This window comes from Taudactylus pleione, unplaced genomic scaffold, assembly GCF_031769625.1.
Source record: "Taudactylus pleione unplaced genomic scaffold, aTauple2 ptg000012l, whole genome shotgun sequence".
NCBI classification, from domain to species: Eukaryota; Metazoa; Chordata; class Amphibia; order Anura; family Myobatrachidae; genus Taudactylus; species Taudactylus pleione.
The window spans coordinates 11,996,530-12,059,218 of record NW_028284415.1 but is presented as its reverse complement, the minus strand read 5'-3'; the positions used below and the strand labels follow the sequence as shown (position 1 = coordinate 12,059,218).

Here is a 62,689-nt window from a genome sequence, read left to right as displayed (position 1 = left end):
AGAGTGTCGCTGTACCCAACATATATTGCAGAGTGTCGCAGTGCCCGCCATATAAGGCAGATAGTGTTGCAGTGCCTTCCATTTAATGCAGGGAGTGTCACATTTAGCGTAGGTAGATGAATGTCTCACCTGAGCACAGTATGGACCCGTCTACATTTAGTAATTCCGAAACACAAATTGTGGGGCGTTCAGCTTGCGCCAGATGCGACAGTAAGTTGACAGTCTTAGCTGCCTGCATATAAAATCTGTGCAATTGAACCAATAATCTATGGCTTGCTTTATCTGTTAGATGAGCACAGCATGCCTCCTGAACTAACAATTATTGGCTATGAGTAGAATCTAGTTTGTCCCCAAGATATTGCATCTCTAGATTATTACTAATAGTTTCCAAGTCAACTTCCATTTTCCTATATTGCACTTTAATTTCAGACACTCGCTGTATTAAGCACCCTCGAAGAAAAGCCTTAAAGGCATGCGATACAACTGACATAAGGGCACTACCAACATTTACTGCAAAATATCCTTCCCACATCTCTTCCAGCTCTAAACCCACCCCCATTTGTAGTAACCATGAGGGATGTCATTTCCATAATCGTAATCCTCTGAGACTGCCCGAATCCACTTTTATTACCAATGGTGAATGGTCTGATGCACTTCTTACTTTATACTGTTGATCTTCTATCTGGATACCGTTCAGGGTTGTTGCATTACAGAACAGTTGTTAGTGATTCCAGCAATGAAAGGTTATGCCCCTTCCAAACAAAGTTTTTCTAGATAGATCATAGAGTTAATTATACAGACATATAAGAAAGTTGGGTATAAAGTGACAGTAATGGGCAACTATTCACACCTTCTCTAGCCACTTTCTGTTAGATATATTATCCTCTATTGATAGTTTGAGAGACATTTTCTCTACATAAACATTTAAATCAGAGTTTGAATATGCAGCATATCATATGTGGTGCTCCCTATTATATGGCATGGGTGCATCCCATTGTAAGGGCTGCTAAGGAGTATTGAAAGACAAAACAGTGAATCTGCGTTACACAGATAATGAATAGCCCTGAAACATAATTGTTATTTTTCAACTTGTTTTGCAGAAATGAAGGGATGATAAATAGATCCCTTAACATGCTGGGGTAAACTGTACCCATTTGTCTGACTTTAGAGAAAGCAAGGCTTGGGATGCCCAGCTATTACTTTCTCCCAGCGTACTGCATTGTAAAGCAGTGCCATGCTCAGGTCATCTCCTGGATAATACAGGCTACACATACATCACTATGGGGCATATAAATCCCGCGGCTAATAATTGCGCTGGTTGGGATTAAATTAGCGGGGAGTCCCGCTGTCAGGCTTTACCTCGCACCTCCTGCAGGTGCGAGGTCAAATCAACGTGAAGCCACCCTGTTTGGCCTCGCGTGAGAGAGTATAACCCCCAAGGATCCTACCACCCCACTGGTAATCTTTCCTCCCTTACTTATCTCCCTGTCACTTCGCCCCACTTTCATTCACGTCTCCTTAACGTCCCTCCCTGCCCACTTTCTACAGAGTCCCCTCCTAGCACAGGAGCACGCATGATCCCTACACTCTATTCATCTCGGTCTCCCAAAGTATTCTCATCTCCACGCTATTGCAGCCCTGATAATCTCATTCACATCTCTCCTATCAACTCTGTCACTCTATCCTGTGCCCTCTGGAATGCCAGATCAGTCTGTAACAAACTGGCCCCCACCCATGACCTTTTCATCTCCAACTTCCTGAATCTCCTGGCCATTACTGAAACCTGGATTTTACCCTCTGACACCACTTCTCCTGCAGCTCTCTCTTATGGGGGCCTCACCTTCTCCCACACCCCCAGGCCTGGGGGTCGCCATGGTGGTGGTGTTGGGGTCCTTCTATCCCCTGGTTACTCATACCAACATATACCATCAGAACCATCCCTTACATTCTCCACATTTGAAGTTCATGCTATACGCCTCTTCCAACCAGTACACCTCAGAGTAGCTGTCATCTACCGTCCCCCTGGCCCTCCCTCCAAGTTCCTTGACAACTTTGCTTCCTGGCTCACTCACTTTCTCTCCTCAGACCTTCCCTCTATTATCCTCGGTGACTTCAATATTCCTATTGATATCCCCACAGAATCTGCTGCCTCCAAACTACTCACCCTCACTTCCTCATTTGGACTCTCCCAATGGACCTCCTCACCCTCCCATGCGAGTGGGCATTTGCTTGATCTGGTATTCACTCACCGTTGTGATATTTCTGCTTACTCCAATTCCCCATTTCCCCTCTCTGACCATCACCTCCTCTCTTTTAACCTATCCCTCTCTCCTTCCCCTCCACTACCTCCGAAAGCCACCATCACTAAGCGTAACATTGAAGCCATCGACACTGCTTTCTTTTCTTCCCTACTTGACTCACTTCTCTCCCCTATCCTCTCTTTCTCCTGCGCTGAACAAGCTGCTTCCCTATACAATGCCTCCCTTACTTCTGCTCTTGACTCTGTTGCTCCGGCGATCACTACTCACCCTCGCAAATTCACACCTCAACCCTGGCATTCGAAATGCACCAGATACCTGCAAAAATGTTCACGAACCGCCGAGCGACAGTGGAGAAGATCACGCTCTCAGGCAGAGTTTCTCGATTTCAAATTCATGCTGTCATCCTATAGTGCTGCCCTTTCCCTCTCTAAACAGTCATATTTCAAGAATCTCATCTCCTCCCTATCCTCAAATCCCCAGCGTCTCTTTTCCACCTTCAACTCCCTCCTCTGTCCACTCCCTCCTCGTCTCCCCTCCTTGCTCTCTGCCACTGACTTTGCTACCTATTTCACATCTAAAATTGATTCCATACGTCAGGACATCATATCCAACCAGTCCCCCAGCTCTCCACCTCCTCCTTTCCAGGATCACCCCTCCCCATCCATTTTACAGACTCTGACATCCTTCTCCCCTGTGACTGGAGAGGAAGTTAAGGCCCTTATCCAGTCCTCCCCCCCCTTCCACCTCTCCCCTCGACCCTATCCCCTCCCACCTACTCCGCTACCTCTCTCCTTCTGCCTGCTCCCATCTGGCCCACCTCCTTAATCTCTCCCTCTCATCTGGCACTGTTCCTTCTGCATTCAAGCATACCCGTGTTTCCCCCATTCTTAAAAAACCTAACCTTGATCCTAACATTCTCTCTAACTACCGTCCAATCTCTCTCCTCCCTTTTGCCTCCAAACTCCTTGAGCGTATTGTTTACAACCGCCTCACCACATTTCTTTCCTCCCACTCCCTCCTTGACCCTTTTCAGTCTGGCTTCCGTTCTCTCCACTCCACTGAAACTGCCCTCACAAAAGTCAGCAACGACCTCCTTGCTGCCAAATCCAAGGGCCACTACTCACTGCTCATTCTCCTTGATCTCTCTGCTGCTTTTGACACTGTGGACCACCCTCTACTGCTGCATATACTTCACTCCCTTGGTCTACGTGACACTGCTCTCTCCTGGCTGTCCTCCTACCTCTCTGACCGTTCCTTCTCTGTTTCCTCTCATGGCGACTCCTCCCCCCCACAGCCTCTTACAGTAGGTGTTCCACAAGGTTCTGTTCTTGGACCTCTCCTATTCTCTCTCTATACATCTTCTCTAGGTAAACTCATCAGCTCTTTTGACCTCCATTATCATCTCTATGCTGATGATACTCAGATCTACCTTTCCTCACCTGATCTTTCCCCCTCTATACTGACTCGTATCTCCAACTGTCTCTCTGCTATCTCTTCCTGGATGTCCCAGCGATTTCTCAAACTTAATATGTCTAAGACTGAGTTGATAGTCTTCCCACCCTCCCACATATCATCATGTCCCACTATTTCTCTATTAATAGATGGCATTACTATCTCATCTAGCCCCAAAGTGCGTTGTCTTGGAGTCATCCTGGACTCTTCCCTCTCCTTTAAACCACACATTCAGAACCTCTCACAGTCCTGTCGTTTCCATCTCAAGAATGTTTCCAAGATCAGACCCTTTCTCACCCAGGATGCTACCAAAACCCTTGTACATTCACTGGTCATGTCCAGACTGGACTACTGTAACCTTCTCCTAGCTGGCCTCCCCAAATCCCATCTCTCTCCTCTCCAGTCTGTGCTCAATGCTGCTGCTCGGCTCATCTTCCTCTCCAAACGCTCTACATCTGCCTCCCCTCTTTTGCAAGCCCTCCACTGGCTCCCATTCCCTTTCAGAACCCAATTCAAGGCTCTTACACTCACTTACAAAGCCCTCACCCATTCCTCTCCCATTTACATCTCTGATCTCATCTCCCTTCACTCTTCTGTCCGCCCTCTTCGTTCACTTAATACACGCCGCCTTTCATGCCAATTGATTACTTCCTCCCACTCCCGCCTCCAAGACTTTGCCTGTGCTGCTCCTCACCTTTGGAACTCCCTCCCTCTCCCTATCAGACTCTGCACCTCTCTACCATCTTTCAAACGAGCTCTTAAGACCCACTACTTCAATAAAGCCTTCCAGCTCTCATCCTAACTTGCTGCTACATCTTCCTTTCTCCTGGCCCACCCCATTCTGTGTCACTCCTGTTTGTCTTCCCCTCCCTTAGAGAATGTAAGCTCTTTCGAGCAGGGCCCTCTACCCTCTTGTGCTTCTCCCTACTGTAATTTAATTTATCTCTTGCTAGCCACTAGGGCAACCAACACTTGGCTGCTTATGCGGGCGTTAATGTCACTAATATAGCAATGTTTATCCATGTCCTGTATTGTATTGTATTGTAAGTCAATGGTTACTTTTTTGTCTAGGTACTTTGTAAGGCGCTGCGGAACACTTGTGGTGCCATATAAATAACTTATGATAATAATAATAATACTAATAATAATATAACACACTGATTCTGCAGTTCTCGCGGAATCAGTGTGTTCTCGCGCAAGAGTCCTGTTCTATTGAAAAAGCTATTTAGTTGAATAGCTAATCCCCGCGTCGCGGGTCTTTTGCACGAGAATTAGCCGTGGGTGAAACCCCGCGGCTAATTGAATATGCCCCTATATATCTGCTAATATTTGCCGGTTGACTTGATGATGCACATAGGTATCTCCAAAACTAACCTGCTACCAAAGGATATTTTTCAGATATAAATGTGGCATTCCCATAAATTTGGTCATAAGAATTTTGCTGTAGAATTTAATCTGCAACCATCTTCCTCCAGAACTGTGAAATGTTGTCCAGTATGACCACTCCCAGGGGCGGCCAAATTGTACGATGATCTAATTACTTGGGGATCAGGCAAAGTTTGTGGCCAGCTGAAGTATAATGAAATGATGGCTTTATTATACCATGGCAGATCTCACATCGTTATTTGCTCCTTCCAATATTGATCACACAGTAAACAGTACCATGGGGCGGTACATCTGTCAAACCGTAACGCAGGGTCCTAAGGCGAGCTCAGGGAGGACAGAAACCTCCCGTGGAGCAGAAGGTACCTGGAAAGGAAACCCTGTTACAGACAGTTCTTGTTCTGTCCAAATATGTGCATGCAAACATTTCACATACATACAGTGATAATATCAGTGGGATCTATAGTTTGAAATAAATGTAAGGCTGGTGACTGTGAGAGTTTTGCAGCAGCTGTTACACACAAACACAAACAGTAATGTGGGGAGTGAGTGGAAAGAGCCAGCATCAGTGAAATATCCATGGAAACAGCTGTGAAAAGAAAATTGGACTGCACTGAATTATAATGTCTCTTTGGCAGAGCAGCATGGGAACAGACTACATCCCAATCAAAATATTAGCTCAAGGACTGGGTTTTAGCTGAGGAAACAAATGAACTGATCCAGCAAGTGGAGAGGAGGGAATAGTGACAATGGAGAAACAAGACAGAAGCTAGGGAATGAATTAGGAAATAGGAGCAAAGGATAAATCTCAGAAGAAAAGCTGGGAGGATGCTGAAAAAAGTAGCTCCAGCTTCAGTATTTCCAATAGTGGAAATGGAGCCTTCATTATTATTATTATTATTATCATTTATTTATATGGCGCCACAAGTGTTCCGCAGCGCCTTACAGAGTACATAAACAAATAGGCTGACCAGTGACTTACAGTACAATACAACATAGGACAAGGACATGGATAATATACTTTGTTACATTAGCGACCATAACACCCAGATAAGCAACAAAGCAAAGTAACCAAGTGTCAGGTGCCCTAGTGGGGAGTAAGAAGTAGATGAATGTAGAGAATGGAGAAGCACAAGAGGGTAGAGGGCCCTGCTCGTAAGAGCTTACATTCTAAAGGGGACGGGCAGACAACAGGTGTGACACAAATGGGATAGGCAGGGAGGAAGGAATATGTAGCAACAAGTTAAGATGAGAGCTGGAAGGCTTTGATGAAGTAGTCGGTCTTCATTTTGGGATGTATTTGGGAGAGGCAAGCATGGAGCTTAGAGACAGGAACTGATGGTGGAACTATATCATTCACCATATCGGCACTGCCACAATGTCGACATGTTCAGCATTGTTGCATACGTGTGCCCATCTGTTCTTCGTTCCTGGCTAAGTACCACTTCAAGTCCATGCTGTGATGCATCAGTTTCCACAATAAAATCATTGCTATAATTTGGTGCAATTTAGCATAATAAAGCCTCTTTCAATGACAATCAGATCCCACTGGCGGCACTGGTGGATGCACAGGGTTCCTTATGAGGAGATGCATTGGGTCTGGTTAGTAACTTTATAGACAGAGCTTTATCCATCTGTCTGGTGTGGCCATCTGCCGGGGGCTGCTTTTAGATAATATTAGAGGAACACCAGTGCACTGTCCCTACAGCTATATCCACAGGGTGGTGTTTGGACTAACCCGGTGCTAACTGCAATATCAGCAAGGCAGAACCCACGGATCTCCTCACCATCATCTTTAAGGACATATCAGCTGATTACCTATATAGGTTTTTAGAATTGAACTGAGGTTTTTCACCAGTGGTGAGTGCACTCCCATATTAAATTTTTTATATGATATGACTTACATCTACTAGATTTTTTTTATAAATTTTTTCCAGCTGTATTCATTGGGATCCTGGGCTGTTGTTTACATCTGATTCATTGAGCATCCTGTTGTAATTTACAGATACATTGTGGTATGAGTTGAAAATTGCTACATTTTCTTTTTGCATAACAACTTTCAACTTCTGAGTAGCTGCTATATAAGTAACAATTAATTTTCTTAATATTTCTGTTCCAACCAATGGTTTTTAGTAACTCATGTTAGTGATATATATTTGTTTTTATTTTTGTGTTTCCATTTACACTTGTAATAAATGTATTGATCATTGTCAATCTTCTAGCGCAGTTTCTAGATCTCCTCTACCGTTGCATGGTCTGGCCTAATACAATGCCCCGGGTACTGTACCTCTGAACGAATTTTCCATAGAACCAGCCCTATGTGCCCAAGTCTTACTGAAAATGGCAATGCCATCTAGGTAAACCTGAGCAAAAGCTTTGAAACTCTTACAGTATGTTATTGACAAGGCACTGGAAGGAGGCTGGAGTGTTTTTCATCCCAAACTGCATGTTTTTGAATTTGAACAGGCCGAATGGGGTGGCTAACAACAACCTTTTTTGAGCCTCTATGTCAGCTGTATCTGCCAATACCCATTCAACACCTAGAGCAGAAATACATTTGTCTCTGGCCACATGCAGTCTATGCAAAACTGCATCATCTTATTCTTCTTTAGACTACCCACTGACTGGGTGCTTGATGGCTAGATCACACCTAGACCATGTAATAAGCATGGTGGATCACTAAGAAAGTGGGGATGGCCATCCTACTGCACTGGGAACTACAGCACTGACGGCAGCTGTTCCCTTATATGGGAAGGCCAGTGCTCACTCTAGCACATTTCCTGTCAGGATGCAGCCTGGGATCGGCCGCTACTCACCTCTGCGCCGGCGTCCTTGGGCTTATGTGTTCAGTCGCTGGGAGTGGTGTATTCTCCCCGGGGTCTGTTGGGCTTCCGTGCATGCATCCTGCTTTCTGGGGTGCCGGGCATGGGCGCAGCCATGTTAGTCCATATCACCTGACTAGTCTCTCCCAATGATAGTCCTATGGTCACTCAGCTGATTCTCTGATCCAATGACCAGCTACCCAGGGGTATTTAAGTCTGACTCCAGGAACAGGAAACTGCTGTTCAACTTCACTGTTCCAGTGATTGTTATGCTCTCCGGTGTTTTCCATGAAGTATCTACAGTGTGTTGTTTCAGCCCTCATGCTGACCACCAGTGTTACTTGTATTAGCTCCCATGCTAATTCCCAGCATGTTACTTCAGCTCTCACAGAACTCCAGTGTTTCTTGTAAATCCCTGTATTGTCTTTTAGTGTAATGCTCAGCTCTCTAACTGCCTCCCTGTGTACCTGTGGTGTCAGCTTTCATGCTAATTACTAGTTAGCTCTCAGCTGGGTCTCTAGTAATTCCCAGTACATGCCTGTATCCACATTTCTCTGTGTTTCTCTGTGCAAGTCAGCACCTGGATCTCCTGTGCTCAAGTATTCAGTTCATGGCTGATCTCCTGTATTCAAGTATTCAGTTAATTCCCTGATCTCCTGTGCTCCAGTATTCAATTAATTTGCCGATCTCCTGTGTTCAAGTATTCAGTTCATTTGCTGATCTCCTGTATTCAAGTATGTAGTTCATACCCTGATCTCCTGTGCTCAAGTATTCAGTTCACGCTGATCTCCTGTGTTCAAGTATTCAGTTTATACGCCGGTCTCCTGTGTCCTAGCTATTTAGTTTTCACGCTGGCCTCTAGTGTTATTACATTCTTAGGGTTCCCAGTGCTAATTCAGTCTAATATAGTTCCAGTCTTCCTACCTCTCCCAGGTACCTGTTCAGGGGGCCGTGACCTGCTCATTTGGTGCAGCAAAACCCATATCCCAACTGGAAGGGTCACTGGTGAAGACCACCAAGTGAGTTAGACTCCGCGCCTCTGAGCAGGTCGAGCCAAACCTGGGTTTGGCCGCAATAGGGAGACCTAGCACTGTCACTCATCTGCTTGTTCTCTAGCCACCCTAACCCCCTGGCTTTTTCCCATACAGTTCCTGACATTTCCTCTACACCATCTTCAACTTTGGCATTCAGGAGGTCAGGTAGTGGATCGCTGCCAGGTTCCTCCATTGGTAAGCAGCCATAGTTCCCGACTCCACACACTGGTGGTATGCCTTCAACATGTTATAGACTACTGTTTACCATCACTATTAAATGATACCACATAGAATATGTTGTTCAGGAGATATGAGAGCATGTATGGTCCGAGAACTAGGACTGACATGTGAGCATAAAAGTATCTGCTGCCCAACCTCAAAAACTTCTGGCACACATGCTCTGATCACATTCAGTTTGGTCTGAGCCTCTGCAAGGTTAGTTTGTGTAAGATCCATGAGGTTCTCTAATTGATTTCTGAGCCTTATATTAAATCAAAACAAGTCCTATACAAGGCATACTTGCCTTCCCTTACGGAACGGGGCGAAAGGCTCCCGAAAATCGACTGGTGCTCCCAGCCGACCGGAAAAGCGGGCATTTATCCCAGCCCCGTACCTCCCTACACCCCCACCCCCCCAGCAGCAGGACAGGGTGGGGTGCATGAATTACGTCATCATGGCACCGATCCCTGCTTCACAATGCGGTAATCTCAAATTGTGTAGTGGGGGCGGAGCCACAATGATGCGATCACATTGTCAAGCCCCTGCTCCACCCCTAATGTCGGGTAATGTCACTAGCCACGCCCCCATGCAGTGCCACACCCCCCGCTATGCCAACCTGGCTGTCCCCTACAAGTATGATACAAGGTAAAATAAAACATGAAATTTAACACGATCAGAATAGCAGAAAATGGGATTATTTTCGAAAAAGCAAACATAACCATTAATTATTGTTTGATAAAAGATGTTGGTAATAAGTGTCTCCCCATACTGTTTCCACCATCTATCTACTTTTCTGCATATTATAGCCTGCTCACCATGCACTCTTTTTCATCTTTTCTCCATCCTGCTCCCACTCCCTTACTTCTCCATGCTGTTCTCATTATGCACAGGGCCTGAGTCAGACCCGCTTGCTAGCAAGTGGCCGCTCGTTGCAGACGATGCTCGCTAATGTGCGCATGTGTGCAGTTTGCAGTGCGCGTGCGCAAACTAGTACAAGCGATCGGATTTTGCTCGCTCACCCTGCAAAGGCAGTCCAGTGGAATGAGTGACAGGAGAGGCCATTTGTGGGTGGTAACAGGGGCAGGGCAGTAGTAACAGGGGAGTGGAGTTGCGGATGCAGGCGTGCCAGAGTGTTTTCACACCGTTTCTGGGGAGTGCATAATTAACAGGCAGCGTCATAGTACACGTCACCTGGTTGAATAATACACTGAAGTGCTTGCGGTAGGGTACAGTCAACCGCAAGCGCTGTGGTCAGATCCGATGGAACCCGATGTACCGATGGTTGTATATACTTTCTTTAGATGACGTACGCTAGTGGGCGGATAAAGACAGGCTGGTGGGCTTCTATAAACACAAAGTGATCGCTCGCCAAAACATAGTGGGAGTGCTTATGCCTTGCTGAGCGAGCAGCTGCCTTGACGTCACTTTGCAAAATTTACATACGCTGGGAGCGAGTGGCCGCATCTAGCAAATGGGTCTGAATCAGGCCCACAGTTCCTCTTCCTCTATTCTCTATACAGCTCCCACTCCCTTACTTCTCCATGCTGTTCTCATTATGCACAGTTCCTATTCCTCTATTCTCCATCCTGCTCCCACTCCCTTACTTCTCCATGCTGTTCTCATTATGCACAGTTCCTCTTCCTCTATTCTCCATCCTGCTCCCACTCCCTTACTTCTCCCTGCTACTTCCACCATGCACTGCTCCTCTTCCTTAATTCTCCCACTCCCTTCATGCTTGTCCATCTTGCTCCCAGTCTCTCACTTTTCCATGCTGCTCCCACCATGCACTACTCTACTTCCTCCATTCTCCATCCCAATCCTGCTACCTTACCTCTGCTTGCTGCTCCCACCATGCACTGCCCTTCTTCTTCCATTCTCCATCCCGCTCTCACTCCCTTACCTCTGCTTGCTGCTCCCACTCATCAGTGTGAAACTTATACTAGGGTTGAAGCATCTGCAAGTCAGACGTTTGTGACTTTTTGCCAGCCATTTTAGTTGCAATTCGCAACTGCATGCCACACCACACAGTATTTTCCCTGTGTTTGCAAGCACTGCCCGTGTCTACACACCCATTCCAGCCCCTAGTCGTACACAGTCGCAAGTCCAGCGCACAACTGAAAAAAGACGCACAGAACTAACAGATGCTCATGCGGATTAGAAAAGAATGCAAATTTCAGCAGAAAAATACGCAACTTCCATTTACATCTGACACTGAACCTGATTCAGAGTCGGACGCTCTGAAAGAGCGCTCGCTCTGAATCAGTGCGTTTTTTTTGTGTGTGGGGCCTCCTGGCCGTTCGCATAGCTGTGGGTGACCACCCACAGCTATTGCGAGCGGCCAGGTGATGGTCGCGATGGTCAAGACCATCGGGCTTGCGACGAGACCCTACCGTAAGCCCCAGTGGACTTCCTGCTCTAGGGCCGCACACAAACGGCAGGCGTTCCTGCAGGAACGCCTCTGTTTGCCCAGCCACCCCCCCTCCTCGCCTTCCAAACGGGGTGAGCTGTCGATCACCATCGACAGCTGTCCCTTTTGGATGCGAGCTCCGGAGCGAGTGCTTTTTGCGCTCGCTCCGGGGCACGCACACGCGCACTGGCCCACCAGCGACCCGCTTGCGAGAGGGTCTGAATCAGGCCCACTGAGTAAAGCCATATCTGTGGCTAACTGAGCACTGTTTTGATTCTATATGTATGCACAACTACTAAGTATCACTTTTGTATGGTGGGTAAAATTCACTTTATCTATTACTTGTATGTATTTACACCTGTCTAATATCTCTTTTTTTTCAGGATGCAGTCACCATTTCATACTTGCCGACTTTTAATCTGCCCAACCTGAGGAGAGGCAACAGTCAGGCAGTGACGGGGGCGGGACCAGACCATTTACGTCATTAGGCTCCTCCCCCTCGCAGTGAAACCGTGAATTGCACATATTTTAATAGGAGAGGGGCCAAAATGACATGATTAACATAGAACATGTCATTAAGCTCCGCCCCCTAACGACAGACCGTGGATTTCAGGTAAGTTTCCCCCCATTTTGCCCCCTTACTAGGAAGTGGACCCGCATGCAGGAGAAGTGCCTATACTTCTGGGAACGTGGGGGGGCTACCTGAGAAATCGGGAGCCCCACGCGACTTCCGGGAGTTTAGGCAAGTATGCACCAGAAGATGTCAACAACCATTATGTCGACACTTATGGATGAAATGTCGACATGGAACATATCTACAATGACATGTGAAATGTCAATATTCTGCAGGAAGCAGAAGGTTAGGGTTAAGCTGGGTACATACCTAATAGATATATCTGCAGATTATGGTTGTTCATACACAGTGAACAACCATCATCTGTCATCTGGCCCGGGGGTCGCGTTGCGCCCCCCTCCCCTCCCCTCCCTGCGGCCTCTGCAGCAAGTGTACAGGTGGTCAGCTGACCACTCGTACACACAGCACAATGTCATTGGGCTGTGCAGCACAGCCAACGCAATATGACTGTTAACGACGTAGTTCACAGACATATCGCTGGTGGCTGACACACATAAGATATATTGGCCGATCAATTGATCGGCCAATATATCTGCCAGTGTGTACCCAGCATTAAGATGCGGGAGGGTTAGGGATTAGGATTAAGGTTACAGATTAGCGTTACTCAACACCGGAACCGCTGGATGACAGGCAGAATTTTGACTCCCGGACTCCAAAGACTCTGCTGGAGATCTGTTACCAGGTAAGTAACCATTGCACCGGAATATACTGTTTTGTCTACATTCTAATCATGTTGACATTTAATCAGTGTCGACTTGCTAAATGTCGACATTACAACCGTGTCGATATTCTTATGTCGACATTATGAATGTCCACAAAATATACCCAACCCTCTTTTTTCTGTATGCTACATTTAATTGATTTTTTGTATAATGTATCTAGATACAACTGTCAATTATTATATTACGGATAATAATTGAGTAGTTAAACTTTGGAACCATCAATGATTTAGTTCCGATGTTCGATGGTTTTACCATTGATGGTGATTTTGCAATGTAATTTCACCGTCAATGGCTTGTGTGGATGCTGATTGGTTCACCCTACCCCTTCTTGCCGGCTGCTTTCCCCTGCATATACATTCCTCTGCCATATGCTCTCCAGTGTTCATCTGCCCACCCTCTGCTGGCACACTGCTCACATCCTATACAATCTACTTAATTAGCCAGTGGGAAGCTTTCAGTTAAGTTGCGGTATTGGTTCGACAAAAAGACCCCTCCTAAATGGCATAGGTAGCCAGTGCTTGGGTATTGGGAGGTATTCAGACAATTCATGTGGTGCCTGTCTACTTAATCTTCGGTGAACTCGGTGGGGTGTGACATACCCCAGCAACATTTTTTAAACTACTATAACTTTTTTAAAATATCGCGCAAAGTTGCCATTTTGTGTTGCAACGTTGACAGTTTGTGTAATAATGGCAGTTTAGTGTGGCGAGCACTAGCGCAGCGAGTACAAGTACGTAAAGTGCGTGTACTCATCACACCAGCTAGTTCACTGAAGGTTAAAAAGAGCTATTTCTCCACTAGGTCTGTATTATTAAATGACACAATGGGCCTGATTCAGAGCCGTTCGCTATTTGCGGTCGTTCGTTCAAAAACAAGGGGTGGCTATTCAAATGATCCGTTCGCAAATTGCAGTCTGTTCACACCTCTAAGTCTGAACGAGCGAGCAAAACATACGCTCGTTTTTTTGCTAAAAACGCCCCCTGGCCGCACGCACCATACGTCATGTCCGCTATTTATTAGATTAATCGAGTACATCGTACAGCGTATGAACTGCTCGCTATTCTTGTGGTTGGTGTTTTCAACCGCTATTTTGCGAGCAGTTCTGAGTTAAAAAAAACCAAGTGACGTGGTCAATGACGCTGCTGTATTAATTATGCACTCCCTTAAAACGCCCGTTTTGACCTTTAAGCACGCCTGCGATCGGATCTCCACTCCCCGTTTTCAAGCACCTTCCCCTGTTACCACCCACATACGCCTCATTCTGTCACTCAAAATAGCAGGCCCTCGCTATATTGCGTACCAACGATTTTCGGCCGCACTGACTGGTTCGCGCATGCGCACTAAAAACCGTACGCATGCGCAGATGTGCGAACATCGCCCGGAACGAGCGTACTGCCGCTAGCGAGTGGCTCTGAATGAGGGCCAATGTTGCCAATGTTTAAAACAGCAATATTTCTCTACAATTCAGTGCCATCGATGTTAATGAGCTGATGTTTAAAATATCGGTAACACTGAAGTAGCCTTTGCCTAAATCATATCAATTAACTAAAATGCTATGTGACTTCCAAAGTCACTTTACATTCCACTTTTATGATGCATAACAAAAACTATTTTTTTTTTTTACAGTTTAAACAGCATTTTGATGTTTAGTGAAACATTGAATTATAGACTGTATAATATACCCTATAATTACCGGTATATTCTGACATCCACTGTAAGTGCTTCCTATGTTTTTCAGTAAATGTTCAGTAAAATGTTTATGTTATTTAGATTGTAGGCTCCATTGGGGTGCAAAAAGTATTATCCTTTATTTATATGATGCAAGGGGTCTGCAGCGCCGTACAAAGTACATAAACAGTAACGGCATGAACAAAACATTACAGTACATTGCAGGACATGGACAAGGTTTACATACACTGCTTCAGCCACAGTCATAATACCAAATGAGCAGGGGGGAAGGGGGAAGATCGCGAATGGTTGAGGGTGAGAGCCCACATGTGCAGTCACGCTGTCAGGGTATTTTTTTTAAAAATACACTGAATAGTGGAGCTCATTCAGACCCGGATGCAACGCAGCGCACTTTCGCAGCCGTCAGGGGCCGAGTATGCAAATTCCGCGATCGCACGGCCAGACTTAAGGACGCCCTCTATGTCTTAGAGAGAGACGGCTGAGTGAGCGCACTTTACTTTCTTAGCACACATCATCTCCACGAAGTGTATGATTATTCAGTAACATCGAGAGCAGCCCTTGAGGATGACCCTACCCCGCTGCAAGCACTGTGATCACTGCAGGCTGAAATACAACCAGGTGACGTGTGCAATGTTGCTTCCATGCTAATTATGCACGTCCATGAAACGTCGTTAGAACACACAGGCACGCCTGTATTCACACCCTCGTTTTCATAGATCATCCCGACACCCAGTGCCGCCATCAGGGGGGGACTGCCGGGACTGGAATCCCGGGCCCGGACCCTGGCAGTACAGGAGGGGGCCCGTGCCCACTACTACCCCTGATGCACAGCCCACACTTCCCCTTCCCATGAGCCTGCCCAATTCCCCTCTCTACAGCCTGTGAATGCATGTGTTAATGTGTATATGTGTGTTATATATAATATATGCATGTTTGCTATATACTGTATAATGTGTGTGTGTGTGTATATATATATATATATATATACACACGTTTGCTATACACTGTATATATTATGTGTATATATATATATATATATATATGTAGATAGGGACTGCCCCCCTCCCCCACAGAAAATCCTGCGTTTGCCCCTGCCCATGTTCAGTACAATTTTTTTTTTCCTTTGGAGTTGGTGCGCGTGACTTCATGACACACCGCTGGAATGAAGAGGTCAGAGGAACCGCGGCGTGTGAGAAGCAGCGCCAGACAGACCTGGAGGAGAAGGCAGAAGGAAGGCTCATTCTTAAAGGCGATAAGGTAAATTATGACTCATGAAACTTAGCGGAAGTGGGGAAGCGGGGGTGGAGGGCCCAGGGGCCCTGCCTATTTTGTCAGACCCGGGCCCCACAATTTCTAATGGCAGCCCTGCCGACACCACTGACAAACGGCACTATCTGTCACTCAAATTAGCACTCAGTCTGTGTACTACGAGCGCCCGATTCCCGATCGCTAAGACTGGCTTGCGCACTGTGGCTTAAACGCATGCACTGAATGTGAAAATCATCCAGCTACGAGCGAACGCCGCGTTGCCTCTGGGTCTGAATCAGGCCCAGTGTGTGAAGAGGATTTGCAGGGACAGAGCCTTCTCGAAGCTGTCCCTGCATGTGATATTTGATACATCCTGGCATTTTATCACGTCACATCTGAGATGCGGATTGTGATAAAGAGGGCCCTAAGTATTCTTTGTAAAGTGTAGAATTCTATGGGCCTAATTCAGAGCTGAACGCTATTCCGATGTTCGTGCAGTTGAGTGATTATCGGTGGTCTGTGCAAGAGTCCCAGCCGCATTGCGCATGCGCTGAGAATGAATCACTGTGAGGATTCACTCGAAATGTATTGACAGGAAGAGAAAGTTATGTGGGTGGTTATGGGGAGTTCCAGCGAAACAAAGGCGTGTTGGGGCTGATTCCTGGGCATGTACCAGCCAGCATCTGCAATCGCGCACGCACAGAATGAACCTCCAGCGTCTCATTTACCACAGCTATTCTGAGTGACCATAGACTACTCGAGCTGTCGATGTTTTAAAGATCTGCATCCGATGCTGCGTTTGTGTACGCAGCTGCAGCCAACTATGTGGGCTCTGGTGGGCGTCTCAATACAAAATCAACTCAATAAAAAAGCATATTTTAACTACTGCGATCCGTGAGAGTATGCAGTGCGTATACATTACTGTCCACCTCTGTATCAGGCCCTATGTACTATACTGTGTACATTGTAGTCGGAATATAACGTTAACAAATATGCTAGAAGTGCATCACTAACATCTGGCTGGCAGCACCTTTAGATGTCTGTAGATAGGGAAGTACATATGCATATAAAATTACATTATATATAGTGAAGGGCTTGAACGTTTAAACATCGACTATCACCCTACTAGTAGTGTAGTGTCTACTTGTCTTCATGTCTCTTGTACTTGAGAAGTGAGAACTGAAGCGACTGCTCTGTGCTCAGGTTGGAAGATCACGTGATTTGGGTGCGTTGCCTACTCGGCGCTCGACTGGGTAGGCTGCGGATGCCGGAAGTAGCTGAGTGTATCAGGAGAAGCGTCACGGGCTCCCGGTGATGATGTAACCGGCTCAGCCGGGGCTCTGATACCGAGACCGGCACCGGAATTGGAACCATGAACCTGCTGCCCTCCAACCCGCACGGCAACGGCTTGCTGTACGCTGGCTTCAACCAGGACCATGGTGGGTGGAGTAGACTCATAACAGGGCAATGAAAGGGGGTGTGTGGGGTCCTGTCATGTACTGGGGCTCCGTACTCAGAGGTACGGAGGTGGGTCACCTGAGGGCTTGTGGTGGACCGAACGAGTAATAACTGATGTGGTGGGGCTGGAGAATGTGTAGGGCTGGGTGTCTGGCATAGACTGGGGACTAGAACAAGTGGCACTCGGGTCTGGAGTCTATAACCAGTGGGGCTGGGTGTCTGGCATAGACTGGGGGCTTGTCATGTACTTTGAACCCAATAATTGAGCCTTTTTGGGGCTGGGGGTCTTACATGGCTGGGATTTCTCATGTAGAGCAGGGATGTGGAAAGGACATTCAGGCTGGTAATGATCTGCAAATGATTAGTACATTACTATCACTGTGTGATCTGTGTAAGACAAAACAAGAGTCTCAAAATAGTATATATTACACAAAATGTTTTTGTGTGAAACTTGTTGAACATGTATTTTCCTGTGTGAGGGTAATATAGATGAAAGACATGCAGTTTGGTGTAATATGAAGACATGAGAATCATTTTAAAAATGTTTCTACAAATTGATCAGCCCAGTTCTACCCTGGTCACACAGTCCAGCAGAATAAATCGACTGTTGTCATCGTCCATAAGAAAATAAATTCCACAAAATCCAAATTTCCAAATACTGTGTGATGAATGGTGAGGCAAAAAGTACAACTGGAAGATTGTATCACTGGCAATTTGCAGTTTTGTAAATGGACTTTACTGAAGAGAGACTTTATTCACATGAGGTTTTGCAGCCATTGATAGTAAGGTGACATAGCGAGGGACCTGCAGAAGCCACCAGATAGTGATGGTGAAACAGATGGGTTATTGGCAGTGTTAGTGAGTGGATTCTACTGTAAATATTTTTTTTAAATCTGTACTTATGCGATTGAGTCTTTCATTTTATTTCCTTAAAAGACCTATATCACTGAATGCATTTCATTGTTTTTGCATCTGATCCATATGGATTTTAATGCATTGAGATATCTTTTCTAAAAATACAGCTTTCATTATTACGGGTATATTTACTAAAGTGTGTTTTTTTTTTTTTTTAGAAGTGGAGATGTTTCCCATAGCAACCAATCAGGTTCTACTAAACATTTATCTAGCACCTTCTAGAAGATAATAGCTAAGATCTGATTGGTTGCTATAGGCAACAACTCCACTTCTAAAAACCTGCACTTCAGTAAATATGCCCATAAGTATTGCCACTTAAGCAGATATAGCATGTTCTGTTACAGGTATATTTGTGGATATTAGCGAGTCCTTTAAATCATACCTCCTAACCTTGAAGAATTGGTACAGGAGCTTACATCGCTCGCCTTCCTTCCTTCCTAACAACCATTTATTACCGTACAGTGACCTGGAGATACATCCCAACTTCCTGACTTATGGGACAAAGCTGTCCCAATAGGGACGGTGGGTCAGTGCCTACAAATCCTGACGGTCCAGCCTAATTCAGAACAGTTGGCGGAGGTATGGGCTAAACAAAGTGGAGATAACCATTTTCTAGGTTGAACCAATTAATTTACTATGAAATATAGACTAAGGGGCAAATTCAATTAGGTGCGAAAAGTCGGAGAGGCAAGGTTTTTGCCGTCATCGCTGGTTTTTCATGCTGAAAAGTTTCACGCGCATCCCTGTTTATCTCCGTATTCAATTGAAATCGGCAAAAACGGCACCTGGCGAATTCAGAGCTAGCGAAAAGTACTGTCAAAAATGGGGAAAACAGCCTGTACCCCCCGAAAAGCTGCACTAACGTAGGGGATCACTATAGGGATGTACTAGTGCCCCTAATAAAGCTAATCTGGGTACTTTAAGTTTTCTTAATTGCAATTAGCGTTTTTGCATAAGTGATGAAGAATGGCATTAAGCAATATTTTTTCATCAAAATAACTAGTTCCACCTAATTTGGGGTACATAAAAATGGGTGCTAGCATATTTTGAAGTTGCTAATGTGAAGTATTAAAAACCGTAAAAATTCACCTGCCGCAAACCTCCTGCAATCCCCAAAACACTTGCCCCATACTTGGGGACCCCCCTGGAGTCTATTTCGCTAGTTTTTAAGTTTGTCCCACAGCTTTGTTTTTTTTCGCCATGTTTTTCAAAGCCATTTTTTGGGTTGCTAAGTATTTAAAAAAAATTTTTGACAGTTTAGCTCTGGGGGACTGTCCGAAGGGAGCAGAGGGGTTCCCGCAAGTTTGCATCCCAAAACCACATTTATGCACTTTTTTCCTACAGTTTTCATAGGCGAAACTTTTTCACCTGTTCCAGTGCATTGACTTTCTGCACCGGCAAAAAGTCTTTGGAATTGAATACGGGGATAAGTTTTCGGCTGGCGAAATGACGTCGCCTGCGAAACTTTTTCGACTAAAACATCTTTTCGCGCCTAATTGAATACGCCCCATAGTCTTCATATTAGCACCCTGCACCTGTCACAACCTGTGCAGTTCCTCTTTTCTGTCTGGGGTGTCGCTTCTCTGGTGCTTCTAGCATACACTGCTGATGCAACAAACTGCTCAGATACAGACCAGAGGGTGCTAGATGCACCAGACCAGAGAGCGACACCCCAGGCAGGAAAGAGGAACTGCACAGGTTATGACAGGTGTAGGGTGCTAGAATGAACACTATAGACGCCATAAGAGCCATGAGATGCCACTGATTTCTATAGATTTGATACTCTACATTCTCTTCATTTTGGTTCCAGCCTACAAAATAGTCACCTCCATTGTATACAGGAGAAAAGTGTAAGTTAACATTGATTTTATTTTTAGGGTGGTGTGACACAATTGCTTTTCAGAGAAAGTCCAATATAGATGCAGCATTGAAAACCTCAACAAATATTATTTATGTATCGTATATGGTACAAGTCACTCGTAACCCTAAAGTGTTTGATCATGCAAGCTCCCAGCTTCAGAAGAATTAATAATACTTAAGGTGGCCAAACATCTAAAGATTATCTTTACAAACATCCAACTGTTTTGCTGGTTGGAATGAAATCTAGTAATGTATGGGAGCAAATGACAATCAACCGTTTGTTCCCAAACACTGGAAAATGCATTTGATTTAAGCAATTTGTGTGAATGACAGTTTTCGTCCATGTGTGGGAGCAAATGGTCACTTGTCATTTGTTCCCAATGATTACCACATTTTCCTTCTAACCAGCCAACTAGTACCCCTTTCAGACATACAACCCGGGAAATTTCCTGCTCAGACCCGGGAATTTCTCCTGTGCAAATTCCCGGGTATTTGGTCGAGACCCCCCTTTCACACTACTGTGTCTACCCAGGAAATTCCCAGGTAGACCCCTTTCAGACAAGAGCAGGGTTTTTCTGCTTACCTGCCTCTTCTCTGCCGTCTGCTCCTCCCAGCCAAAAGCCGGCCAATCGTAATGCAGTTTTTTTTTTTTTATTATAATTTTTTAACATTTATTTTAATTCCCTGGTGGTCCAGCGGGAGTGCGGGCGGCCCGCTGTGGCACAGCCGGCCGGTGCTGGGGGTGGTGAGCAGCAGCGCTGAGCGTCCTATAGCAGACACTGTGCTGTCAGCTCAAACAAAGCAGCAGCGCTGAGCGTCCTATAGGATGCCCTGCGCTGTCAGCTCAAAGCAGCAGCGCTGAGCGTCCTATAGGACGCTCTGCGCTGTCAGCTACATGAAAAAGCTGCTTGGTGCTGCCCGGGAGTAGTAAATTCCCGGGTAGCACCATTCAGACAGAAGCAGGGTAATTTCCCGGGACTTAAGTCCCGGGAAAAACCCTGGTCGATTGCCGGGGCGGCTACCCGGGAATGTGCCTTTCACACAGACATGAGACCCGGGAATTTTGGCCGAGGCAGGCCAAAATCCCGGGAATCTCAGTATGTCTGAAAGGGGTATAGGTGATTGCTTAATGCAACCTATAGTATACTCTTGAGTAATGGCCTACAGCTTTGATTGCATTGATGCACGGAAAACTAAACCAAAATGAAAATAATGTTATATCAAATGTACAGAAACCAGTGTTTAGTGAACATTTACACAGAATTATTTTCCAACCATTTTAAAAGGAGTACTCATACTTACAGTAATTTATTTAGTGTTTTTTAATTGTAATAGAAAAAGTGCAGTGCTTTCACATCTAGCAGCTCATTAGTGCTTAAATGCTGGAGTGAGAGGATCTGCTCAGACATAATGCATTTAAACTGGAGAGCATGTTATTGAGCGCAGCGGACACGTGTCCAACAAAGGCAAAAAGTGCTTTAGTGACTAAAGAGCTTGTGTCACATCCTCTCTGAATTTAGAGCCATTAGACAATGAGTTTTAACTGTGAACACCACCCTTAGGCCATCTTTATTGGCTCCCCAGCACCTTGGATTATTTTGCCATAGAAACGAAATAGAATATGATCCCTGGTACTCAGAACAAAACACTATGACACAGCAAGATACGTATATATGTCTTGATGTTATCAATTTACAAGGTCAAGGTAACATCACTATTATTCTTTTCTGGGCATAGCTAGTAGCTGACTTTCTAGTACACGGAAGAGGAAATAATACATTTTCTGGGTTTGTTCTAATGAAAAATCTGGACTTTTGTTAATATTTTTGAAAAAATTACAATGTGAGGTCTATTCAGTTTTCATACCATGTTTAAAATTGTTAAACTGAGTTTCTCGATCATTACAAACCCCAAACATCTTGTAGTTACAATTAAAAGTAAAATTCTAGTTTATTTAATGTTTTAAAGGAAGGTATGCTATATGTCACAATGCATGCTTATATGCTGTGGTTTTCACAGTGTCAACCTGGTTCTCAGCCCAGTACATTACATCTCTTCTTGAAATAATTGTTTTCACCAGCCAAAAATAGTATGTGACTTTGTAAAGTGCTGGGATTTTGGTGGTTAGTGACTTTTTTTATTTTTAAAAATGCAGATCCAGTTTGGTTGTTGGTGTTTGTCACTCTCACTCATTCTGTTTGTGTCTGCCTTCCTCTCCACCACAAGCGCCCTTCCTTTGTCATCTATGTCTCGCTCTTCCCTTCCTCTTGTCCACTTTGTCTGTCTCTTACCCCCACAGGAGATTGCAACTCCATAACACTTCACAGGCTGCAACATATAAAAAGTGCCATGGCTCTGCATAGTGATATCTCCTTGCCATTATTTTATTACTGCAGTATCCCTATAATTCCAGCATACGCCTCATCCCTAGTTTACACAGTGACAGTGGTTGAGTTTCACACCTTGGAGTAGGTGTACAAGAGATGGTTGAGACCATTTTTTCACAGAACCAGCACTAACCCTTTATCAGAAAACTGGCCCAGGTGTGCATCCAAAATAATGATATGGAGATCCCAGAACATAGGTGGCACTCCAGGACTTGTATATAGACACAGTAATCAGCACAGCTAAAGGTGCCTACACGCTTTGGGATATTTTACACGATTTGCCTGATTCCGACGCATCGTGATGACAAATCGTGAGTGTCCACTCATGATCACGTTGCCGATGTACGTCCCCCCTCGCAGGTCGTACATCGCATCTTCAGATCTGCCAAGCTGTAGGGCAGATCTGCCAAACTGGGACACGATGCACTGGAAAAAGAAGGATGCACGATAGATCGTTTGTCACATTACAAATTTGTACACGATGTCTGATCGTGAGCACATCGCCAAGTGTGTAGACACCTTAAGGCTTTAGCAGCGTTTCGGTTTAATGTTCAAACCGTCATCAGGCTTATAACAAAAATGTCAAAAAACATACCTTATATACCCTCCACCATCATCACCAGTGCAGGTGCAACCAACTGCACGTTTCCAACACTTACACCCGTGAGTCACTGTGCGTGGCCGCGCCCACCAATGACATCAGCGGGGTCGGCCGACCCATAGCAACAAAGATCAACATATAAACAATCTCCAATACGCTCTCAGGATCACAGATGCACGGCATCATTCGGTTCTTGGGCTGACAATGTCTAATAAAACAGTGCTGTGCAGACTAGACAACATAAACACATATGAATGACTCATGAATACACATATAGACAATAGAGCAGCGCAGTGCTGTGACAGGGTACATATAATAAACAGATGTGACATACCTTGGACAAAGATATCTGCCTCTGAAATGGCTGAAAGAAAACTCATTGGGGGCTATGTGTAGAACGTTTTTATAGCTCACCCTGAATGTATCTTTGAATATCAAACAAAACAAATACAATAGACTATTCCATCTGGCGACAGAATGTACGTCATAATTAGGTAATGGTATAGAATGTATTATAACCAGGGCAACCCGTGCTCACTAGTATCAAAGAGGACGAGCCAAAAAATAACAAACCCTTAAATGCAGCAATTAAGGGATAATGACTAATTGAGCCCAAACAGAGAGACAGTGTTGAGGAGAAAAATCCATCTTGCTTCCAAGCGGAGACGTGCCTTGGCTCTGTCACCACCTAGTCGATGGTGGAACACAATCTATAATTTTGTACTTAAGGGATGCCAGACCATGGCAAAATTCTTTGAAATGTCTGGCTACCGGTTGTTGTTCCTTCCCATCAATGGCTGCCCTGATGGCCGAATGGTGCAGGGCCATTCGTTCCTTGAACTGACGTCTCTTGCCCACATACACCAAACCACATGGGCACCTTATAATGTAGAAAACAAATCGAGAAGTGCATTATAAAACGTGTTTCATTTGATATCTTTGCCCTGAATGTGGGTGCGCAAAAGTGTTACCCACCTCTAAGTAACTGCAGGTTGTACAATTTATGCATCTATAACATCCAGGTTTACGAGTCATAAAGTGTCCTTGAGTAGCATTGCTTAATCCTGAGATGTCCGTTTTAACAACCCAGTCCTTGATATTCTAAGGGCGTTTATTACAGGGCATGATGTTCGTCCCTGACAGTTCAGGGAGATTCGGATCTTCTGCCACTATGGGCCAAAGGTCTTTCTCTTTCATCCACTAGGGGACACTGGAGGTGCTTACGCTGGGGTATAGAGGCGTGGATAGCTGGAGCTGGCACTTTAAAATTTAGAAGTGTGAAACTCCTCCCCCCTCTATGCCCCACCAGCCCTCAGTTTAGAAAATGTGCCCTTGGAGCTGGTCACAACCTGCTGTGCTCCAGCAAGTCAACTATTTTATTTCTTTTATTTAACATATATTTATTTATTTTTGTTTTATTATTTTATAACTTCTTTTACATAATTTTTCTTAGTACCCTTCGCCACCTCTCTAAAGGTGGGGTCCGGGTTACTGGCACCCTGTTAACCTCCTGGGTTACAGGAAGGAGTGTGCAGTGCTTCACCAAAAGCATCTGACAGCTCCTTACTGCCGTACACAGCACATACACCACAGCTGACCTTCCTGTGAGTGCTGTTCAGAGGAGCCGTCCGGAGAGGGAGCGCAGTGAGTATGAATCACCTGCACATCCCCCGTCTCCTGTCCTGCGGCCAGCGCTGGCTTCACAGAGCGCGATAGCGCTGCTCACTAATTACATCTATCTCCCCTCTCCCCGCGCGATAGCGCTGCTCACTAATTACATCTATCTCCCCTCTCCCCGCGGCTAGCAGCTCCTACTCAGCGGGGCTTGCAGGGGGGAGATGATCCTGCAGGCGGGGGCAGCCATTTTCAAGCCCTTAGGGCATAAAGAAAGGGAGCGGAGCCTAACAGCGCGGGCTCCTTGTCTCTAGAGCGGCTCCCTGTCTAGATAACGCGGCAGCGGCTGCATGCACAGCGTGGCTGCTGTGTTTAACCTGGTAAAAAACTGCATCTCTCCACTACAGGTGTATGCAGTATATACAGAAGACTGATTCTCCTGACTACATCCCTGGCAAGAGGTTGTGAGTAACACTGGGGTGTTTGGCAGGGAATCTAATCTGTGGGAAAGAGTGGGAAGTGCCTCTTCCTCTGTGTCCCAAACTAGCCTTCTGTTTTATTTCTATTTTCACTGCTGTCCCTCTGTGTCTGGGTGACTGTGTGTATCCATGTCAAACAGAACAAAAGCGGCTCAAAAGATGTTTGTCTGTTCTAAGTGTAACAACAAACTATCCAAGCCGCATGCTGCTGGGTCCACTTTATGTGATGCTTGTATAGCAATAGATCCAACTATGGCTATTACGGCCGCACCTGCTCCCCCATGGGCCGCTGACACGGTAGGAGTAATGATGGATTTAACGTCTGAGTTAGCTGAGGCACGTCTCAACCTCCCTGGGTGGCAGGACTAACCAAGTCTCTAGACACCCTGGTACAGGTAATGGGTACAGTGGTGCCTGCACCCTCCACCTCCTACCAAAGACCGACACAAAAGCGTACTCTGGCGACTGTTCTCCAATCAGAAGAGTCGGACGAAGAATTCCTCGCTACGGAGGAAACAGAAGAAGGGGAATTGGAGGAAGCGTTACAGGACGCTTCCCCTCAAGAATTAGAGTCCACCTCTCCAGGGGTGGAATCTCTAATTTTGGCGGTCAGAAAAGTTCTGAATCTACCTGAGGATGTAATACCTGCATCCCAGGAGTGTGAAATATTTCATGAACAACCAAAGAGCTCTACGGTTTTTCCGTTCTCACAGCAACTGCAACAGCAGCTCTCAGTGGCCTGGAAGCAACCGGATAAACTGTTCCAAATTCCGCGCCGGTTTCCATCTAGTTATCCCTTTCCATCAGCCATGATGGAACAGTGGGAAACACCCCCTCCAGTAGATGCGTCAAGTCTCCCGTCTCTCTAAGAAAACAGCACTCCCAGTACCGGGAGCTACAGTACTAAAAGATCCTTCGGATCGTAAGTTGGAGACAACGCTAAAATCAATTTATACTGCAGCGGGGGCTCAACTTAGACCCACCCTTGTTACCGCTTGGGTTAACTGGGCTGACCAGTTGATTACCGGTTTGGACTCTGGTACCTCAAGAGCAGAGTTACGTCTACTAGCAGAACACATCCGTGAGTCTGCAGTTTACCTGGGAGAAGCTTCGAAAGATATCAGTCAGATTAGTTCTCGCATATCTGCTTCTGCTATGTCGGCCCGCAGAGCCCTCTGGTTGCGCGCTTGGCAAGTGGATGCAGAATCCAAGCGTGCGGTGGAGGGTTTACCTTTCACTGGCGATATGCTGTTTGGCCCGGAACTGGACAAATGGATATCCCAGGCCACGGGGGGTAAGTCTTCCTTCCTCCCGTCTGTTGCTCCAGCTCCCAGGAGATCTTATAATGGACCTTCGTTTCATTCCTTTCGTGCGCCACATTCCTTTCGTGGTAGAGCCAGAGGTGCTCCCACGCAACATAGAGGTGGCAGAGGTAGAGGTCGTCCACACCCTGTTGCACGTAGACCAGAGCCTAAACCAGCGGAAAAGCAGGTGGCATGACGGTCTTCCGTCCCACCTGGTACCTCCTGCAGTGGGAGCCCGCCTGCAAAATTTTCAACAGGTTTGGAACCAGACCTCTACAGAACCGTGGAGCCGCAGACTAATTTCCCTTGGGTACCGAATAGACTTCGAAGTCCCCCCTCCACCTCGGTTCTTCACCACAAGTCTGCCAATGCCTGCAAGCAAGGCCAAGGTTTTACAGGAGGCTATCCAGTCTCTGGTAGTATCATCTGTACTAGTTCCGGTCCCGGAACATCAGAGAGGTTTGGGGTTTTACTCGAACCTGTTTGTAGTACCAAAACCAGATGGCTCGGTCAGGCCCATCTTAAACCTCAAGTCTTTGAACCTGTATCTGAAGATTTATCGCTTCAAAATGGAGTCTCTGCAGTCAGTCATAGCGAGCTTGGAACCAGGGGAGTTCCTATTATCCCTGGATATCAAGGATGCCTATCTCCATGTTCCCATTTGGGAACCTCACCAGGCTTTTCTGCGTTTCGCCATATTGAAGGATCATTATCAGTTTTTTGGCATTGCCGTTCGGGTTATCCTCGGCTCCCCGCGTCTTCACCAAACTCATGTCAGTCATGATCGCTTTCCTTCGGTCATCAGGAGTGAACATAATCCCTTATTTGGACGACATTTTAATCAAGGCTCCATCAGTATCTCTTCTATCAAATCAGGCATTACTGACATATCAGACCCTAATCCAACACGGTTGGATAATCAACTTCAAGAAATCACATCTCAATCCGTCCCAGAAACTTCTGTTTCTGGGCATGATCTTGGATACGGCCTCACAACGGGTTTTTCTTCCAATAGACAAGGCCCGGGATATCCGGTTGTTAGTTCAGCTGGTCCTCAGAACAAGGAAGGTGTCCCTGCTTCTTTGTCTGCGTCTCTTGGGGAAGATGGTAGCAGCTTTCGAGGCAGTTTGGCCGGTTCCACTCCAGGGTGTTTCAGCTGGACCTGCTAGCACAGGGCTCAGGGTCTCATCTGCTTCTTCATCGACAGATCCGTCTGAGCCCGGTTACCAGAGTGGCCCTTCTTTGGTGGACACAATCCAACAATCTGTTAGCGGGCAGAAGATTCGGAGTGTGGGACTGGATCATCGTAACAACAGATGCCAGCCTTCGAGGATGGGGAGCAGTAGTCCTCGATTATCACTTTCAGGGTCGATGGTCCCCTCTAGAACAGAAGTGGCCCATAAATGTGTTGGAACTCAGAGCGATTTACAATGCTCTGATAGAGGCAACAGACTTGCTAAAGGCTCGTCCGGTAAGAGTTCAGTCTGACAACGCGACGGCCGTCGCTTACATCAACCGCCAAGGAGGGACTCGGAGTCGCATGGCTATGCGGGAAGTAACTCGGATCCTTCGGTGGGCCGAAAAACAGTCTGTAATCCTGTCGGCGGTATTCATCCCGGGTGTGGACAACTGGGAAGCGGATTACCTGAGTCGACAGGATATGCATCCCGGGGAATGGAAGCTTCATCCAGAGGTGTTCAACGCGCTGATATGTCGATGGGGATGTCCTCAGGTGGACCTCATGGCGTCGCGATTGAATCGTCAGCTCCCAGTATACGTCTCAAGAACTCGGGATCCGCAGGCGGAAGCGGTAGATGCCCTGACAAGTCCGTGGATCTACGACTTCGTTTACCTTTTTCCTCCGATTCTGCTTCTTCCTCGTCTTCTAAAAAGGATAAAACTAGAATCAGCCTCTGTAGCTCCGAACTGGCCTCGGAGAAGTTGGTTCTCGGACCTTCGGTCCCTATTGTCAGACGATCCGTGGCCCCTTCCTCTACTACCGGATCTTCTACAGCAGGGTCCATTCGTACACCCCAACTTAGCGCAACTGCGTTTAACGGGGTGGCTCTTGAAACCGATATCCTAAGACGCAGGGGCATCCCAGATGCGGTTATTCCCACCATGCTACGCGCCAGGAAACCAGTTTCGGCTGCACATCTGGCGTGCTTATATCTCATGGTGTTCCAGTCGGGGTCTTCCGTCTAGAATTTTTCGGTTATCCCGGTTTCTGCTTTTCCTTCAGACGGGTCTGGATTCTGGTCTTCGGCTAGGAACTCTAAAGGTGCAGGTTTCTGCCCTTTCCATTTTCTTTCAACAAAAATTGGCCCTCATTCCTGAGGTGCAGACGTTTCTTCAAGGGGTCTTGCGCATGCAGCCTCCTTTTGTACCTCCGATAGCTCCCTGGGACCTAAACTTAGTGCTTCTGTTTCTTCAGTCGCCCATGTTTGAACCTTTGGAGGAGGTCGATCTTAAGTACTTGTCTTGGAAGACTGTCCTCCTCCTGGCTCTCGCTTCGGCTCGTAGAGTTTCGGAATTGGGTGCTCTGTCCTGTAAGCCACCTTACCTTGTGTTTCATGCTGATAGGGCGGAACTCCGGACGGTAGCCACCTTCCTTCCCAAGGTTGTGCCGGCTTTTCATATCAATCAGCCTATTGTGGTACCGTCGTTGCTGGAGGACTCTGGTGGATCTTCTACCTTGGATGTGGTTAGGGCTCTCTGCATCTATGTTGCCAGGACAGCGTCTCTCCGTAAGTCTGAGTCGCTTTTTGTCCTCTATGATGCTGTTCGGAGGGGTTGGCCTGCGTCTAAGCAGACTTTGGCACGTTGGATCCGGCTGACTATTCATCAGGCTTATAATAGTGCTGACCGTCGTCCTCCTTCGTCCATTTCGGCTCATTCCACACGTTCTGTGGGTGCGTCATGGGCGGCCGGTAGAGGAGCCTCCACGTCAAAATTGGGCCGTGCGGCTACTTGGTCTTCAGTTCACACGTTTGTCAGGTTTTACAAATTTGATACGTTTGCTACTTCGGCATCCCGTTTTGGCTGCCTTGTTTTGCAGGCGCCGCAGAGCGCTCCAGCCTGTGGGGAAAACTTTGGAACGTTCCCAGCGTAAGCACCTCCAGTGTCCCCTAGTGGATGAAAGAGAAAATGGGATTTTGGTACCTACTGATAAATCCTTTCTCTGATTCCACAGGGGACACTGGACGCCCACCTCTGCGCTCTATGCCTGCCTGTTCGGTTTTTGTTCTGTATGTTGTATGATTTAGTTGTTGTGTGTTTTTCTCTCCTTTCACTCCGCTTGTTCTCCACCTCCTCTCGGTCTTCATTTTCTAAACTGAGGGCTGGTGGGGCATAGAGGGGGAGGAGCTTCACACTTCTAAATTTTAAAGTGCCAGCTCCAGCTATCCACGCCTCTATACCCCAGCGTAAGCACCTCCAGTGTCCCCTGTGGAATCAGAGAAAAGGATTTACCGGTAGGTACCAAAATCCCATTTTTGCAGATTTACTGCCCTGAGGGCTTAAGGAGTTAAATTGTTGGTTAACCCAGGTGATGCGTTTGTCCTTGTGCTCTCTAGGTTTGTGACATAGGGTGTCCTGTCTTGGAATTGATAACTCCTGATTTTTAATCTTCAAAAGTTTGGATGGATTATAGCCTTTAGTCACAAATTGTTGTATCATGTTGTCCATCTCTCTGTTTGCCACTATAGGGTCATCAGTAATCCTGTGTACTCATAATAATTGAGAGAATGGTAAACCTGTAATGAGGGAACGTGGATGGTGGCTCTCAACCCTCAGGATTGTGTTCCGATCAGTAGGTTTTTTAAATATGGTCGTATGTAGAACCGTATTCTCTTTTGTAACAAGTACATCTAAGTAATGTATTTGTACAGCGTCAATGTTCCACGTGAACTTGGTGTGTTTGTCCTGTTGATTAATCACCGCCATAGTCTGGTTGAATTCATCAGTAGACCCTGTCCAGATAATTAACAGGTCGTCTATGTACCTGCAGTAGAAATGGATCCGGCTTGCAATCTCTGGATCTACAAAAAATAAGTTTTTCTCAGTTTCAAACATGAATATGTTTGCGAATGAGGGTGCTACACAAGACCCCATTGCACAGCCAAGGAGTTGTAAGTAGTATTTACTGTTGAATAAAAAATTATTCCTTATCAGGGTGAGTTCCAAAAGATTGATAAATAGTGAGATATCGCTTCCCTGGTAGTTGCTGTTATTCGTCAGGAACCTTTGTGTTGTTTGTAAGCCTGCATCGTGAGGAATATTAGTGTATAGACTAGATACATCGCGTGTACAAAGGAAACTGTTCTGTGGATTAGGGGTGATGCTGTTTAATTTGTTGATGAATGATGTAGGGCCAAATGTAAAAGGGTGAGAGTTTAGAAAAGTGAGAGTTTCTGACACTTTTTAAACTTTACCAATGTAATAGAGTCCAAAAACAAAGTAACAGAGCGAACTTGCATGTTTTTTTAGACTTAAAAAACTCTCACGATTTAAAATCTCATTCAGATGTTTTCCCATTTTGAAGATAAAACTCAACCAATGTGAGAGTTTACTGCTAAACTCTCACATTTTCTAAACTCTCACCCTATTACATTTGGCCCGTAGTGTCTTTCAGATAAGTGTGTTCTGCCTGGACTGCCGGTTGCAGGAAATAATGAAGATACTGATCCTATCTCCAATAACCCGTCAATACAATGTTTTACACACTTAACACTACTAATTGTATGTGGTCAAAGGGGAATCGTTGACTGGGAATACACTGATATTGATTGATTTAAGTCTCTGGCGTTATTTGCTGGAATATATAATATATTTTCTACATCAGGGTCCATAGGGTATCCACAGGATACCTTGGGGGGTATAGGTGATGACGTCAGGCATCGGGCACCATAGAGTTAAATTTTCAGCCTCCCAGGATGCACTAGGGTCCCCCTCCTATTACCCGCCCCCGAGCCAAGGCATCCCAGTTTCGTTGGTGCCCGGCTCGGAGTTCGGAGCACATGTTTAGAGGGGGGCTAAGAATAGCCCCTGAAGTTTTCTTCAAGGCAGCTGTGGCTGCACATCTGGGAGTACAGCATGGACAGTCACTGCTGACGTCCATGCTGTCTCCCCTACACCCCGCCGGTACCAGAACGCCGGTACTGATCCGGGAATGCTGGTAAGCATCTGGGGTCACGGCTAGCGGTGACCCAAGATGTTTTGGACCATGGCCGGATTCAAGGGGAGCAGGTAAGCAGCGGGGGTCCCGCGGTGGGTCCCTGCTGAACACATGGTCCAGAGTCCCCAGGCAGGGGGCTCCCTAGGGACTGGCTGCAGCGTGGAGCCAGGTAACCTGCGCTTCCACTACCCCCTGGGACAGCGGGCCACGGCTGAGCGGCAAGCGCTGCGGCGTCCCAGGGGTTAATTGCAGGCCAGGGGAGCGCGCCTTCCCTGTACACAGCCGGCGCTTCCCCCGCTGCACACTGCCCTCTCTGCGCTGCCGATTGGTCCTGTGGCAGCGCTCCTCCCCCAGGCCCGCCTCCTCTCTGCTCCTCGGTGGCCATCTTTGTATGGTGAACGCTGCTGGAGCTGCTGACGGTGGCATCGCGGTCTGGGTCCCCCGGCATACCTCTCCTCCGTTGATACAGGTCTGTGTATGCAGCGCTGTGTCCTACCAGACTCTGTGTAGTTGAGGAACAGCGCTGATATAGCAGGGATTTGTTTCTTCTGCATTGTATGTGACTTCTGCTAGCGTCTGCTGCCTGTACTTTCACTTTCTACTGTCAGCCTTTTCACTGTCCCTGCTCTTCCTCTGCTAAAGCCCTTGCGGTGCGGTGATTGCAGGGCGGTTCTCCCACTATACTAACGAGTATCAGTGAGAGGGGTCACATACTTACCATCATGTCTGAGAGTGAATTTCCTCTCCAGCTTATGGGTACTAAGTGCAATGTACCAATAGCGGAGGGGGAGGGTAACGCGGAAGGGCTATGTCGGCAGTGTTATTTATTGGCGCGGCCAATTACTGTCACGGCTCCGGTACAGGAACCGCCCTGGGCTTGTTTCGCTAAAGCGCTTACAACCCTAGTGTGCCAGTTAGCTCCGCCACCTGCGTTTTTCCAGATGGGATTGTCCCAGCAGTCAGTGGTGTCGTCACCCATGCAGGGGTTCCCGAGACAACTGATGGTACCCCACAGTCTCCCTATTTCCCCCCCCCAGGTTTCACAGGAGCCTGCGTGGGTTAATTCACTGACAAATTCGGTACAGCATTTGACGGACGTGTTACAAGGGGAGTCTGTGTTGCGGCCTGTGGCGTCTCTGTCTGCTCCTTATGAGGATGACGACGTGACGTCCGATGATGGGGAGAATCTGGATCTATCTGACCAAGAACCTCTTCGTACTAAAGAGTCGGACGCTAAGTCCAAGGTTTATGTTCCTGGCCTTATTAGGGCAGTCCGCACGGCTTTAGTTATTGAGGATGACGATCCTCTGGCGTCCAAGTCCAAATATGCCTTTTTTAAGGATATTAAGGGTGACGCCACAGTGTTTCCTCTTTCGGGTCAGTTAGTAGACCATTTAGAGGAGGCGTGGAAACACCCTGGTAAACGGTATCAGCCTCAGAGGTGCTTAGCTGTGGCTTATCCGTTTGCGGACAATTATTTTTCTAAGTGGGAATCCCCTCCACAAGTGGATTCTCATGTGACACGCCTAGTCCGAAGTGCCACCTTGCCCATGCCCTCCATGTCCTCCTTGAAGGATGCTACGGACCGCAAGGTGGAGATCTGCCTAAAGTCCATTTATTCCCTTGCGGGGGGGGGGGCATCCAGACCGGCTATGGCTGTATGTTGGGTAGCCAGAGCTATGGAGCGCTGGGCTGATAGTTTGGAGGCGTCGTTGGATTCCGACTGTATGGCTGAACAGGCTGAGTTGGTAGGCAATCTCCGGGATTCGGCCACTTGCATCAATGAAGCGGCCTTGGATATCAGTATCCTCACATCTAGGATTTCTTCGGCAGCTGTTGCTGCTCGTCGCACCTTATGGTTGCGGTCTTGGAAGGCGGACGCTGATTCCAAAAAGGGCTTAGAAGCTTTGCCCTTTAATGGAGAAGTCCTATTTGGTCTGGATCTGGACAAAATTGAAGCTACGCTGGCGGCAGCCAAATCTGCATGCCTCCCGTCTGCTGCGGTTCCTTCCAGTTCTGGTACGTCGTCCTTTCGGCCTTTCCTGGACCCAGGGTAGGCCTAAAGCACAGTCTTTTCCCCGACAGGCTGGGCCCAAGAAATCGGCCAAGCCCAGGAAACAGGCCTGGAGTACCAGACGTCTGGCCCCTAAGTCAGATGACAAACCTGCGGCCTGACGGTCCGGGCCTCCCTTTGGGGGATCCCAAAGTGGGAGGCCGCCTGCTGCAGTTCGCCCAGTGTTGGTCGGTAACCACGATAGACAATTGGGTTCACGAGGTGGTTTCTCACGTGTATGCCCTCTCCTTTCGGCACAGGCCCCCATCCCGGTTCTTCACCACGGGCCTTCCATCAGACCGGAACAAAGCCTTGGAACTGCGGACGGTTTTGCACACTACGCTCCAGGCTGGAGTTATAGTGCCTGTTCCATTCTCCCAGAGGGGCCAGGGTTTCTATTCCAATCTATTTTTGGTACAGAAACCCAATGGGTCGTACTGTCCGATTCTCAACCTCAAGGCCCTCAACAAGTCCTTGCGGGTGCCGCGAATTTCGGATGGAGACCCTACGGTCCATCATTCTGGCGCTGGAACCTGGGGATTACATGGTGTCATTGGACATACATGACGCTTACCTGCATGTCCCTATTCTTTTGCGCCATCAGCAGTTTCTCAGGTTTACAATCCGCAACGATCACTTCCAGTTCCGGGCGTTACCTTTTGGCCTGGCAACAGCACCACGAGTCTTCACCAAGGTCATGGCGGGTTACCTGCGGCTGCAGGGAGTCCGCATGTTGCCGTTCCTGGACGACCTTCTGTTGGTGGCAGGATCTCCAGAGCTCCTTCTACGCCATTTGGACCTAACGATTGCAGTACTGCAACGTCACGGCTGGTTAATAGACGGGATCAGGGTGGACTTTTGCCAGTTTGAGGATTCTGCACCTCGGAGCCTTATTGGACTCCAGACAGCAGCGGATCTTTGTGACGGAGGAAAAGATCTCTGCCTTGCAGTTGAGGGTGCGCAGTTGTCTACAGAGTCGCCGAGTATCTCTGCACTCGGCGATGAGGTTGCTGGGCTCCATGGTGTCAGTATTCGACATGGTGGAATATGCCCAGTTTCACTCCAGACCTCTGCAGCAATTGATCCTGTCCAAATGGAATGGACTGCCTCACAGGCTAAAGTCCCAGACGATGGTGCTCACTCCGAAGGTTCGCCTGTCTCTAGCCTGGTGGTTGCAGACGACCCATCTCAACAAGGGTCGTCCATTTTGGGTGACAAACTGGGTCCTGTTAACAACGGACGCCAGTCTTCGGGGCTGGGGAGCTGTCACGGGTCCACACTTGTTCCAGGGCAGGTGGACTCAGGCAGAACAGGAGCTTCCAATAAACATCTTGGAACTCCGCGCGGTTTTCAATGCTCTCCAGCAGGCACATCGGGCTCTCCAAGGTCACTCGTAGAGGTGTCCCGCATCCTGGTCTGGGCGGAGCGCAATCTCCCGGCTATATCAGCAGTATTCATCCTGGGAGTCCTCAACTGGGAGGCGGATTTTCTCAGTCGCCAGGACGTACATCCGGGGGAATGGTCTCTGCACCAGGACGTCTTTCAACTTCTGGTGGACAGGTGGGGTCTTCCAGAGATAGACCTCATGGCGTCTCGGCACAACAACAAGTTGCCGGTGTACGGGTCTCGAATAAGAGACGAAAAGGCATCTCTGGTGGATGCTCTGTCCGTCCAGTGGATGATCTGGTTTGCTTATCTCTTTCCTCCGTTTTCCCTTCCGCGGGCAATCCGGAAATTCAAGCAGGAAGGAGGTACGCTCCTGTTGATAGCTTCCGCGTGGCCCAGGCGGCACTGGTTCTCAGACCTTCAGAGTCTGTCCGTGGACATTCCTCTGTGGTTGCCGCTACGACCGGACCTACGATCACAGGGTCCTTGTCTTCACCCGGACCTGGCTCGGCTGTCTTTGACGGCGTGGCTGTTGAGACGGCCATGTTAAGGTCCAAGGGGTTTTCCAGCTCTGTGGTACGAACCGTGCTAAGAGCTCGGAAACCTCCTCTGCAAGAATATACCATCGTGTGTGGCATATGTTCTTCCAGTGGTGTCGACCGAGAGGTTTTGCCCCTCAGGAGTTCCGTCTGTCTAGAGTGTTAGCTTTCCTACAGGCGGGGCTAGACCATGGGCTTCGCGTTGCTTCTCTGAAGGTGCAGGTGTCTTCCCTGTCAGTCTGGTTCCATCGTAGGACTGCTGCGATCCATGATGTGCGCACCTTTATGCAAGGTGTTCTTCGCATTCAGCCACCTTTTGTTCCACCGGTGGCGCCTTGGGATTTAGCTGTGGTCCTGAGGGCTCTCAAGGGACCGCCGTTTGAACCACTGGGCTCAGTGGACCTTAAATGGCTGACAGCTAAAACAATATTTCTTCTGGCCATTGCTTCGGCCAGACGTGTTTCTGACTTAGGGGCTATCTCCTGTAGACCCCCTTTCCTGATTTTTCATAGGAACAGGGCGGTGCTGCGCACTCGTCCTGGATTCCTTCCCAAAGTTGTTTCAAGTATCCATATCAACGAGGATATCATTGTGCCGGCTTTTAACTCGCCTGATCTTTCAGCGGGTGAGGCCACTTTGGATGTTGTGCGGGCCTTAAGGATTTATGTTGACAGCACTTCTTCATTTAGGAAGTCGGACGCCTTGTTTGTCCTCTATGGCTTCCGTAAAGAGGGTTGGCCTGCTTCAAAGCAAACTTTGGCAGGTTGGTTTCGTATGGCAATTTCAGAAGCTTATCTTCATAAAAGATGGATGGAAGCCTTCTGGTTCCATCCTCTGTGAGGGCTCATTCCACTAGGTCTGTGGGTCCTTCGTGGGCAGCTCGACGTGGTGCCTCTGCAGTCCAGATCTGCAAGGCTGCCACGTGGTCCTCTGTCCATACCTTTGTGAGGTATTACGCGTTTGACACCTTTGCCTCTCAGGATGCTTCCTTCGGGCGGCGGATTCTCCTTTCAGCACAGGAGCGTCCCCACCCTTAAAGGATACTGCTTTGGGACATCCCCAAGGTATCCTGTGGATACCCTATGGACCCTGATGTAGAAAATATGAGATATGGTAAGAACTTACCCTTGTTATCTCTATTTCTACGAAGTCCATAGGGTTCCACAGGACTCCCGCCCTGTCGCACCTGTACTGCAGATGGGCTTTACTCTGGTCACCATTTTTTCCCGTCTCCCTCTGGTGAGAATGTGATTCTTGTGTATGTGTCCAGATCTTTTTTCTCTCTCTTCCTTCTCCTCCTCCGGCCTATGGCTTGGTACGTAACTGAGATGCCTTGGCTCGGGGGCGGGGTATAGGAGGGGGACCCTAGTGCATCCTGGGAGGCTGAAAACTCAACTCTATGGTGCCCGATGCCTGACGTCATCGCCTATATCCCCCAAGGTATCCTGTGGAACCCTATGGACTTCGTAGAAATAGAGATAACAAAGGTAAGTTCTTACCATATCTCATATTTTTTGAGGGTAGTTTTGCACTAGTGATAGTGAATGTGTTTCACAAAAACGAGGTGGTTTGCCATAGTGTTTGCGCACCAGTTATAGAAAGTAGTTTCAGTAGTCATGGTGGTGGGGTTTCACATAAAGAACACGTGTGGAAAAAGATACAGTAATCAATATTTTGCTATGGAATTCTACTCACTCATGTTTCTCGCCACCCCTCTTCTCCCCTTTTGTTTTTACATTTAATTTCATTTTGAAACCGTTTTTTCCCTATAGGCCGAAAGAGATCAATATAATCAATAGTGTGTCTTATATTTCCTCAGTAATTTGCTTCAGGGAGTGTCTGTTTTACAGCCAAGAATCATGTGCTAGCATTCCTTGTAAGTCTGAACTACGCTGTAACTGTGACTCACAGGAAGTAGAGAGTTCCACTGTCTTTTCTTATTCACTGTATGTTATAGAACTTCCTGCATGAGGGTTAGCAGTCTGAGTAATGCCAAGCATAAAGCACGGCACTTGTAAAGATTTTCACATGCATACAGTCCCCTTTTTAAGCAAGTTACACTATAGCAATAATTTTCCACCTGGGTACGTCCTGGCAACCCATCTGAGTTATTTGCACCCCCAACACTTGCATATTAAAAAATTTGTAATGCATAGTATTGTTATTAGATTAAATGTTTAGGATCTGTCTGTCTGTCTATGCCAGTGGTTCCCAAACTGGGTGCCGCGGCACCCTGGGGTGCCTCAGGGCATTTGCAGGGGTGCCTCAGGGCATTTGCAGGGGTGCCTCGGGTTGGTGTTCCAGTACAAAGTAAAATTATTTTTAGTCAGCTGATGACTGCCAATCAAAAAATATGTGGTTAGAAAGAAGAACAGCCCTGTCAGCCACCACATAACTGAACGTAAGCACAATTTACTACATTTAATTTCTGCTGAATTTCTCAATAAGAAACTTTTGGCCCAGGGGTGCCTTGTAAAAAATTTGGGCGCTGTGATTCGAAAAAGTTTGGGAACCACTGGTCTATGCTGTAAACTAGATTTAGAAAAAAAATGACACGAGTAGAATGAATTGTACACCAGAACCCGGAAGAAGACGCTGGAGACAGGGCGGCCACCAGAAGAAGCCAAATGGCCACTGGTCTACCAGGGACGGTTGTTGACAGACCATGTTGACATTCTCATGTCGACTTGATGCCGGTCATAACTATTGACAAATCATACCACATCATGTATATCCCCTCTTTGCTACTTTCAAATGAGTGTAACTCTGAAATGTGCATCAGAATCGCATGTATGATTTTGGAGTAATTGTAAGACATTCAGCAGGTCTCCATGAAAATAAATGAAGTCCTTAAATAAATAAAAAATCTACTTGCCATTTTCTAGTTGATTTACAATGGAGGTCCATGGTTCTGGGCATTCCGACATGTGCTATATATAGGAAATTAGTTACATCTAATTTTAAACTATGTCCTACTTGTTAGGTTTCATCTTTATTGGAAAGTGAGAAAATAATACAACATGCTCTTTTTTCCAAGGGAGCAAAGGGCACACTATTGGGTTCTCACTGCATTTATTGGTGGGGTGAGTGCATTCTTGCTGATGCTATGTAAGGGAGACTATGAAATGTCTGCATAGCTCATTAATTCAAAACAATTGTTCCCTTATTTTCTCTAAGTATTTCTCCGTTCTCCCTAATTTTAAGCTCTCTTCCCTACTCTGAACCTCTGATTCTTTAACAAACCGGATGCTGCATGCAGATATGTCTCCACAGGGGACTTGGATTATTAATAAATCTAACTTTGTTTGTATTATTTCTCTGACAAGCACCAAATGAGATGCATAATTTATATATATAGCGTAAAACAGGACCCTAGACCCAAGCGGTCAGAATATCATGTAAGCAACACGTAATATTGAAACATTTTAACAAATGTGAACTGGTGTAGAGTAAAGGGGCCTATCCACTAGGCGACCTGAAAGACTAGCGTTCAGACTTTCAGGTCGCCGAGGTGCAGTGTCCCCACTGAACGGCGTTCACTGAACGTCATTCAGTGCAGGAGCCCGTCCTCCTATCTCTGAAAATGCCGAACCTGACTTTCGTCGTCAGGTTGACTGGCATGTTCAATATATAGTCTGGGTCGGCAAGGACCCAGCGTGCACGCGCATTGCTGGTCCTTGCCGGCTATCCATTACACGACTTTCTGTACGATGCGACCAAAACCAGGTTTTGGTCGGATCGTGCAAAAAGTCGTGTAATGGATAGGCCCCTTAAGATCATAGTGTCACTTATTAATAGGTTCCACTCAAACTAAGATACTTAGGGGTTTAGTTATTAAGCATTAGGTTCTAAAACACAGCGCTTCCAATTGTGTTTATGCCCGAAATTTAAGAGCAATGATTTTACTAACAAAACACGGCTAGTAAAAACATTGCCCATTTAAATTTCAGGCAGAAACACAATCAGAAATGCTGGGATGTTACATCCTGACGCTTAGTGAATAAACCAGTTAGAAAGCTTTGGTACACATCTCTCCTACATGGCTGTAAGCTGCGTGGACAGGATCAGCTTTACCTTGTTTCAAGTTGTTGTATATGTAGTTTGTAACAATATTTAGTGTACATTGCTGCATAAAATATTAAATTTTATAAATAAAAGATAGTATTAGTTCTACTCCACAAAAATAGCTTGAAAGGTACTAAACATCCTTAAGATGCAGATTTGTTGATACTAATTGAAATAAAAGAAAACTCTCTGTTACTGGGAAGGTACAAACACAGCTCTGTGTCATAGACACACGTTTTATAACTAGGCATTCCCTTAGGCCAGCTACACACTAGAGCAGGGGTTCCCAACCACGGTCCTCAAGGCACACTAACAGTCCAGGTTTTAAGGATAGCCATAGCTGGGCACAGGTGACTTAATTAGTACCTCAGTTATTTTGATTTAACCATCTGTGCTTAAGCATGGATATCACTAATACCAGGACTGTTAGTGTGCCTTGAGGACCGCGGTTGGGAATCACTGCACTAGAGTGATATCGGTAAGATATATCGTTTTGAGGCAAATTGGAAAGAGACATCGTGCAGATCGCACAAAGTGTACGCTCAATTGCACACTCCTGTGCGTTGAATACGACATCTGGTTTGCCGCGCTGCACAGTCAATCAGAAGATATCGTGAACGATGTGGTGCACATTGTGTGTATGGCCATGGACGACCAGGCAATATATTATTTAAATTAGCCAGTGATCTAAAGATGGTTGTTTTAGTGTGTACAGGAGCAACGATAAATGGAACATAAACAGCACTTTAAATCGTTCCATCGCTTGAAGGATTGCACAGTGTGTACGCTCAATATAGTTTGTTCTGGGATGAAGGGAAATTGGATCATTTTGTCCCTAGATGCGATGACAAAACGATGCGTTTTGTCAACGTTCTGATGTGTACCCGCACCTTTCTCACACACCTAGGGAGAGCACATATACATGTGTTGGGAGGAGCCACAAGGATATCACAGATTAATGAAGTTGAATTGGTAACCTCAGAATTAATAACTAGATATTAATAGTATAGGTATAACCAAAACAGGTTTAAAAATTAATATAATAAAAAACATTTTCACCAATATGCAGCTAGGTAAAAAAAAAAAAAAACCAGCATAAAAAAAATAACAACATATATAGGCATAAAATGTAAATAAAACCTACCAATAAAATATTTCACTGATCAGTAAAACTGGACGCATTTCGCTGCTCCTGGCCACTTCCTTAAGCAGTTGTTGGTTTCCTGATGCTGTTCTGACAGAGGCAGAGACTGTCCTGAAAGAGACATGTCATTTACCTGCACCTGTATAATAAATTGATATCTTAAACATCAAATCAACATTTTATATTTATCTAGTAATTAACAATATAGCGCCAGCATATTCCGGCGCGCTTTACAATTGAGATATTTATGTAGTCCCAGCATACCTGTACAGTGTAGTGTGTTACAGCTCTATAATAGCTTTTGCTATAGCCAGCATGCAGTAATCCATCTCCTATAGACAGCTATGAATATTTGAGTATTAATGAGAACATCCCCTTGTCCTGGCTAGAGCATGCTCGGAGGACTACTGAGATGCATCATGTGAGGACTTCTCACTGTAGGGAATTTGCAGTATACAGAACATGTTTCTGGTTGTCTCTGAATGTTCACATAACATTAGTGTTGCAGGATCTCCAGCTCACACTAAAAGCAAATGCATTGTTAGGACTACCATACAGAGAGATGCACAGCTTTGTAGCTTATTTATTGAAGAACGATGTGTCTATAATTTTTATTTTAAATTTAAAAAAAGTAAAAAAAAAAAAGTAACATCAATAAGAGAGAGATAGTAATAGTCTAATTGCGATGAACAGTTAGTTCATCGCAATTAGACTATTACTATCTCTTATTGATGTTACTTTTTTTTTTTTAAATTTAAAATTATACTAGCATGTTGGAGCAAAACTAGATGGGGGCGATTCAATTCCTTTATCGGGCACCTTAACTAATGGGCACCCGATGGAACAATTGAATTGTTGCTCCGTTTGGGCGCCCGACAGCACCTGGTTTAGCGTGCAATGTGGCTAAACCAGATTAAAGTATTGCTTTGGTTGGTGCCCAAAGTGCCGCTTTCTTGACATTTCTACTTGACACCTCATGAGGCTGCGAGCAGAAATGCGTCTACCTCTGCCCGAACAGAGCAACAATTGAATCGCCCTGTCTGGAGCCAAATAGTTAAGGCACCCGATAAAAGAATTGAATCGCCCCCAATGTGTCTAGACCATGCAAATGAACGGGTTAAAGTGGAGATGGATGATGGGTTGCAAATTCTTATTTACTACATTGTGCGCCTCTAACTTTAAGATATATTTCTTTAAACCTGAAAATGACAATGTTTCCACTCCATGGCAGAGCTTACAGTTCTTGTACTCATGGAGAGTCTTCCTATTATAACTCCTGTGTACCTTATTGCCATTTTGTTGTAGGGAGGTGCTTTTTTGTCTTGTATAACTCTGAAGCAGTAGAGTATCTTGATGTGTTGCTCTGCCGAACTGCATTGGGTCAGTTGGCGTGTCATACACCGCAATGATTTCACCACAACAGAAGAAACAGTGAAACAGTTTGAGTACTTTGATCAATATGAGATCCATTTAGGACATAAGGAGCCTGTCCCAGATGTGAGAAGGGGCAGGAAGTACTCTATTACATTGTAATTTTAATGTGCTGCAGTATAATTACCTTTTGTACATTTACATATGATTGCTTTAAAAGGGACAATATAAAACTTTTATGTTAGTAAAGCTGCATCTATATATTATTCAGAAGTGATGTCCCATTTGAGTACTGTACACATAGAGCCACTTGACACCCTGTTGCTCTATGCAGAGATATTTTATGATAAGACATTTTGCATAGCTTACTAGTAAATGAAAGATATCTGCAGGCATCTTCCCTAGATTACACTTAGGAGCCCTATAATATAATTTTATTTAAAAGTATAGAACATCACTATTATTTTATTTATTACAAGTTATTTATATAGTACACACATTTTACAGCGCTTTACAAATAATATTTGGCCATTCACATCAGTCCCTGCCCCAGTGGAGCTTACAATCTACATTCCCTTTCACACGCACGCGCACACACATACACACTTAGATGATTATTATTATTATTACATTTTATTTATAGGGCGCCACAAGTGGTCCGCAGCGCCGTACAATACAGTAAAGGGTACACAGAACATTACATTACAATATACAATAGTAACCAAAATATAAACAGAACACAAGTAACAATTAGCAACACAATTCTCCATACACAGTACAGCTCTGAAGGTGAAGGCCGTCATAGAAGTGCTAGAGAAGAAGGCTGTGAGACAGTGGGGAGGAGGGCCCTGCTCCTAGGAGCTTACAATCTAGGTTAATTGGCTCCCATCAAAAGTTAACCAACCAGTATATTTTTGGAGTGTGGGAGGAAACCGACGCAAGCACAGGGAGAATTTACAAACTTCACACAGTTTGGGCCGTCGTGGCTACTCACATAGGATACATTAATTAGCACGGTAGATTATTCCCTGAGCTGTCGTGGTTTTGTCATTGATATCTCGCTGTCCTGTCCCACAGGGTGCTTTGCGTGTGGCATGGAGAATGGATTCCGCGTTTATAACACAGACCCGCTGAAGGAAAAGGAGAAACAAGGTGACAATTTCATTATTTGACCTCTTGCTAATGCTGGGCATAGACTCTGCAATTATCTGTCAAATCTGTCTGGTGGGAAGGAAAATCTGGTCCGTTTTCTAGTGTTTGGGAGCAAATTTCTATTGGTATTTGCTCCCACACATTACCAGGTTTACATTCCAACCAGCCAGATTGAACAGCTATCTGACAGATAATTGCATAGTGTATGCCCAGCATATGAGGTATGTTGTACCTGAACCAACCTTATTGTATTCTTAACCAATCTCTCATACAAGTGTCCTCTATCTTTAAATAATTTACTTCTTTATTCTTTTGAGAAGTGTTTGTGCATATTTAAAAAAAAAAAAAAATAAATACATATATATATATATATATATATGTGTATATATATATATATATATATACATATGTATGTGTGTATATATACACACACACACACACACACACACAATGCACTGTCCTATTGAAAAATCTATTTTATAGGGTGCTTCCTAAAATGATCGAGCAGAATAACTGCAGCTATCCATAACATAATCCAGAAATGGGTCACTCTCCAATATAAATAGCAAATTATGCATTTATTTGCCACCGCCCAGTGTAAAAATATTGTCATAAGCAGCATCAGCACATCTCATGTCATATTGCATGTTATATTCTCATATAGACGATAACACATTACTGTCTGTCAACTTTGGTCACTTCACAGACCGTTCAAAGACCTCCAGCGTAGCTCCTGCCGCAATTAGATGCAAAAGAAATTACACATACAAATGTACCCAGCTATGGCTCTTTACCCAGTTTTAAGCCTCCTACAAAGCTGTTTCAGTTAATGACTGCTTCAACCTACATATGAAAATGATGATCACTATCACCTGTTTGGTATGATTGGTTAATCATACACCTGATTATACTCCTACAAAATCTCTGACTTTGTGCAAGTGTACCTAGAAGAATTGATGCTGTTTTGAAAGCAAAGGGTGGTCACGCCAAATATTGATTTAATTTAGATTTCTCTTCTGTTCAATCAGTTTACATTTTGTTAATTGATAAAAATACACTATTAACACTATTTTTTAAAAGTAATCTTGCTTCGTAACATTTTTTCCACACCTGCCTGAAACTTTTGCACAGTACTGTATATATTTGTGTATATGCATGTATATATCTATTAGATAGATAGATATAAATATATCTATCTATCTATCTATCTATGTATATATCTATCTATATCTCTATATACCATAGTATAGTTGCGTTCATAATTCAGAGTGAATTTTGCGAGATGGCTGTGACTAGGAATCTGACAGACAGATTTCTGGCAACTGCTTACTCGGTATTATAATTCTATGAAAGTTTTTTCCTTTTCAACTTCATGGGGCATATTCAATTAGATGTGGGGAAAAGTTCTGGGTTTCAAACCTGCAGCTATTAAAGTATTTAGCCTGTTCCCACTGATTCTGCGTAAAATGCTGAATATTATGGGTTTCTTCACTTGTTACTAGAGGTGCATTTTTACACTTTTTTTCCCCGCAGCTCCTGAGGTTGCAAGGAAAAGTACACCATAACACGCGGGGTATCAGCCGCTAATTTCATTGCTCAGTGACATGAATTACTTTACCCCCTGGCTAATTGAATATGTCCCCATGAGTGGTTACTATAAGTTAACACTAAGGTAGAGACAGAAACAAAAAACACTAACAGAAGGTATATAACGTGATTCCTCCTTCCCATTGGTGTCTGTTTCCTGTCACCCAGCTGAGTGCTTGTAGGTTTTGGTTTTCCTGACTAAGTTGTTTGCCTGTGCCCGACAAGTTCGGGTGGTCCGTGTGATTCACCTAGGGGTGTGCAAGCATGGGCAAAGGTGGCAATCACAGAATCATTTAACCAAACTTCTGTCTTTAGTTAATTGTATTTGTGGTGAAAAATCTAGTTTCGGTGACTTACAAAGGTAAATCCATCACTTGCCACAAGATGGGAGAACTAGGACTTATCTTCCAAATTCTTCTCGCCAGCTTCCGAAGAAACAAGACGCTATTAGCCAGGGAGACAGTTTGGTGGTACCACAATTTAAGAACTTTATTAGGAGTAAGGAAAGTAAGCTGGGGCTAAGCACCTCACATTATTCTCACCACTCAATATCTTTGGGTTCATGAGCTCATCAAGGAATTCTACTCTGTACCCAGTGGGACTATCTTTGTGAAGTCCTGAGTGTAATTCTTCAGTTGCGCTAGAGGCATTACGGAGAAGTATACAGATGATGTTAGATTGGAATAGAGGCTGGTGCTTCTCTGCCTCTTCTATGAGTATACATGCCAAATAATGACAGAGGAAGGAACATCACAATCTATTTAGAAGCATCGTTAGGAGACAGCTTTCAGTACATTGACTCTGAGTGGTCACATGAGCGCAGTGCCACATTTAGTTCTTCTAACAGCTAATTTAAACAATGGCAAAGATTTATGGGACACATAGCGAGGGGCACAGTTTCATAGCTGATTTTCCTAATAATGGTTTGTGCATTAATAACTCTATGCTGCAATTGGGTTCCCTTCAAATATTAGAAGGTAGGACTGCAAGTGACACTTGGGTACAATGTATAATGCGTGTTACCATATCAATAACACAGTAACAAAAATGTTACACTAACATGGCTCCTGTTTTTATATAGTGTAACCCAGGTGCTTGTGTTCCTTTCAAATTGGTAACACATTTTACTCCCCCCCTGCAGCTATCATTTGTATCTGCAGGAGCAAATTAAGGTGAAGGTGAGTGCTAGTAAATCTATTACACGACCTTTCGGTTTCTTTATAGAGTTTCCAGAAGGCGGTATCGGCTACGTAGAAATGTTATTCCGATGTAATTATCTTGCTCTGGTTGGAGGAGGAAAGAAGCCAAAGTACCCGCCCAATAAAGGTGAGGGCCTTCTATCTCTTTCCTGTTTTGTAGTTTAAATCTCCTTTGTTTGTTTGTTTTTCTTATATGGGAGTGGCACCACCTAGTGGTCATATTCAAAGAATAATTACACCAATCAATAATCAAATGGTTTAGCTTGCTGTTGAATCTCCGTTATTTTCTTTATGAAATTCCACTGTAGATATATACCATCCCTGTCATTCCTTTGCAGTTTTCTGAACATCTCCAAATAACCTGCCAGTTGAACACACTTATTTTCTTTTATCTAGCAGTATAAATTGCTGTAGTCCAGTGTTCTCCCCAGGCTGTTTTTTGCGGGTGCACCACCCGGCACTTTGGGAGCCTGCAAGTGGGGGACAGTATCTTGGAGCTGTATAAAAAGGTCCAGATCCTACAGACTTTGCAGTTTTTTCATAATCAGACAACTAGGGCCTCTAATAAGAAGAGTAAAATATATAAAATGTTATTTCAAGTCAGTGGCGTAACTACTGCCCCCGCGGTGGCTTGGAGGCGCTGGGTAGCTTGGGGGCGACGGGGGCAGTAGTAGTAACTACGGAGAGTGCAGTCACACCCCCTGCACCCTCCATCTGCCGGGCACCCGCTGAGTGTGTTACCAGCGGGCGCCCGGCCCCCGGGTCCCGCAGGGCACTATGGGAGTGACGTAATGACGTCACTCCCATAGTGCCGAGGAGCGGACGCCGGGGACGGAGCTCAGGAGTGAGCTCCGTCTTCCGGGTCCCGCAGAGCACTATGGGAGTGACGTCATGACGTCACTCCCATAGTGCCGAGGAGCGGACGCCGGGGTATGGACGGCAGCAGCACTAGAGCGGGGATAAAGGTAAGTGTTTGTGTTTTTTCCTTTTGTGTGTGTGTGTGTTTGTTTGTGTGCGCGCGGAGGGGGGGAGCAACTACAGGGGGCTCACTACTAGAGGGGGCACTACTTTAATGGGCACTACTACAGGGGGCATTGCATAAGGGGCACTACTACAGGGGGCATTGCAAAAGGGGCACTACTACAGGGGGCATTGCATTTTGGGGCACTACTACAGGGGGCACTGTATAAGGGGCACTAATTTGATACACAGTTTACAGGTTATAAACTATGTTCCCAATAATCTGGTTCTACACGGACATAAAAACTGTGCAACCTGTCTTGAGCTGAGGTGACGGACTGGCAGGAGCAGAAAGGAGGGTTGGTGAAGTAGATCTGTTAGGGTGGGATGTAATGGGCATTACTGTTTGGCATAATGTGTATTTGGCATTACTGTGTGCACAATGTGCTATTAGGGGCATTACTGTGTGGCATTACTGTGTGGCATAATGTGTTGTATGTGGCATTACAGTGTGGCATAATGTGAAATGGGGGCATTACAGCATGGCATAAATTTGTTATAAGCGCTTTACTGTATGTCATGTGTTATATGTGGCATTATTGTGTGGGATGTGTAAGGGGCATTGCTGTGTGGCATAATGTGTTGTAAGTGGCACTCCGGTGTGGCATAATGTGTTGTAAGGGGCATTCCGGTGTGGCACACTGTGTTATAAGTGGCATTACTTAGTGTGTCATAATGTGTAAGGCACGTTGCTGTATCATGTAACCACACACCTTAAACGTAGTCTTTGGGTGTGTTTGGTCTTTGGGAGGGGGGGGGGGGGGGGCGTCTGAAACTTTTTTGGCAATGGGGAGCAAAATTTATAGTTACGCCACTGTTTCAAGTTTAAATCATAGGGTCAGGGTTTAAAACATTTTATTATTGCTATTACTAAGGCCCCCACCCGGCTACTTTTTGATGCCGCCCGGCTGGAAAAAATTTCAGGGGAGAACACTGTAGTCTATTAAATGCAGATGCATGAGCTGCGGAAGAAAAGTGATGCAGGGAGCATTTTAGTACATGTTTTTACAGAGCATTAAAGGAGCCTCTAGAACACTGCCAAACCACCGAACAAATGCCGTATAAAACCTGTCTTCTTTTTTTTTTTGTGGTGTTTATTCAAAATTCTAGACCTAATGCTGCCCATCCACTAGACGAGCTGACAACGACTGCACGATTATGACATTGTAATAGTGCAGTCGTTTGTCAGTCTGTGATGAGCCTGCACTGAACGAGCAGTCGTTCAGTACAGGCTCATCCATCATCTGCAAACATGATCAACCTGACGTTATCGTCAGGTTGACCAACTTTTAATGACCAGCAGGCATGCGCAACGCTGGTCGTTTTAGACATTTTAGTGAACGATCTTCAAGCGATTAATGAACGATAACGACGCCGTTATCGTTCACTCGCTTAATTTAATCGACTACAAAAGTGGTGCTGAAATGTTTTTTATGTAATTATGTTGATTTTCTAAAAATAGAAAATGTCAATAGTAGTATTGTTGCAGCTTCGACCAAGCGCCCCCCCCCCCCCCCCCCCCCCCCCCCGCCGGAAAAAAAAAAAAAAAAAGTTCAGTTCAGTCTACAAGGTAGTTAAGCTGGCCACACATCTAAAGATAATCTTTCCAACCAGCCAACTAGTTGATTGGTTGGAATGAAAATCTGGTAAGGTATAGGAGTACCTGATGATCAGCAATTTCCTCCTAAATGCCAGAAACAGGTGAAAATGGTCGTTCAGATAAGTTTGTTAAATGTTTGATATAAACAACAATTTGTTCAAACTATAGTTTTTGTCTATTTTCCGGCATTTGGGAGCAAATTTCTGATTGTCATTTGCTTTCATACCTTACCAGATTTTCATTCCAACCAATCAACTAGTTGGATGGTTTAGACAGATAATCTTTATGCTGGGCATACACTCTACAATTATCTGTCAGATATCTGTCTGGTGGGAAGGAAAATCTGGTTTTCTAGTGTTTGGGAGCAAATTTCTATTGTTATTTGTTCCCATACGTTACCAGATTTTCCTTCCAACCAGCCAGATTGGACAGATATCTGACAGATAATTGCCTAGTGTATGCCCAGCATTAGATGTGTGGCCAGCTTTAGGCTTTATAGTCCGTCTGTAGCTGTTTAACTAGAGATCTCCTGTCATTCATTTTATAAAACATTACTCAACATTGGGTGAATAGTTATATGCGTTTTATGAAATTGTTTCACAAATGTTGTAATTGGTTATTACACAATTAATTGTTTTTAAAAGTTTAATAGGGGGGTGGGGGGTTGTCCTTTGTTTAGTTTGATATTTTTAATGCCCCCCTCCCCACTAACTGGCCTTCATATATACACCTACTATAGAGCTGATTTAGGGAGTCCCCTCTGCTTTCAGGCTATGTAAAATTGCCAGATAAAGAGCCTCCATGTGGAAGCTGGCCCAGGCAGCATTTGGCCATGTTTGGGGATAGCTCAGTTTACGCTGTGCATAGGTGATTACAAAATACATCCACAAGCTTCTGATCTTCGTTCAGATTCAGCGCCCTCTTGTCACACTGACAGCAGGACAGACACCATCGCATAGCTGTTTCTGAATACAGTGACCGCTACATGTTTCCCGATTTATATCTCTCTTGTTTTTTTACCTTTTTCTGTCCTAGTGATGATTTGGGACGACCTGAAAAAGAAAACCGTGATTGAAATAGAATTTTCCACTGAGGTTAAAGCTGTGAGACTGCGCAGAGACAGGTACGCTAGTGAGACGGGATGTGGTCAGGTTACCGGCGGCCGAAATCCCGACACTAAAAGCCCGACATGAGACCAAAGATAGGCGTCGAAATCCTGACGCCTATCATTAGCCCCACCACGAAGTCCCGACACCTGGCATACCAAATGAAGGTAAGCCGGGTGTCTTAGGTTCTAGCCGCGATGGGGGGAGGGTTAGCTTTAGGAACCCCCAGCGGGACTTAGAGTTAGGCACCCTTCCCGGGAGAGTTAGGGTTTGGCTAGGGGAAGGGGAGGTTTGGGTTAGGCACCCCCAGGGGGAAGTTAGGGTTAGGCACCACCCCCTTGGGAGGGTTAGGTTGGGTTTAGGCACCAACGGGAGGAGGTTAGGGTTAGGCACCACTAAGGGAGGGTTAGGGTAGGGAGAGGCGAGGGTTAGGGTACTTAACACTTCCGGGCGGGATTTCGAACCATCTGTGTACCGCTGTCAGTATTTGATACCGATTCCAGTGAGACCAGTAACAGGAATGTATATTATTAGATGGAAAAAGCCACAATCAATTACTAATGGCTGGATTGGGAAAGATGCAAAGCCAACTAAATTTAGGATAAAGTTGCTCCCTTTCTGTTTCTCAGTGTCGCTTTGTTGCTAGGCTTGTATGACTTTCTAAGCTTCTGTGTTGCAGGATCGTTGTCGTGTTGGACTCCATGATAAAAGTTTTCACTTTTACCCACAACCCTCATCAGCTGCATGTCTTCGAAACCTGCTACAACCCTAAAGGTGACAAATGATAAAGATATGCAAGATTATTAAATAGTAGCCAAGTTACTTTTGAATTTGAATACGTTTGAATGTCTCTTATTTATTGACCTATGTATGCCTGAAATGTAGATGCCTTTCTCTCCTCACGTATAGGACTGTGATAGGAGCATAGGCGTGGATTGTAACAAATATTTACAGTCGTCTGTACTCTGCCCTGGGTTCACAGCTATGTGAAAAAGGAGATTACGTTGGTTAGACAAGCTGTACTGATACATTTTATCTGCAGTAGACTCCTGTGAGCACTGGCACTCAGCATGTTGGTGCCATTCACAGTTAGTGTTAGAAAGCTGTTTCACTTGTTGCACCTGTGGTTCTCCTAGTTGAATGGAATGGTTTCCACTCCCCAAATATTATTATTACAGTTCCTATACCAGCTTCCAGCCTTTGCTGTTCTTTCAGAGGTCCATGCAAGCACTTCTGCTTTATCAATCTTTACTGACATCATTAAAGTAAATTAATAAATAAATTCACAAAATTCTATAACTTTTTGCTTCAGGGTCTACTTAAGAGGATATTCTGGAAAAAGTGCAGTCGGATGAAAGTGTATTTAAATGTATTAATGTATGAAGTTAGTTGAATGCTAACACCATATTTTACAAATGGTGTGTTTGTTGGATATAATTTGTGACAGTCATCTTATTGGTGTTTTCTCAAATTGATTTTTAAAGTAATTATTAATCTAGAAAATTGTTAATGTAGTCAATATAACTAAATTGTTCATCTACCCTTCAAGCTTTTAAGTCTGAATAGTAATATTGAAAAAAGAGTGTTCTATAATTTACATACAGGAGTAGCTTTTTATTTTCATTTCACTTACCCTTTAAAATAACTAAATTCAGAGAGCCTGATGGGCAGATAGAAGCCCCCTATGGAGGGTGATGGATATCCACTTACATTTATCAAACGCTCTGAGCAGGAGAAAAACCAAAACCATTTCTTTTTGGTCGTAGTTCTCATTTAAGGACAGGTTACCTGCATTTTGTGCTTACTCCAGTTATATGGCATATCTAGTGTTTCATGCCTGAAGTACATTTCATATATTTGATAAAATAGTTGCTTACATTTTGTGGTAAACATGTAGATTTGTACTCCCTGTATGTAAGTAACCTTGGGAAATATACTTTTATTTTAAGTCCGTAGGAGCCTAGTGACATGAGCTGCTTCTGTGCGGTGCATTGTGAGCCATCTGTAGGCTATTTTATTAGATTTTGATAAACATTCATCTAATCCAGAATAATCCTCTCCTCAGGTCTGTGCGTCTTGTGTCCAAACAGCAACAACTCCTTCCTGGCCTTCCCCGGGGCTCACACAGGCCATGTGCAGATCGTAGACCTGGCCAGCACTGAGAAGCCGCCCGTTGACATCCCAGCACATGAGGGGGTACTGAGCTGCATCGCTTTGAACCTACAAGGGACCAGAATCGCTACTGCATCAGAGAAGGTTGTTCCTACCCATTCCAGGCTCAATCCAGCCCATCACCGGCAATGACTATTTCCAGTACTTTGCCCAGGAATCATTTGATTTGGTTCCCAGTCACGAGCATTTATTATGAATGATGCCTATTGAAAGTTCAAGGAGGTGCTGTGCACCTTATGAGCAATATTTTTTTTACCAACGTTAATTTAACCAGTCTAATATTCAGTTTAGAAGATTCAATTTACGATGTGCTTCATTTATTGGACAGGCCCGTTTTTAAGCGTTTTTAATTTAACAGAGAAGATTTTAGATCACTTGATCTAACTGATCTGTCTTTACAGGGAACTCTAATTAGAATATTTGACACATCATCTGGACATTTAATTCAGGAGCTGCGTAGAGGATCCCAGGCTGCAAATATTTACTGGTGAGTATAACAAAATATAGTAACATGTTTTTGTTCGGTCTGATCCTAGCTTTGTGTCTATATCTAGGTGGTTAGTCTGGTTGTCAGAACGCAGCATTTTCTTTTGTATGTTCACCTACATGGAAAGCCATCAGTTAAACACAATTTTGGTATACAGCAAATAGGAAGGTGTCAATTAACTCTTCTGTGATCAATCTATTTGTAGTCTTGGCAATAAGTGAATAAGTAATACCCTTTGTCTATTCTTGTAGCATAAATTTCAATGAAGACGCATCACTCATCTGTGTCTCCAGTGATCATGGGACCGTACACATCTTTGCAGCAGAGGATCCAAAGAGAAACAAACAATCCAGGTAGGGGTGGAGAGTCATACATTGTATGCCTAAGTATGGAAGTTGCATCCACTGGAATAACCTAAATCGTTCACCTCTATAGTTTATAGCAGATTGTGTAACCTGCCAATGACGAGCTCTTTGTTGAGTTGACAGAATAATTTTTGGGATTGCACTGTAGTAAGCATGGAATACATTATTATGTCTGTGTCTCATGTCAGTGACTGTCACTAACAGCTGATTGGTCAGAGAAGTTATAAGTCTTCCAGTTCTTTGCATCAGTGAGTGTGAGTACCACTGAGGCCAGTGGCTGGCTGGAGTGTCTGTGCACAGACCGAAAAAGGTGCTTGTCTAGGTTAATGCAGATGATACAAGAGATCATTGCTTAAATATGTGGCAAGTATCCTATACCTATCAATCTGGCTGTGCCAATAAACCATAAAAATAGATGTGTTCCATAGATCTACACTGTTCTTATTGATATTCTCATAAGAAACGTTGGATAACCGCACTAAGAATTAATATATTTGTATTGAAGTAAAGACCTTAATTCCAAGATTCTACAAATAAACAATCTCATGAAAGTAAGAGTGTCATACTGTAGAACCAGAAGGTGTTCCTGATATAATCAATACAAACTGGAAACAAAAAAGAGCCCAAGAAGATTAAATTACATTTATTTTTATTTAAAATTTCAATGTTCTTAGATATACATAAAAAATAGAAAGTAAAACAATTTTGCCAAAACAAACAACACGGGGAAATATACAAAACATGAGGTTAAATTATAAATAAACACACATGAAAAACAGGATTACAGGTATCCTCATCAGTAATATAGGCAAATTATCTCTTAATCGCAATTAGGTCCCGACTATTAAAATAACACAAAATAGAATATCTGCACTGTACTATATAGTTGTGCACTGTGTGTTCAAAACCATGTGGTGAGTAGTATAGCATCCTCATATAAATACTCCTTTACTTGCTTAGGGCATACTCCATACCACCATAGCCCACAGTGTACAACTATATCGATAGCTGCAGCTGTCGGAACAGTCAGTGCAAGTGACCGTTCATACATCTGCTTACAAGATAGCAGCGCCGGTACGCCCCTGTCATTTACCGCCCAACCCCACATTTATACACGTGGGAGCATCGGTATCAGCGCTGATACCATTCCGGCAGTTCATACATTGCATCTTATGGGAGTGTCAGATGTGTTGCAGAAAGCAGGTGCGTACATAGACGCTCACATTGGAAGCCATACTCAGATGGAGAAACTGCACCAAGCGGTAATGCAGCATCCACAGACCCTGACAATGGGAGTCTCAGTCCTTGCACATTGGGATGCACGGCTATGTACACCAGTGATGGGCTTTGTAGTGGCATTAAGATAAAGAAGCAGCCCCTAGCAGCTCATTTTCCTGTAACTGTAATTCTATATTTAATACAGGTTATATGTTGCTGTGTACCTTATATCATTTCATTTTATGTTTCGCTGTGTCATTTCTTTTGGGAAGACTGTTTGTTTTACTTTTTATGTATAGATAATGAAATGTACATTTTTAAATCACAAACAATGTACTGTATTCTTTTTGGATCTAGTGCCCTCTTTTGTTTGGAATACTTTTACCTCTACAAATTTGTATAAATTGATATTCCTTGCAAAAGTAACTGGTTATATATTGTTATTGGGAGGGAGGCATGAAAATGTATATTCTACTTTAATCAGTTTTTCCTTAGTAATTGTTATTACTATATCTTGTACATTCATGTCGGTAAACTTAAAAAAAAAATAAAAAAAAATTGTACACAGTAAATGTACAAACTGTCTTTTATTGCAGTTTGGCCTCTGCCAGCTTCCTTCCAAAGTACTTCAGCTCAAAGTGGAGTTTCTCCAAGTTTCAGGTTCCCTCTGGGTCGCCTTGTGTTTGTGCCTTTGGAACAGAACCGAACTCAGTCATAGGTGAGATGACCTAGAACAGTGCAAATCAATTTTGTGGCTTCTCTAATATATACAAATAAAGTTATATTCTGATTATGATCCTAGAAGGATTTAGCAGTGACCAGGATATAATTTTATTGTGGTGCACAGATAATACCTGTAACATGGATTGGAATATCTATACTGGATGTAGTTGTATGTTAGTCATGTGCTCTCTGACATATTTCTTCTTCAGTTTCCATGGGGATACCATGGGGATAATGTGGTTGGAGTGATCCAGGCACCAAACAGTTAAAGCTTTCAGCTCTCAGGATGCCTCTGGTCCTCCTCCACATATACCCCACCACAGGCATTCAGTTGTTCATTTGGTGCGGCAAGATTCAGACACACTGTTGTAACGGGATCCTAAGCTTTTATTTTCTGTTTTATTATCTGTTTTTGAGTTAGCAGTGCTGAGCGTCTGAATTTAGACGCATGTACGGCGACTCCGTCTACCTCCGCCGGGCCGCGACACCAGTAACATCTCTGGTGATTTTGGCGGGTCACGGCAGAGCTTGCTAGCAGCGATGCTGGGGCCCGGTCTGCAATCAGACACATGGAGATGTCAGGTAAGGCGATTCCTCACTTACGAGGAATTGCGCGCGGCAGTCGATGTAGTGAGGGAGCGGAGCGTCTGCGTCCTCAGTAGACCATCTTATCGTCTGATGCCGGGGATCAGCAGCAGACGCTTCTGCTGCCATGAGACCAGCGTACCTGGCTGGTTGATGCAGCTTAGGGGATGTAGGCTCTCCCCCGGCAGCTCCTCCCCAGACCCAGTTCCTTCAATTGTTTTGCGCGTCTAGGTCGCTCCTCCTACCCGCCTCGTGTATATGAGACGCTCACAGTCCACTATCGGTGCACTGCTGTAGCTGTTGGTCTTAGGTTTTGGGTCAGTCTCCCTGTTTACCTCTCCCATAGGTCAGATATATAGTGCTCTATATCCTACCAAGCATCATGTTTTGAGTGGTTGATTCAGAGCCCATTGCAACTAAATTGCATATGCATTGTATGTGACTGTTTGCTAGCTGCTGTGTTGATGGTGCCTTTTATTTCTGACTGTCAGTTATTTTTTTATTGGTCTGTTCAGCATATGGATTCAGACTCATCGGAGGAATCGGCTGATGCACAGGGTTCTTCTTCGGGGTCTTTCTACAGTGGATGTTCCTTCTTTGGTGAGAGTGGTCAAATCAATCCTAGATGTACAGAATGATGATCCAGCTTCTAGTAAGAAGGCTCCAGTGTTTATTCATAAGAAGGTAGTAAAAGCGGAGTTTCCTAGATCCGAGCAGCTCACTGAACTTACGGAGGAGGCATGGGGTGTAACGTGGATAAACGGTTTTATATTACTAAAAGATTATCATCATTGTATCCTTTCCCATCTTCTGAATGTACTAAGTGGGAAATCCCTTCTACTGTGGATGCTCATGGATACACTTAGTAGGAATGCTACGTTGCCTATTCCGTCAGCATCTTCTCTTAAGGATCCTACAGATAGGAAAATTGAAACATGTCTTAAGGCAATATTTTCATCATCTGGAGATGTTACTCGTCCAGCTATGGCTGGGGCTTGGGTAGCCAAAGCGGTTGAAGAATGGACAGGGGCATTGGAGAATTCTCTACCAGATGCTACCAGAAAACAGCTCACATATATCTCCCACATACAGGAAGCAACCTCCTATTTGGGAGGAGCTGCAATAGATGCGGGACTCTTAGCTTCTAAAGCATCAGCAGCCTCAGTGGTGGCTCGTAGGGTCCTTTGGTTAAGGTCCTGGAAAGCTGATACAGGGTCAAAGAAGGCTCTGGAATATGTACCTTTCTATGGAAATATACTTTCTTCTTCAGAGTCCATAGGGATCCACAGGGATACCATGGGGATATTATGGTTGGAAGACAAGGCACCAAACAGTTAAAGCTTTGGCTCCCAGATTGCCCTCGGTCCTCCTCCATATACACCCTGCCCCTAGCCATATGACTTCAGTTTGTTCGTTTGATGCGGCAGGATCAGACGCACCTTCGCAACGGTAAAGTTCTTAGCTTTTTATTTTATGATTTATTTTGTTTTGAGTTGGCAGTACCAAGCGTCTGTATCAAGACGCACGTACTGAGACTACATCTACCTCCGCGGGGCCGCAAGATCAGTACTTGTGCTGGTGATTTCGGCGGGTCGCGGCTGAGCTTAGCTAGCAGCAGTGCTGCGATCTGGACTGCACTGGATCCTCGGAGATGTCGGGTAAGGCGATTCGTCGCTTACAGGGAATCTTGCGCAGCATTCCTAGCTTCTGGTGTCAGAGATGCACCAGAAGCCGCTGCTGTCAGGACCAGAGATTGTCCGCGTCCTTACTACACCAGCCGGGGCTCTATCGTCTGACGCCGGGGATCAACAGCAGACACACTCTCCCCAGAAGTTTTTTTTTTTTTTTGTTCAAATCCCCCATCAGATGCGATCAAGCCCTTGGCTATTCAGGAGGCCATTCACTCCCTGCTGCAGGCAGGGGTGATCATCCTGGGTTCCTGTGTTTCAGCAAGGAAGGGGTTATTATTCCAATCTATTTTTAGTTCAGAAACCGAATGGGTCTCATCGCTCTATTCTAAATCCTAAAGCCTTCAACAAGTTTATCCTTGTACCCAAGTTTGTATGGAAACTCTTCGGTCAATTATTTTGGCAATGAAGCCTGGGGGTTTTATGGCTTCCCTGGACATTCAGGATGTGTATGTGCCTATTACGCCATCCAACCAACAAATTCTATGGTGTGCTGTCCTGCAACAACATTACCAATTTCAGGCACTACCCTTTGGTCTATCAACAGCCCCTTAGGTCTTTACCAAAATAATGGTGTAATGACTGCCTACCTCTGGCGTCAGGAAATCAGAATACTACCATATCTGGACAACCTTCTGATATTGGCACAGTCTCCAGCTGTTTTACAACACCATCTCCAACCATTGCCTGCCTACAGAAGCACGGCTGGATCATCAATTGGAAGAAATCCTCTTTCTCCAACACAGCAGCTGGTACATCTGGGGGCACTTCTGGATTCTCAGGCACAAAGGGTATTTCTGCCAGAGAACAAGATTGTGGCCCTATCATTACAAATACGCAAATTGCTATGCAAGCGAAGGGTATCCATTCGGTCAGAGGTGCAGGTCCTGGGGTCAATGGTATCCACCTTTTGACATGGTGGGATACGCTCAGTTCCATTCCAGGCCTCTGCAAAAATTGATTCTGTCCAGGTGGAATGGACAGTATAATCTAATAAGGTCCTAAAGAATCCTTCTCACTCTACAGGTTCGTTTACCTCTCTCGTGATGGCTACAAAAAGATCATCTGGACAAAGGTCGCCCATTCTGGATTTCAAATTGGGTGCTTCTCACCACGAACGCCAGTCTGCAAGGATGGGAGGCAGTGACAGGTCATCACACCTTTCAGGGAAGATTGACAAATCAGGAAAGTCATCTGCCCATAAACATTCTATAGCTTTGAGCAGTATACAAAGCACTCATCGTGGCACAGAACCTGCTCCAGGGCAGGGCAGTCCAGATCCAGTCCGACAACAGTAGCCTATCTCAATCATCAGGGATGCACGCAAAGTAATGCAGCCATGAGGGAAGTGACAAACATTCTGATTTGGGCAGAACTTCATATTCCGGCTATCTCGGCAATATTCATCCCGGGAGTTCTCAATTGGGAAGCAGACTTCCTAAGTCATCAGGACATACACGCCGGACAACACTAGCCTGCGTGGACGCACTAGCAGTAAGATGGGACTTCAAGCTGGTGTATCTCTTTCCTCCGATTTCCCTCCTCCCAAGGGTTCTCAGGAAATTCAAGCAGGAAGGCGAAACAGTAATACTGGTGGCTCCTGCTTGGTACAGACGTCATTGGTTCTTCGACATACGGAGTCTATCCATAGACAGTCCGTATCCTCTTCCTTTATGGCCGGATCTATTAGAGCAGGGCCCCTGCCTGCATCCGGTATTACCTCGTCTGTCTTCCACCTTAAGAGCCAAGGGTTTCTCCAGCTGTGATTCAAAAGATGCTTAGGGCACAAAAGCCTTCCTCTGCCCGCATCTTTACAGTTTGGCATTCTTTTGGTCCATGGTGTTCCCACAGAAAATATGACCCTAAGGTGTATAGGGTTTCCCGGGTTCTGGCTTTTCTCTAGGCTGGATTGGACCTTGGGTCTGGCCATTTTGAGAGTGTAGGTTTCTGCACTGTCAGTCTGGTTCCAGAGAAAGATTGCTTCTTTACCAGAGGTTAGAATTTTTTTCAGGGAGTTCTAAGAGTTCAGCCTAAATTTGTCCCACCACTAGCACCGTGGGATTTGTTTGGTTCTCAAGGGGCTACAAGCTCCCCCATTTGAATCTCTGGACTCTGTTGATTTGAAATGGTTGACAGTGAAGACTTTTTCTCCTCGTTCTCCCTTCTGCACGCAGTCTCTGATTTGGCAGCACTCTCCTGTCGCTTCCCATTTTTGATTTTTCACCAGGATAGAGCTGTACTCCACACAAGGAAGGGTTACCTTCCTAAGGTAGTGTCCCGTTTTCATGTGAATGAAGAGATTATGGTTCCAACTTTTCAGTCTTCAGACTTTTCTGTAGGTGCAGCCACCCTGGATGTAGTTCGTGCTCTCTGTATCTATGTGGAGTGTACAAATTCTTTTAGAAAATCAGATACTCTTTTTGTGTTATATGGGTTTCACAAACAAGGATGGCCAGCTAACAAACAGACTCTTTCTATCTCTCAGGTATATACAGGCTGATCTTCCTGTTCTAAACATGGTGACAGTACATTCTACTCGGTCTGTAGGGCCATCATGGGCGTTTAGTGTGCATGGCATCCACGTGGTCTTCTGTTCTCAGGTTCTACGCCTTTTATACTTTTGCCTCAGGATGCTTCCTTTGGGCGACGAGTTCTCCTTTCTGCTCGGGAGAGTCCCCACCCTTAGGGGAACTACTTTAGGATATCCCCATGGTATCCCTGTGGAACCTGTAGAAGAAATTAAGAGCTATGGTAGACTTACCATTGATAACTTTTTTTTTTTTCTTCGAGGTCCACAGGGCACCCACCCTGACGCGCTGCATTGGGTAATTTTTCTTTAGGTCACGGATTCCCTCATCTTGTGTGAGAGTGTTTCTGGAGTACGATTTGTTCTCCCTTCTCCTCTTTCCTTCTCCTGCCTTGGGGTTGTTTACAAAACTGAATGCCTGTGGCCGGGAGTGGGGTATATGTGGAGGAGGACCAGAGGCATCCTGGGAGCTGAAAGCTTTAACTGTTTGGTGGTTGGAATGATCCAGGCACCAATTATCTCCATGGTATCCCTGTGGACCTCAAAGAAAAAGTTATCAATGGTAAGTCTACCATAACTCTTATTTTTCTGTCATGCCTGTACATTGCCATACCCTAAAGATGTCACACACCGATAACCATTAGGCCAACACCCACTTGCAATTCTATAATCCACTCTCTTGTCAATATAAAAACATTGTGGAAGTAAGGGCAAACAATGGAACTGTATTGCATGGTGAGTTCTGAAAACAGATTACCTAGTTCATATGAAGGTACCATTAAGTTCTGTAACAGTACTTTATATAGCCATACCTTAATAATTATATTACACAAATAAAAAGAAAACCAAAGAATACAGCATTAGAGACCCTTTAATAAAGTGGTATGGGCACTTCCTTTCAGCCCATTAGCCATAGCCAACATAAAAAGCCAAAGCATGTTTTGCTGTGTCCTGTAAGAGTAAGGAGGCAGATGGAATCTGTACAAGTTGAGGATTTGCCTGGTTTTGTGGATGAGCTGTAAGTTAGTTTCATCCCCCTTGTGTTTTTGCATTGCTCTCACATATATGTATGCAGTGGTACCAGCTGTACCGCCTCTACACGATTGATGGAATTGTTAGGAGATAAACACACAAGCATGACCTATAGCCACATTCAGAGAGGACTTTTTTAAAATTTCCTTGTATTCAGCAGTAATACAACTAAAATGGAGTGTGTTGGGCGGACACTTCAGATACATGAGAAAAAAGTTTGTAATAGGACATAAGAGAATATAGGTTAATATGAATCTCTATCTGTCTCTTGCAGCCATCTGTGCAGACGGCAGCTACTACAAATTCCAGTTCAACCAGAAGGGGGAGTGCACAAGAGATGTCTACGCGCAGTTTTTAGAAATGACCGATGACAAACTCTGAGACTTTGTTTGAGAAGGAATTGGGTTCCCTCTGAAAGACTCCTTTTTGGATCTCTGCAGTAATTCAAGGGATGTTGGGTGGGGATTTCACACAAACGAAGACTTTACTGAAGAATCCCATTATAGTGTTTTAACTTTGAACAATGCAATTACTGTACTTTAACCAAGTTCTATTTTTTTTTTTTCCTCAGCAATTACAAAACTTGACATAAAATGAAAACAAAGAAAAAAATATTTTAAACTTAACAAAGAGCCAGTGGCTTGTCCTTAATTTTTCTTTTCCTGCCACCGACTGCATTGATTGAAGGAAATTAACACACTAGTTATTGCCGTTATTTCCGTTTTCCATATTCTTTTTGTATAACCCATTGGTCTCAGTGAGATATACACCACATTATTGGTGGCGAGCCAGATGTTTGCACATGGTTCTTATTATACCTAGATGCTAATATACTAGTTTGTACTCTTGAGGGTTCACTTGATTCCTCTACTGTATTCCCGAAGATTTGTGACCGTTTGTCAATGTTACACTAACCCGGCACATTTCAGCATTGACAAACCAACCACTAATGGTGTTCTGCCGATGTGAAAAGGCCCTAGCAGTAGATGTTATACACTAGAGGGCTGGGGAAAGCAGTTTCGTCATCTTACAGCCAGGCCTGGGCTGATGGATAATTTGCATCATCGTTGGCTGATAAACTTAAAAAAAATATTAAAAAAAATAGACATATAATTTAACATGAAGTAAGTGGTTTAATACCTGGCTGAAGCTTTCTGTATTTAATATACCCGATCCCCAGTATATAATGAGACTCTGCTTTATACCACTCATTTAAAATTAAATCATGACTGAAGTAAGGCTTTTTGTCTTTTTAAAGACCCCTGACATTAGGTTACTACATTTTTAGGTAGTTTTTGGAGTGTAGGTTTCTGCATGTGGCTTAGTGCAATTAATCATGACTTTGGTTTTGTTTTGCACACCTGTTTGTAAGATATGTTAATGCTTTTTAATAAAATGACCAAATGATGTGCAATCATTTATTGAAGATGACCTGTATCGCTGCTGCTCTTACAGCATGCGATAGGCAATGGCTTACGCACACTTGGATAACATTTCTCACATACTAGATACTTAACATTTGTAGTAGTCATAAAATCTCCATCCAGATCATTTCATCAGGTGATATGGTCTAATACATTCAGAGGGAAATTTTATCAGCCCTCCTAAAGAGAACAATTGGAGGTGTTACCCAAGGACCAATCCGGTTCTAGCTATATCTTTTTTTAGACTGTACTAGATGATAGCTATAGTCTGGTTTGCGGATATGAGGGAGATTTAGCAAACCTTCTAAGGCAGATTTCCAAAGACCGCCATTACAGTCCAGGTTTTAAGGCTATTCATGCTTGAGACCAGATGGCTAAATAACACGTAGAGAGCTGGCCATACCATAGACTGTGTGTGATCGGCTCATGGAATGTGGCTGTAATGTTTATCACCCGTATACAGAAAAGTAATGGCAGAAGTATAAAATGAAAGATGGCTACTGAATAGTGAAAGTTCATTTCAATGCTCTTTTCCGTGGAATGTGAAACAGGGTTTTATCTAGCTGAACTTTGACTGCTGT

The 62,689-nt window shown here is 44.9% G+C and overlaps 1 protein-coding gene across 2 annotated transcripts; it reads left to right on the top strand.

The window, feature by feature from the left end:
• The first annotated feature begins 17,074 nt into the window (after nt 1–17,074).
• On the top strand, nt 17,075–62,091 carry WDR45B (WD repeat domain 45B). Of its 2 annotated transcripts, none has more exons than XM_088468630.1 (10): nt 17,075–17,310; nt 43,301–43,375; nt 46,187–46,288; nt 49,817–49,904; nt 50,567–50,661; nt 51,953–52,143; nt 52,461–52,546; nt 52,798–52,899; nt 54,726–54,847; nt 55,953–56,051. In XM_088468630.1, the coding sequence occupies exons 1-10, from the start codon at nt 17,244–17,246 to the stop codon at nt 55,985–55,987; spliced, it is 963 nt and encodes a 320-aa protein (XP_088324756.1). In that variant the 5' UTR covers nt 17,075–17,243; the 3' UTR covers nt 55,988–56,051. The 2 variants fall into 2 exon arrangements, with proteins under 2 accessions (XP_088324756.1, XP_088324755.1); XM_088468629.1 differs by lacking the exon at nt 55,953–56,051 and adding an exon at nt 60,959–62,091 and having other exon boundaries at nt 17,078–17,310.
• Nucleotides 62,092–62,689: the final 598 nt, after the last annotated feature.

Bases quoted from the DNA above. Each gene is read 5' to 3' on its own strand.
- WDR45B (XM_088468629.1), top strand. From the start codon at position 17,244: ATGAACCTGCTGCCCTCCAACCCGCACGGCAACGGCTTGCTGTACGCT. The intron at 49,905-50,566 runs GTACGCTAGTGA...TCTGTGTTGCAG, and splicing joins GTGAGACTGCGCAGAGACAG to GATCGTTGTCGTGTTGGACT. The intron at 52,547-52,797 runs GTGAGTATAACA...CTATTCTTGTAG, and splicing joins CAGGCTGCAAATATTTACTG to CATAAATTTCAATGAAGACG.